Source organism: Coptis chinensis, unplaced genomic scaffold (genome assembly GCF_015680905.1).
Source record: "Coptis chinensis isolate HL-2020 unplaced genomic scaffold, ASM1568090v1 utg3391_pilon_pilon, whole genome shotgun sequence".
Taxonomy (NCBI): Eukaryota; Viridiplantae; Streptophyta; class Magnoliopsida; order Ranunculales; family Ranunculaceae; genus Coptis; species Coptis chinensis.
Genome location: NW_028238146.1, coordinates 1 through 69,041, shown reverse-complemented (window position 1 = coordinate 69,041; position 69,041 = coordinate 1). Strand labels below are relative to the sequence as shown.

Here is a 69,041-nt window from a genome sequence, read left to right as displayed (position 1 = left end):
GACATTAAATTTATATCACTCTTGTAGACTTTTGTATGTGTGATATAGATTTGCTGAATGTGAGCTCTCTGGAGTCATAGTCCTCAGTCCACAGTATCAATAAAACCATGATCTGTGTAACTACAATAGCTCGCCTGTGGAGAATAGAGACAAGATAATGTCGATCACTCTCTAACCAGATTGGACGAATGTAATTTTCGTAAAACCATATAAGTTTTGGCTATGTTCCAAAACCCAGTTCGGATTGAAGGTTTTGACTTCCCAAAAATATTTTACGTCGGTGTTTTTGGGATAAGTGCTACATTCAGTGAGATGTGGTGGTGAGTGAAATCGGGTACCTAGTGAAGTATTCAAGGATCAACAGGTCAAGTGTGCAACTAAACAACAAAACAATAGAAAAGAAATCTTTGTAATCACTCCTGGTGAAGACCTCAAAGGGAGTGCCTTAAAAGTCTTATCCTACATTCCTTACCAACCATTTGAACCGGTGAATTGACTTTCTTCACAGATAAAAGTCTTGGCTCTTGCTATTGCCAAGGAGTCATGCCATAGCCTTTGAGCTAACTTTAGCAGGACAATGAATCATCAGTAATTATTCCAGCAATTTTGTATAAAAAGAGAGAAATCAGAAAAAGAATTTATATATATCTAGTAGAAAAATAGACTGGATTTAAATATAAAATATCAATGTGTTTCCAATTCAGCCACAAAATACAATTCAGCTCATTTTATCAGTAACTAATGGGATAATGTCAATTTTATCAGTAACTAATGGGATAATGTCAGCAACTTTTTGCACTGACCTGACAATGGCCGGATTAAGAAGAAAATGACATTATCATGGCCGAATCATAAATTTACTCTTAAATATACATGTGAAGGAAATTTGACACATATGAACACTTCTAGAAGTCTACAAAGTTGGCAGAGTCAATACTCAACAATAGCATGCGGCACAGTATGTCAAGAACAAAAATCAGTGCTCCACAAATTTTTTCCAAGATCACTACTTTTCTGAAAAGTCTCTCGGTAGAAAAGAGTCATCACTCATTTGTCAACACAGTGGTAGTAGTGGTACCGTAGCTCTTGGACTGAAAAAATATATGCTTAATTATTCATTCAGCTAATTAACCTTTTTTTGTTCAAAACATGGACCAAAATATTATCGGTATTTTGGTATACCGATATTGATATTTTTGACATATATCTACCGAATATAAATTTTTTTTCCCGATATATATCGGAATTTTCAATATAAAATTTTATATCGCCAATATAATCGATATATCTAATATTTACGATATATATCGGTTAACTTTTTGACTATTTTTTAATATAAATCTAATATTTCCAATATATTTCCAATATTTTAAATAGTTACCAAAAAAATAAATATATCCGATATATTTGATATATATCGGTTTTTGAATACACCGATATATTTATCGATATCGATATTTTGGGCCTTGGTTCAAAATACCCTTATTTGGCAATGAAAGAACATGAGATCAGAATATTTCCTTATTTCTAGTGATTTGATTTGATTTTTCTAATTTTGTTTTATCCAACTCTATTATTATTTGCATTAATTTGGGGTTGGGTTAAATGAGTAGACAGGTGTTAAAATATTTGTGTAAGGTGTAAAAACTTAACTTTTCCACCCGGGTGGAGAAGATCTCTATCTCGGAATTGTCAGGTACTTTTTGATAAAAAAAAGAAAAATAGCATGTGACTTGGATAAACTATAATACTCGTATTGATTAGCTTCCATAGTTTAAGTCACTTGGGAATCCCGCTATAAAAGGGCCATTAGTTTCCTTGGCGTCTCTGCAACTTATTATTATTATCATCATTTTGATTGAAAGAAGAGAGTTTTTTGATTCAGAAAACATGTCTTTACTCACTGATCTCATCAACTTGAACCTCTCTGAAGTCACTGAAAAGATCATTGCTGAGTACATATGGTGTGTTTAGCTTACTTTGATGTTTCATCTCCTTTTGTTGTGGCTTCTATGATTGCTTTGATATTCTTCAGTGTATGCTTGTTTTTCTGATTGAATGCTATTTACTTGTGAACAGGATCGGTGGATCTGGCATGGACATTCGAAGTAAAGCAAGGGTAACTTTCCTCTTGCACCCTCACTTGTACAGATTTATTTAAGAAACAAAAAAAAAGACATCTTTTTTTTTTTTACCCATGCTACTTTTATATGTACACTCTGCTTTTTGTGGTGTGAAATGATATTTGGCATAGTGTCTGATTGGTTTGGTGTTTAGACTCTCCCGGGGCCGGTCACCAATCCCCATAAGCTTCCCAAGTGGAACTTTGATGGTTCTAGCACTGGTCAAGCTCCAGGGGACGACAGTGAAGTTATTTTATAGTAAGATTCCGATCTTTCTCTTAATTTGTCTGTCCATAGTTGAATAGTTTCTGGTTTCCGATCTTGCCTACTATGCATGCTTTGTTCTAATTTTTTCGTTGCACCCAAACAGCCCTCAGGCAATTTTCAAGGATCCATTTAGGAGAGGCAACAACATCCTTGTAAGCACTGGCTTATTTTTCCTTGCCTAATATGTTGTTAGATTTTGTTGGGTTTTCCAATTGACTAACTCTATTCTTCTTCTTCTTCTTTTGTAGGTCATGTGTGATGCTTACACTCCTGCAGGAGTGCCGATTCCAACAAACAAGAGATTTGCTGCTGAAAAGGTCTTCAGCCATCCTGATGTTGTTGCTGAAGTACCATGGTATCTGAACTTATTTTTAACTGCAGTCTGCTCTGGTTTTTTCATCTAACATGAGTTTTATACTATTTATTTACTACTTGATTTTGAATTAAAACAGGTATGGCATAGAGCAGGAGTATACTCTATTGAAAAAGGATGTCAAGTGGCCTCTTGGGTGGCCTGTTGGAGGTTATCCTGGTCCACAGGTAATTGCTATATTTTTCTTTCCACTGGCCATTTAGTGTCTTGTACAGTTGTACTTGTATGATAAGGCTATTCATTTGATATATGACTAGGCTGACATTGCTGAGTTTATCAAAGTGGTTTCTAATGCAACAATCTGTTTTTCAGCTCCCACAGTTTTGAGTCGTTGTCATTTTCTAGTTTTAAGTTTTTAACTAAGCCTTCTTGTTTTACTGCATAATAACAGGGGCCGTATTATTGTGGTGCTGGTGCTGACAAAGCCTTTGGGCGTGATATCGTTGATTCGCATTACAAAGCCTGCCTTTATGCAGGTATCAACATCAGTGGAATCAATGGAGAAGTGATGCCAGGACAGGTATTATTATTGATATTTTGTCCTCTATTTCCTTGGCTACTTTCTCCGTACCTTGTATATATGTGATTTTTTTTTTCAGTGGGAATTCCAAGTTGGTCCTGCTGTTGGTATTTCTGCTGGCGATGAATTATGGGTTGCTCGCTACATTCTGGAGGTATTTCCAAAACAGCCATTTGGATCTTAGGTTTTCACTATTGGGATGAATCAAAACATTTTAGTAGTACATGAAAACAATGTAAAGGTGTTTGCTTAGATTTGTTCTTATTTCTTAACTATATGTTATCAATTCTATTTGGACAGAGGATTACAGAAATTGCTGGTGTTGTTCTTACCTTTGACCCAAAGCCTATTGAGGTAACCGTTGGTTCTTAACTTACTTTCTCTCATGCACATTGACCTATGTAAATATCTTAGTTGTTCCCCGCACTTTTTTCTTCTTGCTGTGTATGTTTCATATGTATTAGCATTTAGTGATTTTTCTTGTATACAGGGAGACTGGAATGGAGCTGGTGCACACGCAAACTACAGGTATAACTATTATGGAGATCTAGGTAGTTGTAAATTTTAAAATTATTGCTCATCCTTATCATACAGCTTGTGTGATGTGTTTCCATGGTATAAGTTAACTTTTAGCTACTGATGTGCAAAGGATTTGGTATTTCTTCTGTAAACCTGTCATCTGATGAAGTGTTCTGTTTTTGCTGCAGCACCAAGTCCATGAGAAACGATGGAGGGTATGAAGTCATCAAGAAAGCAATTGAGAAACTTGGTCTACGCCACAAGGAACACATTGCTGCTTATGGGGAAGGCAATGAACGGCGTCTCACTGGAAAACATGAAACAGCTGATATCAACACTTTCTTATGGGTATATTTCATTTTCAACTTTCTGAATTGAATGTATAATCTCGAGGGTAGTCGTCTGAATATTTTCCTTCACATCGTGTACAGGGAGTTGCGAACCGTGGAGCTTCCGTTCGAGTTGGCAGAGACACAGAGAAAGAGGGCAAGGGTTATTTTGAAGACAGGAGACCTGCTTCTAACATGGACCCTTACGTTGTCACTGCCATGATTGCTGAGACCACCATTCTTTGGAAGCCAACTTAAGTGCACGATATGAGCTGTTGGCCTAGTTGTTTTCTTTCCATGGGATTGAAGTGTCATTGCGAGTCTTCTGTCTTTCATTCAGTAGTACCCAGTCCGTCTGTATTAGTGCCATTTAAATGTTAAAGCTAGTTTAGTTTAGTATAATTTGCCCTTCCAGATTGGGGTGGATGCATGACATAATTTAATGTTTCCTGCTTTTATCGACCTTCTTTTGTTCAATAACTCAACAAGGATGTAACATTAAATAACGTGTGTGCTGATTCCTCCTGTTTGTAATTGAATTATATAATGGTTCGGAAGTTACATCTTCAGTATCTTTAAATTTATATTTTTGTGTCGGTGGAATGATTTGATAATTTTTCCTCCGGGTTCGATAAACATAGATATACAAATGCCTGTGCACGTCTCTTCTTCCTTTGGAAGCTGTTGTCCATATTAGTCTCCCACAAATGCACGCAACCGGGTCTAGCATGTAGCTATTAGCTTTTCAACTCCATTTTCCCGAAATATGGATTGTCGAATGTGAAGCGTTGAGCCTTTTCTTACAAATCAGTTTCTTATGGTTTGGATTTGGAGGCATTTACTAGTACATTGATCAAAGGTGCCCAAGATAATACACAAGGGTTGTGTGAAATACTGCATGTATATATTAAAATGAAAAATGGCGAGAGCAGTCGAGTAGATCAAACAGTGCGTTATCCGTCTTCTGTCTAGTGGAGCATAGTGCAATAAATAGAGCAAACCAGAATGGCATTCCATAAGTATGATGTCATGCTATGTGGTCTCAAGTCTCAAGTCTCAACATGTGCTAACAGTTGTTGAAGTCGATGATTAGATTATAACACTTGCCTTTTCGAGATTAAAAACAACGTTGGAAGTTGGAACAACCTCGGTAACATGTATCTATCGTGAGCTCACAATTGGCAAATATCACACGCAAAAAGGACAGAAAAAATATCCAATTCCTCGTGCTTTACACTCAGTGGTGATTGTGTAAAGCAAAAGAAAAGCAGATCTCTACACTATATTTCTATATATGATAGCCGGGTTTGTAGCCTTGTAGGAAACACATTTCTCAATTAAACCGTGTATTTTTAAAACGACTAAAAAAGTATCAAACTTTATATTTTTTTTGACAGTTTTGGAACCAAATTTATTTTCCTCACCAAACTATTTGATTTTTGCAATATAGAAACTTCCCTCAAATTTCTCTAATACCGTTTATAATTTGTATTAATTTTCATTTATAAATTAATAATATAAATAAAAATTAATTTGTAATATTGAAAAAAAAATTAATATAAATTAATATGTAATGCAGAAAAAAATTAATATAATTTTTTTAATTTGCAATGTTGAAAATAATAAAAAATAAATAAAAATAAAAATTAGAAACGGTGTTAGAGAAATTTGACGGAAGTTTCTACGTTGCAAAAATCAAACAGTTGGAGGAGAAAAACAAGTTTGGTCCTCATATTGTCAAAAGGTGTAAAGTTTGATACCCTTTTTAGTCGTTTTTTCTTTTTAATATCTCTATTTTAATATTTTATAACTACTTCTCTTAATTATTCTAATTAGCTCTCTTTTTTTGAAATAATTTATAAAAAAAACTCTTTCATTTTATTGAAATTAGAATTAGCTTTATATTATATAAAATAATTTAAAAAACCTCTTTCACGTCACTGAAATTATATTAAATTTCTTCTAATGTTTTTATATTATTTTTTAGATTATAACTATAATTCAAAAAATCATACTATCCGAGCGAAGAGTTTAAACTTTAAAGACTTGAAAAAACACTAATGTGTAGCATTTTTCGCATATTTGTAATAGACTACCGAAAATGGATCCATTAATAATAAGAAGTTGGGTTGGGTCTAATGTCATTGAATATTTTGATAGGTTTGTTTCCACTGTAAATCCAGATCCTAGTATGGATAGAAATATACAAGAGCATCTTTGTGCACGTACTTTGACATTTGAGTTGAATCTTGATACAGACGAAAACGACTGTGTTTTATTGGTTAATTGGGTCATACGACACAGCATATGTGGAAGTCATTGCTTACATTTACATAAAACAATGAAACAGATGGGATGCCGTTTTAGATATCCATTTGATGTACTTGATAAGTCGAAGATTGTTAAAGAACCGCCTAACAATAATATGTTCCAGTTTATAGGGCGTCGAAATGATGAGTTAGTCTGCTCCCATAATACAAAAAATTCTACAGACATGGCGTGCAAACATTGATTGGTCGCCCGTCCTTTCGGTATAGTCTGTAGTAAATTACATTGCTAAGTATGCTTCAAAATCTGAGCTTGCATCAAAGAGTTTCACATAAACTTTACAAGAAATTGTTGAAGATCTTCGTCGTCCATGTCAAAATGCAAAATCTGCTTTTGAAGCGATTGCTTATGAAAAGTGTATCTGAAAGAGATATTTCTGCCCAAGAAGTATGTCATTTGTTAATGGGGAACCCATTGGTACGATCATCAAGGAAGTTTGTCCTTTTAAATGTAAGTGAACAGAGCATGTTAGCATCAACTTTATGACGTAGAAGAGGGGACGAAGATGAAGAGATTGTTGGAACAGACCCGAGCTTTATAAGAAGATATATGCAGCGACCTCCTTGCTATGAAAATACATCCCTCCTCGATATGGCGAAAAGACACTACTTTAATCGAAAAAGTTGGCACACTTCTCGAGTTAGTGCAATTGTGCAGTGTGAAGAGGCCTTGAAAGTATTTACACTAATAAACCAGAGGAAGAGACATCTTCTACATTCTCTACCACCATGGAAACTTCTACAAGTTAAATCTCTATATAACTACATTTGACTTGATTCTAGATCGTTCGATGAAAGAAATAGATATGTAGATAGCTGCACATAAGAAGTACAGTCAATACTATAAATCAAACCATTTTGGTAAGGTAAAGGATAAACGAATTTTACACATTTACACATGGTGCTTTGATTCACATGATAATAAATAATTTCCATAAGAAACCACCATATAATTACTAAAATGTTCATTAAACATGAGCAAGCAAGAGACTCCAATATCTTTTACTATAATAATCTATTTTCGTACAGGCCGATTTCACCATGTTGTGGCAAGTTTTGCATTTGAAGATTGAAATCTAGAACACTGGGACTAGCGCACAACAAACCCTTGCTGCCTAAAAATGCAAAGAATGCAGCAATACGAATATCATGGTTCCAAAAATCTTCTCTTGAATGGAGAACACGTGGGATTTTATTATTTCATCACAGAAAGATAATATTAGTGTAATAGTAGACAATTCAAAAACTAAACAAACATGACTATTGAACCAAAGACAATCCCCACTTTGAGCAGTAACAAGAAATATAATGTAGCAACTACTTCAAATAGTTTCAGACTTCTTCACAAAGCAATTGTCCAACAGTTATCATGTGGAACGACTCCACAAGAGATAGCTTCAAACTTTCTAGTTTACGAGAAACACAGTCCATTGTGGGTCGAGATTGAGGACTAACATTTATGCATAAAAAATGGTTTTAAACACCAATACTTCCTTGACGAGCTCCGTAGTGGGAGGTTGAAGACGTTTGTCCAATATATCCATCAACAAAGCATTTGATCCACTCGTAGAAAATGATGTAGCAAGAGATGATAAAAATTCACCAGGATGATTTCCCATTACCACTTCAAGTGCTAACACTCCAAAGCTATACACATCACATTTTGTAGTCAACCTCATTGTGAAAGCCAACTCTACATGAAAAAAAAATATTTAAACGTGGTCAGATATTTTAAAAGAAACTAAATCGCATGTTAGAAAACCATAAATTCACCTACGAATCGAATGTAAATAGTGAACAAGAGAGAAAGAAAGATTTACCTGGGGCCAAATAACCATAATGCGTTCATTTGGTGCCGTCCAATTGGAAGAATTGGGAATTAAATCTCGAGCAATACCAAAATCAGCAACACAAGCATCATATTCTGAATTCAACAAAATATTTTTGCTCGAAATGTCTCGATGAATCAATGGTGGTGTGCAACCATGCATGTAAGACAAGGCATTAGCTACACTTTTGATGATGTCTATCCTCTTCTTCCAATCCAAACCAATTGCTTCCTCTGCATTGCTCAAAAGTTGGGCTAAGTTCCCCCTTTCCAGATACTCATATACCAAAAAAGAGTGTCGAACGTGTGAACAAAATCCGTAAAGTTTCACAATGCTTCGATGTCTCAGTTCTGTTAATGCATGTACCTCATTTTGAAATGATCTTAAATTGACCACTTCATCATCCTGTGCCGGGTGAATTTTCTTTACAGCCACTACTTGTCCAGTTGACAAAACCGCTTTGTAGACGCTTCCATATCCTCCCACCCCAATGCAGTACTTCTCGTTAAACCCCTCTGTTGCTTCAATAACGTCTTCATATACTATTCTCCCATTGTAATTCCAAATACTAAATAAATTGTTACATGCTGCTCTTGTCACTTCCTCTTCAACACTTTTTTTCTTATAAAACATGGAACAAGTTCCAACAATTACAATAAAAAGAGAGAACGATCCCACAAGACAAAGAATGATGATCTTGATAAGTTTAACTCTTCCTTTTGCACCTTTGCTTATTTCAGAAGATCTACAAGGTGACAAAGCTTTTGCGTGACCGCACAAGCCTTTGTTGTTAACAAATGCTTTGGCTGAAGCCTCGTGGAAAGCTTTGCAATCAGGAACCGGACCTTCTAATGCATTGTAAGATATATCAACAGAAGTCAAGCTTAGCATTTCTGCCAATGAATTTGGAATTGAACCAGAGAACATATTGTGTGACAAATTCAAGTTCTCCAAGTTACGCATTTGAGCAAAGGAAGGTGGAATAGAACCAAAAAACGTATTCTGGCTCAGGTCGAGCAACTCTTGAATGTGAACCAGATTGCCTAATTCAAATGGTATGCTTCCATTAAATTTATTTTTATGCAAGTTCAGATGATACAATCTGGAGCAATCACCAATTTGTTTTGGTATTGGCCCACTCAAATTGTTGGTGGACAAATCTAGTGTCTCTAGATGACTTAAGCTTCCAATCTCGATAGGCAAATTGCCATAAAGATGGTTATCACTCAAGTTAAGATTCACTAACAAAGCCAAGTTCCCCATTTCTTTTGGAATCTCTCCTGTGAATTGGTTTGATGAGAGATCAAACATTCCTAGATGAGTCAAGCTTCCAAACTCACGAGGTATGGTACCAGTGAGTTTGTTGTTAGTGATTTTAAAACTCGTTAGATTTTTGCATTCACTCCAATTACTTGAAAGATTGCCGTACAAGTTGTTGTTACTCAAATCAATGAAATCAAGACTTGGATGTATGCCAAATGAATTTGATATGTCTCCCATGAGTTGGTTTCCATCTAGTCGAAGTCGAAACAGTCTCAGACAATTTTTCAAGTTGGGGATGGGACCAATTAGATTATTGGAATTTGCAGTGAAATTTTGAAGTTGTCCACCTTCACATAGTTGTTGTGGCAAATAACCAGAAAGTTCATTCTTATAGAGATGCAATTCGGTTAAGTTTTGTAAACTACCGAATGAAGAAGGGATTGAACCGCTGAGATGATTTGTATGAAGACTTAGTTCCACAAGAGATTTCAAGTTTCCAATTTCTGAAGGAATGGAACCAGAAAGTTCATTCTCATAGAGGTTTAATAGGGTTAAGTTTTGTAAACTACCGAATGAAGAAGGGATTGAACCGCTGAGATGATTTGCACTAAGGTCTAGTTTCACAAGAGATTTCAAGTTTCCAATTTCTGAAGGAATGGAACCAGAAAGTTCATTCTCATAGAGGTACAATAGGGTTAAGTTTTGTAAACTACCGAATGAAGAAGGGATTGAACCGCTGAGATGATTTGTATGAAGACTTAGTTTCGTAAGAGATTTCAAGTTTCCAATTTCTCAAGGAATAGAACCAGAAAGTTTATTGTCATAGAGGGACAATATGGTTAAGTTTTGTAAACTACCGAATGAAGAAGGGATTGAACCGCTGAGATGATTTATATTAAGCTCTAGTTTCACAAGAGATTTCAAGTTTCCAATTTCTGAAGGAATGGAACCAGAAAGTTCATTCGCAAATAGGTTTAATAGGGTTAAGTTTTGTAAACTACCGAATGAAGAAGGGATTGAACCGCTGAGATGATTTGCACTAAGGTCTAGTTTCACAAGAGATTTCAAGTTTCCAATTTCTGAAGGAATGGAACCAGAAAGTTCATTCTCATAGAGGTACAATAGGGTTAAGTTTTGTAAACTACCGAATGAAGAAGGGATTGAACCGCTGAGATGATTTGTATGAAGACTTAGTTCCGTAAGAGATTTCAAGTTTCCAATTTCTGAAGGAATAGAACCAGAAAGTTTATTGTCATAGAGGGACAATATGGTTAAGTTTTGTAAACTACCGAATGAAGAAGGGATTGAACCGCTGAGATGATTTATATTAAGCTCTAGTTTCACAAGAGATTTCAAGTTTCCAATTTCTGAAGGAATGGAACCAGAAAGTTCATTCGCAAATAGGGCCAATAGGGTTAAGTTTTGTAAACTACCGAATGAAGAAGGGATTGAACCGCTGAGATGATTTGTACTAAGTGCTAGTTTCACAAGAGATTTCAAGTTTTCAATTTCTGAAGGAATGGAACCAGAAAGTTGATTTTGATAAAAGTTCAAATATTTTAGATTGGTCAAATTACCTAAAGAACGTGGAATTGGACCAGTGAGATTGTTTTGGTCAAGATATAGCTGCACAAGAGAACTTATGTTTCCTATTTCTAGCGGAATTGAACCTGAAAATTGATTTGAAGAGAGGGATAGATAGTTTAGGTTTCTCAAATCACACAAACTAGAAGGAATGGAGCCAGAAAGATGGTTTTGCCCGAATTCAAGCACTTGGAGACTTGTTAATTGGCCCATTTCCGATGGTATTTCTCCAGAGAAATTATTGGCGTAAAAGTCGATGTAATTGAGTTTGGAAAGTTCAGTAATTTGGACTGGAATAGCTCCATACAGTGAATTGAAACTGAGGTTCAAACCATTAAGATTTGGAAGGTTTGAGAAGGGGAAGCTTTGAAGCGTACCTGCCAAACTTGTGTTTGATAGGTTAATGTCCACAACCTTTCCCGCCTTGCAAGAAATGCCGAACCAGTCGCGGCAGTGATGAGAAGAATTGACATGACTAGGAGGGAGTACCCATGAAGATAGTGCAGAAGTGGCCTCACCATGAAGGCTATCTTTCCAATTGAGAAGTGCATGGGCTTCTTCCCTGGGACTAGTAGAAGAAGAGTTAACATTGAAAGAAGAAAACAACAGTAAAACTAATAAGACAAGAAAAGAGACCAGCAGTTTCATGTGATGCGAAGCCATGAACTTGTGATGATGGGGTTGTGATAGACGTGAAGTTCATGCTTTATATATAGTGCTGGAATATCAGTGTGTGGGTCAGGTACATCAAAGAACTTTGTCGCTGATCGTAAGACTTGTAGCTCAGTTTGTGTGGAGGAAATAAACCACCACTAGCTAGACTATGCTTTTTGTGTGGTAGTAGCGAAAGTCGTTGAAAACTAACCAATTCAAGTCTAGTCCTTTGCAGCGTCAGACACTTCAAGACTTGCAATTATCGCAACTTGCACTCTTGTAGGTCAGTCTGTGTGGAAGAAATAAACTGCCACTAGCTAGACCATTTATTTTGATTGGGGCAGGTGACTAACCAAGTGTGGTCCTTCGCAGTTTCATGTGATACGAAGCCATGAACTTGTGATGATGGGGTTGTGAGTTTCACTGGCTTGGCTACGTGATAGACGTGAAGTTTATGCTCTATATATAGTGCTGGAAGATCACTGATTGTACATTATTCAGTCTGTGGGTCAGGTACATCAAAGTACTTTATTGCTGATCGTAAGACTTGCACTCTTGTAGGTCAGTCTGTGTGGAAGAAATAAACCGCCACTAGCTAGACCATTTATTTTGATTGGGGCAGGTGACTAACCAAGTGTGGTCCTTCGCAGCGTCCGTCAAAACACTTCAAGACTTGCAATTATCGCAAGATGATATCCAAAACACTTCAAGAAATATGAGTTATAGAGCTACAGAATCAGCTAAACCATATCCATAAGTTTTTATAAAAGTATATGAGAAAATACGTACATTTACAGATGACAACAGCAGCAGAGGAACCTAAGAAATCTAAGAAAGACCAACGAGTGAATAGAAACGATAAGAAATGAAGGAGATGTCAGATCCCTTCATCCCTTACACTACTGATCGCTATAAGAACATTACTCACGCAGTGTCCAATTTCAGTGCGTGGAACGACAAAAGCGGACACAGACTGTAGGGGGGACATGATTTATGTAGAGATAATTGTACTCATTAGTCATTACCCATTTTGCTTCACAAGTCTAAGGATGTCAAACTCTCTGCGTAAACCATGACTTCACAACCAGCATGGCAGTTTTATTCATCAATAACGCATCTCTCAAGTCTCAAGTCCGGGAGCAGAGATACTAACAGTTTTGATATTCCACCATTTACAAATTTTTAAAACAAACTCTTCAGGGCTTAGGAAACAATGGAAACGTTGAGAAACATTTTGAAGATAGATAATTCTGAAGCAGCACTTGCTTTTCTCGGGCTTCTGCGAATATTTTTGATGAATGAGTAGTCATCCTCTCCAATGCCATAGCGTTCTTCAGCATACAATTTATAAGAAATAACTCAATCTTGTTGGCACCAAATTTTCCAAATGTAACTGATTTAAGGGCGTAATGGGAAGCTCAATCTTGTAGGTACCGACTGCGGCATGTCCCTGCCTCCGTCGATGTGGATTTTCAGAAATATGTCCTACAAGAGAATAGAGGAAATGACGTAAGTACTGTTTTAGGAATAAAATAACAATCATTTCAACCACTTCTGAAATTTACACCGCCAAATGTTCCTCCGAATCCATAGCTCGTTTGCTAAAACAAAAAGTGTAAGTTAGATGCATGACCTAGTGACCTTCAGGTATGGGGTAAGTGACACCAGATTCGCTCTTTTCCATTAAAGAGATGATCCCTCGCGAATCCTTGATCCCCAATCCTCCAACTCCGGATTTAAAACCTCTACCCCCTGATTTGAAGTACGTATTTTTTATCTAAAAATTTTGCTTAATCTTTTATCTAAAAATTTTGAATTTTTTTCAAAGTCTTTATAAAATAATTTATAATTAACGAAATACTATGCTCCGCTCACGCCCGGATTGGGTCTAAAAATGAGGTGATCCAAAACATGGCTCAAAATATCGCCGAGATATCCGATATCTCGCCGATATATCTCGGTAAATTGGTACACCGATATCGATATTTCCGATATATATCCACTGAATATTGAACCCCTTTTTTTCCGAGATATATCGGAATTTCCGATATGAAAGTTTATATCGCCGATATAATCGATATTTCCGAGATAATCGATATATATCAGTTGACTTTTTGACTAATTGTTAATAACTTAATATTGAAATTTCCGAAATATCTGAGATATATCGGCGAGATATCCGAGGATATTTTAGAAATTTTGGACTGGTCACCAAAAAAACTGAGATATACGATATATTTCGGTTTTTGGGTACATCGATATATTAACCGATATCGAAATTTTAGGCCTTGATCCAAAATATAAACATCAATCTTTTAACTAAATGTGGTTTGCCTAATTTTTTATCTAAAAATTTTGAATTTTTTTCAAAGTCTTTATAAAAATAATTTATAATTAACGAAATACTATACTCCGTTCACGCCCCACTGCAACGCAGTATACTAGTAATAAGTTGGGTTGGGTCTAAAAATGAGGTGATCCAAAATATAAACATCAATCTGTGTTGGGCCTTAAATTCAACATTCGATCTCCCTCTTAAATGGCACGAACATGAACCTCAAAATATCATCATGTCTTCATTTTCCCTTCTTCTCGCTGCCTCTTTCTCAAACTCACTATACTTTCATTTCCCGCAAAAAATTAAAATTTCAACTTGTCATCAATCTCTCAAAAAGGTACGTACTCAATTCCCATTTCTGCTTTTCTTGTTTCGTGTTTGTTTATTTATTCATGTCTTTGTTTTATTGTTTCTCTCTTCGCAGTTATTAGCTCGAAACTGTACTAGTTGTGCAGTTTTTTCTTGTGATTATAATGAGTTATCTGATGATGGTAGAAATGTGATGGTGGACGACGTTTCTGATGTTCGAGCTGATAGTAACACTTATATTTGGCTATTGAAAGCTTGTTTTGAACATGGGTCAGTTAGAGATGCTAAGACTCTTCAAGCCAAGGTTTTGAGGTCTGGGCTACATGGAGATTCTACTTATTTATCTGCTCAGCTTATTGATGTTTATTTGAGGCATGGGGATATGAATTATGCTGTCAACATTTTTGATAACCTTTCTGAGACAAGTGTTTATTCTTGGAATGCTATATTATCTGTGTTTCTAGCAAAGAAATTGTATACTCGGGTCTTGAGTTTGTTTTCTAGAGTTTTAGCACAAGGTGGTACATGTCCTAATAATGCTACTTTTGCTACTGTCCTTCGGGCATGTAGTGGCGGGAAATTGAGTCTTCACTATGTTGATCAAATTCATTCTAAGATTATACAATATCATTTAGACACTGATCCGATAGTATGTAACCCTTTGATTGATTTGTATTCCAAAAGTGGATGCATAAGTTTGGTGAGATCAATCTTTGAAAAGATGTCTTCACGCAACAGCATTTCTTGGGTAGCTATGATCTCTGCTCTTTCTCAAAATGGTCGGGAAAAAGAAGCTCTCAATCTCTTTTGTAGAATGCGAAAGTCAGGTACTATCCCTACCCCTTATGTGTTTTCCAGTGCAATAAGTGCTTCTACGAAAATTGGAATGTACAAGCATGGCGAGCAGCTGCATGGACAAGCCCTTAAGTGGGGGTTTTCTTCTGAAACCTTTGTGTGCAATGCTCTCGTTAGCCTTTATTCTCACAAAGGTAATTTGATATCTGCGCAACACCTTTTCAGTGAAATGACCAGTCGTGATAAAGTCACATATAATTCACTAATCTCTGCACTTGCTCAGCGTGGATTTAGCAACAAAGCTCTTGAACTGTTTGAAGATATGCAACTTTCTGGATTCAAATCTGATTGCGTAACTGTTGCGAGCCTCTTGAGCGCATGTGCGTCTATCGAGGCGTTGCACAAGGGAAGGCAGCTCCACTGTTATGCAATTAAAACAGGAATTTCTTCTGATGCCATCATTGAAGGTTCTTTGTTGGACCTGTATGTTAAATGTTCGGATGTTGCAACTGCCCGTGAATTGTTCAATACTACAAACAAAGAAAATGTGGTTCTGTGGAATGTGATGCTTGTGGCTTATGGGCAATTGGGTAATCTGATAGATTCCTTTGACGTGTTTTCTCAAATGCAAATAGCAGGGGTCGAACCTAACGAATACACATACCCAAGTATACTGAGAACTTGCACGTTTTTGGGAGCTCTGGATCTTGGAGAGCAGATCCATACCCTAGTCGTAAAGACTGGATTTGATCAAAATGTCTATGTTTGTAGTGTGCTTATAGATATGTATGCAAAACATGGAAGACTGGAACTTGCTCGAGAAATTCTTGGGAAACTCACAGAGGAAGATGTAGTTTCATGGACCGCCATGATTTCTGGGTATGTGCAGCATGAGATGTCTTTAGAAGCTCTTGAACTTTTTGTAGAGATGCTGATCCGAGGAATTCAATCAGACAATATAGGTTTATCTAGCGCACTGAGTGCATGTGCCGACATACAAGCCCTCAACCAAGGGCGGCAAATGCATGCTCAAGCATGTGTTTTTGGTTATTCATTGGATCTTTCAATAGGGAATGCACTCATCAACCTTTATGCTAGATGTGGCAGGGTGGATGAAGCTTATTTAGCATTTGGGATAATTCACACGAAAGATCAGATATCATGGAATGGTTTGATATCTGGATTCGCACAAAGTGGGCAGTGTGAAGAGGCCTTGAAAGTATTTACACTAATGAACCAGAGGAAGAGACATCTTCTACATTCTCTACTACCATGGAAACTTCTACAAGTTAAATCTCTATATAACTACATTTGACTTGATTCTAGGTCATTCGATGAAAGAAATAGATATGTAGACAGCTGCACATAAGAAGTACAGTCAATACTATCAATCAAACCATTTTGGTAAGGTAAAAGATAAACGAATTTTACACATTTACACATGGTGCTTTGATTCACATGATAATAAATAATTCCCATAGGAAACCACCATATAATTACTAAAATGTTCTTTAAACATGAGCAAGCAAGAGACTCCAATATCTTTTACTATAATCATCTATTTTCGTACGGGCCGATTTCACCATGTTGTGGCAAGTTTTGCATTTGAAGATTGAAATCTAGAACACTGGGACTAGTGCACAAAAAACCCTTGTTGCCTAAAAATACAAAGAATGCAGCAATACGAATATCATGGTTTCAAAAAAAATCCCTTGAACGGAGAACACGTGGGATTTTATTATTTCATCACAGAAAGATAATATTAGTGTAATAGTAGACAATTCAAAAACTAAACAAACATGACTATTGAACCAAAGACAATCCTCACTTTGAGCAGTAACAAGAAATATAATTGTAGCAAATACTTCAAATAGTTTCAGATTTCTTAACAAAGCAATTGTCCAACAGTTATCATGTGGAACGACTCTACAAGAGATAGCTTCAAACTTTCTAGTTTACGAGAAACACAATCCATTGTGGGTCGAGATTCAGGACTAACATTTACGCATAAAAACGCCAGTTTTGCGCTTACCAATACTTCCTTGAGGAGCTCCATAGTAGGAGGTTGAAGACGTTTGTCCAATATATCCATCAACAAAGCATTTGATCCACTTGTAGAAAATGATGTAGCAAGAGATGATAAAAATTCACTAGGATGATTTCCCATTACCACTTCAAGTGCTAACACTCCAAAGTTATACACATCACATTTTGCAGTCAACCTCATTGTGAAAGCCAACTCTACATGAAAAAAAATTATTTAAACGTGGTCAGATATTTTAAAAGAAACTAAATCGCATGTTAGAAAACCATAAATTCACTTACGAAGCGAATGTAAATAGTGAACAAGAGAGAAAGAAAGATTTACTTGGGGCCAAATAACCATACGTTCCGGCTAGTGCCGTCCAATTGGAAGAATTGGGAATTAAATCTCGAGCAATACCAAAATCAGCAACACTAGCATCATATTCTGAATTCAACAAAATATTTTTGCTCGAAATGTCTCGATGAATCAATGGTGGTGTGCAACCATGCATGTAAGACAAGGCATTAGCTACACTTTTGATGATGTCTATCCTCTTCTTCCAATCCAAACCAATTGCTTCATCTACATTGCTCAAAAGTTGGGCTAAGTTCCCCCTTTCCAGATACTCATATACCAAAAAAGAGTGTCGAACATGTGAACAAAATCCGTAAAGTTTCACAATGCTTCGATGTTTCAATTCTGTTAATGCATGTACCTCAGTTTGAAATGATCTTAAATTGACCACTTCATCATCTTGTGCCGGGTGAATTTTCTTTACAGCCACTACTTGTCCAGTTGACAAAACCGCTTTGTAGACGCTTCCATATCCTCCCACCCCAATGCAAAGACTTCTCGTTAAACCCCTCTGTTTGCTTCAATAACGTCTTCATATACCACTATTCTCCCATTGTAATTCCAAATACTAAATAAATTGTTACATGCTGCTCTTGTCACTTCCTCTTCAACACTTTTTTTCTTATAAAACATGGAACAAGTTCCAACAATTACAATAAAAAGAGAGAACGATCCCACAAGACAAAGAATGATGATCTTGATAAGTTTAACTCTTCCTTTTGCACCTTTGCTTATTTCAGAAGATCTACAAGGTGACAAAGCTTTTGCGTGACCGCAAAAGCCTTTGTTGTTAACAAATGCTTTGGCTGAAGCATCGCGGAAAGCTTTGCAATCAGGAACCGGACCTTCTAATGCATTGTAAGATATATCAACAGAAGTCAAGCTTAGCATTTCTGCCAATGAACATGGAATTGAACCAGAGAACATATTGTGTGACAAATTCAAGTTCTCCAAGTTACGCATTTGAGCAAAGGAAAGTGGAATAGAACCAGAAAACGTATTCTGGCTCAGGTCGAGCAACTCTTGAATGTGAACCAGATTGCCTAATTCAAATGGTATGCTTCCATTAAATTTATTTTTATGCAAGTTCAGATGATACAATCTGGAGCAATCACCAATTTGTTTTGGTATTGGCCCACTCAAATTGTTGGTGGACAAATCTAGTGTCTCTAGATGACTTAAGCTTCCAATCTCGGTAGGCAAATTGCCATAAAGATGGTTATCACTCAAGTTAAGATTCACTAACGAAGCCAAGTTCCCCATTTCTTTTGGAATCTCTCCTGTGAATTGGTTTGATGAGAGATCAAACATTCCTAGATGAGTCAAGCTTCCAAACTCACGAGGTATGGTACCAATGAGTTTGTTGTTAGTGATTTTAAAACTCGTTAGATTTTTGCATTCACTCCAATTACTTGAAAGATTGTCGTACAAGTTGTTGTTACTCAAATCAATGAAATCAAGACTTGGATGTATGCCAAATGAATTTGATATGTCTCCCATGAGTTGGTTTCCATCTAGTCGAAGTCGAAAACAGGTCTCGGACAATTTTTCAAGTTGGGGATGGGACCAATTAGATTATTGGAATATGCACTGAAATTTTGAAGTTGTCCACCTTCACATAGTTGTTGTGGCAAATAACCAGAAAGTTCATTATTATAGAGATACAATACGGTTAAGTTTTGTAAACTACCGAATGAAGAAGGGATTGAACCGCTGAGATGATTTCTATTAAGTGTTAGTTTCACAAGAGATTTCAAGTTTCCAATTTCTGAAGGTATGGAACCAAAAAGTTCATTATCAGAGAGGTACAATATGGTTAAGTTTTGTAAACTACCGAATGAAGAAGGGATTAAACCGTTGAGATGATTTGTAAAAAGACTTAGTTTCGTAAGAGATTTCAAGTTTCCAATTTCTGAAGGAATGGAACCAGAAAGTTCATTCTTATGGAGATACAATTCGGTTAAGTTTTGTAAACTACCGAATGAAGAAGGGATTGAACCGCTGAGATGATTTGTATTAAGTGTTAGTTTCACAAGAGATTTCAAGTTTCCAATTTCTGAAGGAATGGAACCAAAAAGTTCATTCTCAGAGAGGTACAATATGGTTAAGTTTTGTAAACTACCGAATGAAGAAGGGATTGAACCGCTGAGATGATTTGTATAAAGACTTAGTTACGTAAGAGATTTCAAGTTTCCAATTTCTGAAGGAATGGAACCAGAAAGTTCATTCTTATAGAGGTACAGTAGGGTTAAGTTTTGTAAACTACCGAATGAAGAAGGGATTGAACCGCTGAGATGATTTGTATAAAGACTTAGTTTCGTAAGAGATTTCAAGTTTCCAATTTCTGAAGGAATGGAACCAGAAAGTTCATTCGCAAATAGGTCCAATAGGGTTAAGTTTTGTAAACTACCGAATGAAGAAGGGATTGAACCGCTGAGATGATTTGTATAAAGACTTAGCTCCGTAAGAGATTTCAAGTTTCCAATTTCTGAAGGAATGGAACCAAAAAGTTCATTCTCAGAGAGGTACAATATGGTTAAGTTTTGTAAACTACCGAATGAAGAAGGGATTGAACCGCTGAGATGATTTGTAAAAAGACTTAGTTTCGTAAGAGATTTCAAGTTTCCAATTTCTGAAGGAATAGAACCAGAAAATTTATTTTCATAGAGGGACAATATGGTTAAGTTTTGTAAACTACCGAATGAAGAAGGGATTGAACCGCTGAGATGATTTGTACTAAGTTCTAGTTTCACAAGAGATTTCAAGTTTCCAATTTCTGAAGGAATGGAACCGGAAAGTTCATTCTCATAGAGGTACAATAGGGTTAAGTTTTGTAAACTACCGAATGAAGAAGGGATTGAACCATTTGAGATGATTTGTATTAAGACTTAGTTCCGTAAGAGATTTCAAGTTTCCAATTTCTGAAGGAATGGAACCAGAAAGTTCATTCTCATAGAGATACAATAGGGTTAAGTTTTGTAAACTACCGAATGAAGAAGGGATTGAACCGCTGAGATGATTTGTATGAAGAGTTAGTTTCGCAAGAGATTTCAAGTTTCCAATTTCTGAAGGAATGGAACCAGAAAGTTCATTCTCAAAGAGGTACAATTCGGTTAAGTTTTGTAAACTACCAAATGAAGAAGGGATTGAACCGCTGAGATGATTTGTATTAAGTTCTAGTTTCACAAGAGATTTCAAGTTTCCAATTTCTGAAGGAATGGAACCAGAAAGTTCATTCTCAGAGAGATACAATAGGGTTAAGTTTTGTAAACTACCGAATGAAGAAGGGATTGAACCGCTGAGATGATTTGTATTAAGACTTAGTTCCGTAAGAGATTTCAAGTTTCCAATTTCTGAAGGAATGGAACCAGAAAGTTCATTCTTATAGAGGTACAATAGGGTTAAGTTTTGTAAACTACCGAATGAAGAAGGGATTGAACCGCTGAGATGATTTGTATAAAGACTTAGTTTCGCAAGAGATTTCAAGTTTCCAATTTCTGAAGGAATGGATCCAGCAAGTTGATTTTGATAAAAGTACAAATATTTTAGATTGGTCAAATTACCTAAAGAACGTGGAATTGGACCAGTGAGATTGTTTTGATAAAGAGCTAGTGACACAAGAGACCTCAAGTTTCCTATTTCTAGCGGAATTGATCCTGAAAATTGATTTGAAAAGAGGGATAGACGGTTTAGATTTCTCAAATCACACAAACTAGAAGGAATGGAACCAGAAAGATGGTTTTGCCCGAATCCAAGCACTTGGAGACTTGTTAATTGGCCCATTTCCGATGGTATTTCTCCAGAGAAATTATTGGCGTAAAAGTCGATGTAATTGAGTTTGGAAAGTTCAGTAATTTGGACTGGAATAGCTCCATACAGTGAATTGAAACTGAGGTTCAAACCATTAAGATTTGGAAGGTTTGAGAAGGGGAAGCTTTGAAGCGTACCTGCCAAACTTGTGTTTGATAGGTTAATGTCCACAACCTTTCCCGCCTTGCAAGAAATGCCGAACCAGTCGCGGCAGTGATGAGAAGAATTGACATGACTAGGAGGGAGTACCCATGAAGATAGTGCAGAAGTGGCCTGACCATGAAGGCTATCTTTCCAATTGAGAAGTGCATGGGCTTCTTCACTGGGACTAGTAGAAGAAGAGTTAACATTGAAAGAAGAAAACAACAGTAAAACTAATAAGACAAGAAAAGAGACCAGCAGTTTCATGTGATACGAAGCCATGAACTTGTGATGATGGGGTTGTGATAGACGTGAAGTTCATGCTTTATATATAGTGCTGGAATATCAGTGTGTGGGTCAGGTACATCAAAGAACTTTGTTGCTGATCGTAAGACTTGTAGCTCAGTTTGTGTGGAAGAAATAAACCACCACTAGCTAGACTATGCTTTTTGTGTGGTAGTAGCGAAAGTCCATTTCTGTTGAATAGGTTAGGTCCATCAAAATGTTTTGTTGGTTATAGTAGACTAACCAATTCAAGTCTAGTCCTTTGCAGCGTCAGACACTTCAAGACTTGCAATTATCGCAACTTGCACTCTTGTAGGTCAGTCTGTGTGGAAGAAATAAACCGCCACTAGCGAATATTTTTGATGAATGAGTAGTCATCCTCTCCAATGCCATAGCGTTCTTCAGCATACAATTTATAAGAAATAACTCAATCTTGTTGGCACCAAATTTTCCAAATGTAACTGATTTAAGGGGGTAATGGGAAGCTCAATCTTGTAGGTACCGACTGCGGCATGTCCCTGCCTCCGTCGATGTGGATTTTCAGAAATATGTCCTACAAGAGAATCGAGGAAATGACGTAAGTACTGTTTTAGGAATAAAATAACAATCATTTCAACCACTTCTGAAATTTACACCGCCAAATGTTCCTCCGAATCCATAGCTCGTTTGCTCTCGGGTAGCTTTTTTTTCCTGCCACCACAAAAACAAAAAGTGTAAGTTAGATGCATGACCTAGTGACCTTCAGGTATGGGGTAAGTGACCAGTACCTTGAAAGAGTATTTTTTATCTAAAAATTTTGCTTAATCTTTTATCTAAAAATTTTGAATTTTTTTCAAAGTCTTTATAAAATAATTTATAATTAACCAAATACTATGCTCCGCTCACGCCCCACTGCGCAGTATACTATAGGAACTACGAGATCACCCCAAGGACGCCTTCGGCACATGAATTGAAAACTCTAGAGTATCTTTTTAACGGGTCGGACCAAAAAAGCCACTCTAACGCCCACACCGGATATGGACCGAACTGTCTAAGGTAACTAGAAGTTCCAACCAATAAGAATCCTAGTGAGCCTAAAAAAAGGATACAGGTCCTTTCGAAATATATAAGAGCTGGTGAATTGGAAACAATTAAGCAAAAAAAAAGTTTTATTTTATTATGATTATGGAACATGACTTGCCATGGCAAGAAAGAAGGGGGGAACTAGCACACTTGGAGAGCGCAGTACAACGGAGAGTTGTAATATTGAAGACTACTATATATATACGAGACTAGAAATGAAAGTATTATTTTATAAGAAAATAATCCAGAACATGTTATAATCAAGAATTTTAAACCTACACAGTCTTCTGTTCTTGGAGCAGAAGCAATTTGTTTAGCTTTACACCCGTCCCAAGGTATCATTTCTAATACATCAGTGGGGCAGGCTCGTACACATTGAGTACACCCTATACATGTATCATAAATCTTTACTGAATGTGACATTGGATCTCTAAATTTTTTAAATTCATAAATTTTCGATCTAGTAAAGTAGTAAATTAATTACCAAGTTCGGGATGGCTTGGTGTGGTCCCTCTACTCCTAGGACACCAGAATATCGAACCATGAACGAAGAAAGGCCCCCGAGAGGGCTTAGTTGATCCATGATTTATGTTTCATCTTTCGTTTGTTTCGAGAAAGATCTTCTATATGCTTGATTTTATCTGCTTATTCATCCGGCCCAGACGAAATGAAAGGGCTTCTATTGTAATTGGTTTTGAATTAGAACGTTCCAATTTGAAATGATGAATTTAAGTCGACTATAACCCCTAGCCTTCCAAGCTAACGATTAATTTTTTTTTCGTTGCACCTAAATCTGATTACATTTGATTGGATCGAAGTACTATTTCTGCATCTCCCTGACCAAATCCACCCACATTGGGATTGCTCGTTAATGGTTCGTTCGATAAATTCCTGCCTCTATATCTATCTCTGAGATGTTTGGATTTTTCAAAACTCCATGGACATGCAGAGTTACGACCGCCGTTCACCGGGGCTTTGGTCGCCGGCTCCCCTATCATCAGGTCACCAACTTCCTTGACCTTCCGGCATGTTACAAATAACATCTTGTTGTTGCATCGAAACATATAAATGTTGATGTTTGGATTTTTCAAAACTCCATGGACATGCAGAAGAGAAATGCTATCCCCACTCGGACGCCCACACCAGATATGGACCGAACTGTCTCACGACGTTTTGAACCCAGCTCATTTTCTGATTTTTTTGATAGTCGCCAATTAAAAGGAGCTTAGGATACCCTTTTTTAGCTTCTAGGGTCTATTTCTTAGTTCAAGATCCCTCTTACTAACTGGAATCAAAGTACCAAAAGCGAGCATCACGTCGTTATGAACATAAAGTCCCAGGGTATGGAATCCCATAAATAGGCTGGCCCAGCTTAAATGGGATACGCCTTTCGTGCGGGTCGGAACTTACCCGACAAGGAATTTCTGTTCCCGGGAGTACCCTCAAAAGGGAACCTTTCCTCTCCTCAGCCATTTCGGGTTAAGAAGATGTGAAAGCGCGTTTCTCTCTTCTCTATAAGAAATAAGAACGGTGCCTTCCGAGGTGTAAAGTTTCCTAATGAAATTGATGCAGCAGTGGCTTGCTGGAAACCCAGAGCCTTTACTTGATCCAGGATATGTGATGTATCTTATTATTAATCAACAATTTCTTATATAGCTAGAACGACCCTCACAAATTGCGTTTCGTGATTCCAATCTATATGATATGAAATGAAGTAATGTTATAATTATAATGATGAATGAAGTAGAGGACCCCAGGGATTTGTCCGACAGAAAAAGGTTAAACCCCATTCTTCAACTTTCACCCACCGATTCACGCATTGTTAAGATGAGATATACCTATCTCACATCCAGGAAATTAAGAAACAAATGATCCGCTTGCCCCGAAATGACCTGGTCCAATAGGGAAATTCCAATTCATTGGGCCTTTCGATATCCCCCTCTAGGGGTATTTTAGTGATTGGTTCTATAGGAACTGGACGATCATATTTGGTCAAATACCTAGCAACAAACTCCTATGTTCCTTTCATTACGGTATTTCCGAACAAGTTCCTGAATGACAAGCCTAACCAATTCCTAATGAAATTGATGCAGCAGTGGCTTGCTGGAAACCCAGAGTCTTTACTTGATCCAGGATATGTGATGTATATGCCATTCCAAAGTGATCTAAGTTCACGAGCTAGAGATAAGCGGACTCGAACCGCTGACATCCGCCACAGGGTAGAGGGTATCGCGAGACAACCAGAGGCAGAGGGTAAAATACGAGGTACTTTATTGCTTAGTCTGGCTTTTATGGTATGGCTGTAAAAAGAGGAAGAAGTCGAGCTACAAGAAAAATTCTTTTAAGAAGGGGATTCCTCATTCGAAGGGAAGTAGACTACTCAAGAATTTCATATTTAATTTATGTTATGTCGTAATTGATTAATTTGAATTTTGAATAAGGAATTCAGAAAATCTAAATCAAAGATCTAACTAAAAGGAAGAATGAATCAATGAAATGTTGGTTGGTCCTCACTGGGAACTTGAGTAAGGAGTAGATCTTTGGGGTCTTTTATATAAAAAAATGTAAAGCGAGAACCCCTCTGTTTATCTAGTATGGATCGTACATGGACGGTAGTTGGAGTCGGCGGCTCTCCTAGGGTTCCCTCATCTGGGATCCCTGGGGAAGAGGATCAAGTTGGCCCTTGCGAACTTGGGTTTAGTGGAAGAAGCTTGTACAGTTTGGGAAGGGGTTTTGATTGATCAAAAAGAAGAATCTACTTCAACCGATATGCCCTTAGGCACGGCGTTTTGACAAAAAAATCGATCAATATTGCGGAGACAGGATTTGAACACGTGACCTCAAGGGAACTCGTTTCTTTGTGTTCTTTATAAATATAAATTTAGCGTAAGACATAAGAGTAAAAGTACGCATTCGATTATATCGTATCGATCGAAATCGGCTCAGAAACGAAATCTTCCAAATGTTCCTGGAAATTCTTGCTCCCATTAGACAATTTACTAGGAATCCCTGTTGGATAGTATTCTAACAAATACTTTGATATACTTACTCCAACCCTCTACCTTTGTCATATATTCCATACATCACACTAGATAGATATCATATTCATGGAATGCGATTCAAGCATTTCTTGTTTCTTGTCTATTCCATATATTGTCTAGGGGGGATTACGGTTACTTGTTTTTTAGTATCTTTTATTCTTTTTTTTGGGTAACACCCAGGTAAGAATGTAATAGAAGGTCCCCCGAGTGTCTTAGAACGAAATCCGGATAAATGCCAAGACCTATTACGGGTATAAAGATACAGATTGAAACAAAGTAATAAGTTGGGTTGGGTCTAAAAATGAGGTGATCCAAAATATAAACATCAATCTGTGTTGGGCCTTAAATTCAACACTCCATCTCCCTCTTTACAGTTTAAACCTCAAAACATCATCATGTCTTCATTTTCCCTTCTTCTCGCTGGCTCTTTCTCAAACTCACTATACTTTCATTTCCCGCAAAAAATTAAAATTTCAACTTGTCATCAATCTCTCAAAAAGGTACGTACTCAATTCCCATTTCTGCTTTTCTTGTTCCGTGTTTGTTTATTCATGTCTTTGTTTTATTGTTTCTCTCTTCGCAGTTATTAGCTCGAAACTGTACTAGTTGTGCACTTTTTTCTTGTGATTATAATGAGTTATCTGATGAGATGGTGAAGCACAAGGACGACGTTTCTGATGTTCGAGCTGATAGTAACACTTATATTTGGCTATTGAAAGGTTGTTTCGAACATGGGTCAGTTAGAGATGCTAAGACTCTTCAAGCCAAGGTTTTGAGGTCTGGGTTACATGTAGATTCTACTTATTTATCTGCTCAGCTTATTGATGTTTATTTGAGGCATGGGGATATAAATTACGCTGTCAACATTTTTGATAACCTGTCTGAGACAAGTGTTTATTCTTGGAATGCTATATTATCTGTGTTTCTAGCAAAGAAATTGTATACTCGGGTCTTGGGTTTGTTTTCTAGAGTTTTAGCACAAGGTGGTACATGTCCTAATAATGCTACTTTTGCTACTGTCCTTCGGGCATGTAGTGGCGGGAATTTGAGTCTTCACTATGTTGATCAAATTCATTCTAAGATTATACAATATCATTTAGACACTGATCCGATAGTATGTAACCCTTTGATTGATTTGTATTCCAAAAATGGATGCATAAGTTTGGTGAGATCAATCTTTGAAAAGTTGTCTTCACGCAACAGCATTTCTTGGGTAGCTATGATCTCTGCTCTTTCTCAAAATGGTCGGGAAAAAGAAGCTCTCAATCTCTTTTGTAGAATGCGAAAATCAGATACTATCCCTACCCCTTATGTGTTTTCCAGTGCAATAAGTGCTTCTACGAAAATTGGAATGTACAAGCATGGCGAGCAGCTGCATGGACAAGCCCTTAAGTGGGGGTTTTCTTCTGAAACCTTTGTGTGCAATGCTCTCGTTAGCCTTTATTCTCACAAAGGTAATTTGATATCTGCGCAACACATTTTCAGTGAAATGACCAGTCGTGATAAAGTCACATATAATTCACTAATCTCTGCACTTGCTCAGCGTGGATTTAGCAACAAAGCTCTTGAACTGTTTGAAGATATGCAACTTTCTGGATTCAAATCTGATTGTGTAACTGTTATGAGCCTCTTGAGCGCGTAATAAAAGTCTATCGAGGCGTTGCAATAAGGGAAGGCAGCTCCACTGTTATGCAATTAAAGCAGGAATTTCTTCTGATGCCATCATTGAAGGTTCTTTGTTGGACCTGTATGTTAAATGTTCGGATGTTGCAACTGCCCGTGAATTGTTCAATACTACAAACAAAGAAAATGTGGTTCTGTGGAATGTGATGCTTGTGGCTTATGGGCAATTGGGTAATCTGATAGATTCCTTTGACGTGTTTTCTCAAATGCAAATAGCAGGGGTCGAACCTAACGAATACACATACCCAAGTATACTGAGAACTTGTACGTTTTTGGGAGCTCTGGATCTTGGAGAGCAGATCCATACCCTAGTCATAAAGACTGGCTTTGATCAAAATGTCTATGTTTGTAGTGTGCTTATAGATATGTATGCGAAACATGGAAGACTGGAACTTGCTCGAAAAATTCTTGGGAAACTCACAGAGGAAGATGTAGTCTCATGGACCGCCATGATTTCTGGGTATGTGCAGCATGAGATGTCTTTAGAAGCTCTTGAACTTTTTGTAGAGATGCAGATCCGAGGAATTCAGTCAGACAATATAGGGTTATCTAGCGCACTGAGTGCATGTGCCGACATACAAGCCCTCAACCAAGGGCGGCAAATCCATGCTCAAGCATGTGTTTTTGGTTATTCATTGGATCTTTCAATAGGGAATGCACTCATCAACCTTTATGCTAGATGTGGCAGGGTGGATGAAGCTTATTTAGCATTTGGGATAATTCACACGAAAGATCAGATATCATGGAATGGTTTGATATCTGGATTCGCACAAAGTGGGCAGTGTGAAGAGGCCTTGAAAGTATTTACACTAATGAACCAGAGAGGGCTAGCCGCTAACTTGTTCACGTATTGTTCAACGGTCAGCGCATCTGCTAATGTAGCTGATATTAAACAAGGGAAGCAGATCCATGCTAGGATGATAAAAACTGGATTTGATTTAGAAATTGAGGCTCGCAATGTACTGATCACACTATATGCCAAGTGCGGAAGCATTGATGATGCCAAGAGAGAGTTCTGTGAAATGCGTGAGAGGAATCAAATATCATGGAATGCAATGATCACAGGCTATTCCCAACATGGATGTGGTAATGAAGCTTTGGTTCTCTTTGAGGAGATGAAACAGCAGGGCCTGACTCCTAACAAAGTGACCTTTCTGGGTGTATTGTCAGCGTGTAGCCACGTCGGCTTGGTAAACAAGGGGCTGAGCTACTTGAAATCCATGAGCATCGAACATGGCATAGTTCCAGGACCAGAGCATTATGCTTGTGTTGTGGATGTTCTTGGGCGTGCTGGGCTCCTAGAACGTGCAAAAATATTTGTAGAAGAGATGCCCATAGCACCAGATGCAATGGTTTGGAGGACCCTTCTAAGCGCCTGTACAGTCCATAAGAATGTGGATATTGGCGAGCTTGCAGCTCGTCATCTTCTATGCTTGGAACCACAAGATTCAGCAAGTTATGTTCTCTTATCAAATATATACGCGGTAGCTAAAAAATGGGATTGCAGGAATCAGATGAGACAGATGATGAAAGACAGAGGAGTAAAGAAGGAACCTGGACGTAGCTGGATTGAGGTAAAAAACTCTGTTCATGCATTCTTTGTTGGAGACCGGTTGCATCCACTAGCAGATAAAATATATGATTATTTGGAGGATTTGAATGAACGTGTATCTGAAATTGGATACACACAAGATCGAAACAGCCTATTACACGATATCGAGCAAAGCCAGAAGGACCCGTCTGTATATATCCATAGTGAAAAGCTTGCTGTTGCATTTGGCCTAATCAGTTTATCACCCTCAATACCTGTATGTGTGATAAAAAATATCCGCGTCTGTAATGATTGCCATAATTGGATGAAGTTTGTCTCAAAGGTTTCTGAAAGGCCTCTTGTTGTACGAGATCCTTACCGTTTTCACCATTTCAGTGATGGGACTTGTTCATGTAGAGACTACTGGTAAGATTATTGATGAGATCCTTACTGGCGAATAGAACGTATATTAGCAAAGCGGTGGGTCTATTCCCGGACCATTAACAGTCCATTATCTCAGTTCTGAAGTAGAAGAGTGCTTGTTTTATCGCTTATTAGCAGCAAGCAGCTGCAAAGAAATACCCAAATGATCTGATCTCATTTCTCTTCCTAAGCACATTCCTTTGCGCTTTAACTCTCTCAATGAAGATGGTGTTGTTGTTTCTGTTTTAGCTCAGTTAGCTCAAAACGTCCCTGGTATGATTTCAATTGTTTGCCACCCCATTTTTTCATTATTGTTGTTTACTTCATATATAAGTCCTACTATATATTTTATAGTTGAACCATGATTCTTTTGTTTTTCAGTGGGACTTCCAAATCGGTCCTGCTGTTGGTATTATGGGTAGCTTCGCTAGATTCTGGAGGTATTTACTGATGGAATCTTAGGTTTTCAGTATTGGGGAGAAAAAAAATGTCATTCACTGATACATTATGAGATGAACAAAAACATTTTATATTACGTGAAAACGCTGTAAAAGTGTATCGTTTGGTTTTGTTCTTGACCGAGTTATGTATTCTACTTGGACAGAGGATTACAGAAATTGCTTGTGTTGTTCTTACCTTTGATCCAATGCCTATTGAGGTAACTGTTGGTTCTTGACTTACCTTCTTTCATGCACGTTGTGATATGTAAATATTTTATTCTTTCTGTGCATTTCTTTTTACCTTCTTATTGTGTCTGTTTTCTATATCTTATCATTTAGGTTTTTTATTTTTTTAGGGAAATTGGAATGGAGCTGGTGTACACACAAATTACAGGTATATCAATTATGGAGATCTAGGGTATTGCGCATCCCGTTCTTACTTCTTACAACTCTTGTTACTATTTCCATGGTATTAGTTAACTTTTAGCTACTGATGGGCAAAGGCTTTGGTACTTTTTCTGTAATCCTGTCATCTGATAAAGTTCTTCTGTTTGCTGCAGCACCCGTAGTCCATGAGAAATGGAGGGTATGAAGTCATCAAGAAAGCAATTGAGAAGCTTGGGGAAGGTAACGAAGATTGTCTCACTGGGAAACATGAAACAGCAGATATCAACACTTTCTTATGGGCATACTTTTTGCTTAACTCTTGGGATTGAATCTATAATCTTGAGGGAGAGTGTATGAATAATTTCCTTTACATTATAGTAAACCATTCATGTTGGCAGAGAGACGGAGAAGGATGGCATGGGTAATTTCGAAGACAGGAAACTGCTTCTAACTTGGAAGCGTACATTGTGACTTTCATGATTGCTGAGACCACCCTTGTTTGGAAGCCAACCAAATATTGAAGTGCCATTGCTAGTATTCTGTCTTTCATCAAGCTTCATTAAGCTCGACAAACTCGAACTCAAGTTAAATCAACGCAATTTTTCACCCAAACTTAAAAAAACATCAAGTTTAATCAACCCAATCTTCCACCCAATCAAATTTAATCAAGTTTAATCAACTCAACTAAGTTTGAGTATATACTCAAATGGGACACGACTCGAATTTGGTGAAATCGCCAATTTTAATTCTTATTGTTGATTTACAACTCAACACTCAAAGTATAAACACGATGTAAACTTGAAGTTTATTTTTTATTTTATTATTATTTTATTTTTTGGGATTCAGTCTAGAGATAATACCACCAGGTCCATTAAGAAAGTTTGGCCCATTTATCTTGAGTTATATGCACGTGTATGGAAAGAAGAGTGTTAATGGTGAACGCCAAGTGCAGTAGTAGTACGATGTTGTTGGCGAGCAAGTGCTGTGTTTCCTCTTACCGAACTCTATCTTGCTCTGCCCGGTTGCTGTCTCACCCGCCTGACTTGATACGGTGGGTCAGGGGGGAAGGAGGTTTCGTTCACCCGGCATTAAAGATAACTGCTGATACTGATTCTTCTTATGGACTTGGTTTGATTGCTTGTGAAGAAATACCCAAAGGCTCTGACCTCATTTCTCTTCCCGACCACATTCCTCTGCGCTTTCAAGATGATGCTGTTTTAGCTCACTTAGCTCAAAAGGTTCCTGGTATGAATTCATTTATTTGCTTCAATTGCCTTTTGTTTCTGCTTAACTATAATCACTTTCATTTATAAATGAACAAATGCTGCCTCATTGTTAGTCATGTAAACGAAGATAGACTTATAAGTTAGTCATGCCACCAAAAGGTACATACTTTGCTGAAAGCCTGCAGCCCTAGGCCAATGTATAGATACTAGATACTATTTCCTCCCTCCCACTATAGGCCCGTAACTCATTATTTCACAAATTGGACTAGACTGAGTTTTCTATGTGAGGAGTAAATTGGACGAGAATGTGGCAGAGGAACTATGGGCGATGAGACTGGGTTTGAAGCTTCTAAAAGAGAGAGCTATGGTTGGTTCCTTCTGGTGGCCGTACATTTGCAATCTCCCTGAAATATATAATGTACCAATCTTTTTCCCCGGGGATGATATAAAGAACTTGCAGTATGCTCCTCTTCTTCATCAGGTATTCTAACATTGACCAAAAAGCAAGATAGTCTTTCAAGGTAACATATGCCCAATGCAATAACGTAACTTTTGATGCTTTGTACCAGATCAATAAGCGATGCCGGTTTCTTCTTGAGTTTGAGAAAGAAGTGAGTCGCATTCTTGAAAATGTGAAACCAGATGATCATCCTTTTGGTGGTCAAGTTATAGAGGCATCTTCCCTTGGGTGGGCTATGTCAGCAGTCTCATCTCGTGCCTTCCGCTTGCATGGTGAAAGGCTGTCAGATGGGACTCATGGTTCAGTACCCATGATGCTTCCTCTCATTGATATGTGCAATCACGGTTTTAACGCAAATGCTCAAATTGTTCAGGAACAAGATGTTAAAAACACAAACACGTTAGTGAAGGCAGGTTACTTTCCAAGTATCTACTTTCCTGACCGGGACTCTATTTTTCACTACCAACACATGTTCTCTGTAAGTTAACTAGATTTTTTTACTCTATGCATGGCAGGTAGTAGCAGAAACACAGATTGGAAGAGATGACCAAGTAGTTCTTAACTATGGTTGCTTGAGTAATGATTTTTTCTTGCTCGATTATGGATTTGTGATTCCTTCAAACCCCTATGATTCTATTGAGCTTAAGTATGATGGAGCTCTACTGGATGCAGCAAGCATGGCTGCTGGTATTTCGTCTCCCAACTTCTCTTCCCCTGCCCCATGGAAGCAGCAGATTCTGTCAGAGCTAAGCTTACATGGAGAAGCCTCTGATCTTAAGGTCTGTTTTCACAGCCTTTACTTTTTTTTTTATTAAAGGCACTTTTAAAAGGTCAAATATGTATAAAAAATGTGATTATCGGAAAAAAAAATATGTATAAAATATATTTGTTATTCTGTTATTCGTTTTAGGTTGGACACTTGGACCTATGTATTTGTTAAATGACCTAAATCCCTCATTGTGAATCTCTGCCTAAGTCAAGAGAACTCCATAGAACTGCTGAACAAGAAGCGGTGGTTCTTTAAAGCGAAGGATTTTCAGGTGGTCAGTGTTCTACACTTGTGACCTATTTTAGTTTGGAAGTTTCGGGTACATAACAAGTAGTGGGACTCTCCCTATCTTCCTTCTTCACAGCAACCCTAAAAGTCGATGAAGAGGGTAGCTTTTATGAAGATCACATATATTTAAATAAAAGAAGTGGCATTTCCAGGAATCATTGTCGGGGAGAGCCCCTTTGACAGAGAACTTTTCTGTCATAGTTTCACATGTTACACTTCGTCACTTGAAATGATGACATTCTTTGGTCCATTATGACATAAGCTTCTGACCCCTTGTCCAGTGCACCTGCACGTAATCTATCAAGAAGGTTTTTGATGGCTAGGTTGACCAAGTTGTGACTTGTGAGCCAAATTTTCATCTAGTTACTGAAACAGTTTGTCAGGTGAGGCTGTACTGCTGTAGACTGTTTGGCATTCATTTAACGGACAAGGACAAGTCTTAGTGAACATAGTAGAAGGTTCTTCCATTTAAATGTTGATATCGGTAAATGCTATTTAGGGGAAACAAAACTATACAAATGGGTTAACTTCACTGATGTTGATTTCACATGGTTCACAGGTAAGCTTAGGAGGACCTGATGTAGTAGATGGTCGTTTGCTTGCTGCTCTTAGGGTACTACTGGCAAGTGATGTGGAAACAGTTGAGAATCACAACCTGAGTACACTAAAGTCCTTGTCTGCCCAAGCTCCTTTGGGGTTATCAAATGAAGTAGCTGTTCTACGTACGGTTATTGCATTGTGTGTGATTGTGCTGGAGCACTTTCCAACCAAAATAATGGAGGATGAAGCTGTGTTGAAAGGTGATGCATCTGAACCGACCGTATTGGCTGCACAATTCAGGATTGAAAAGAAGTCTTTGATCATTGGTGTGATGCAAAATCTAACACGAAGGGTTAAGATACTCTCCTCCAAGGAAACCGAGTCAGTGTAAGGTTAAAGTTCGCTTTGCATGTTCCATCTATTTTACTACTGTTCCTTTTCTTGGTAATTATTGGATGGTGTTAGCTTTAGTACACATACATATACATTTTCCTTCTTTGGTTGTCAGTTTTTATATGGATATACATTCTCATTCTATCATAAAAGACTTGACAAATCCAAAAATCTTCATTAAAGGCTGAACATGTATTAACCCGCGGGATTTGGTGGTAGAAACTGCTTAATATTTCTGGTTTAGATGTGGAACAACTTGGAACCAATAACCTTCATCTCTAGAAAGAGAAATCTTTGGAGTTTGGACTGTGGACCTCCTTCAACATAATAACAAGAATAACTGAAGAATATGTTCGTCCGGTCCTGATTACATTGGAGAACTTTATTTACTTTTTTTTTTCGACGTGGAGGGCGCGTATATAATAAATTTCCATTTAGTTTTTTTCATAGCATCTTCTACGAATTGAGATCTGCCCTTGAAAATACTACCAAGCACAACCTCCTTACTGCTTATGGACACATTATATGCTGTTGTGATCTATATGCAAATAAAGTTAGATCCTCTTCCACTGAAATCTTATTCTAGATCCTCTCCTACTTGCAATGATCAAAATTAGCCATTGAATAATTTACTGTCAACTCGGGACTAATTAGAGCATTTATTTTGTTCCACTCGTTGTAGGAGATGGGAAGGATCATCTAATGGTCCACAAGAATCCAAATATAGCCAGCTCTGTGTCTTTTTACAGAATTTAATGTTTCCGTCCTGTTTGCTCAATGATAGATAAAGAAGAACAAGCTCCACCACCAATGAGAATTTCTCCAAAACCAATCTGTAACAGAGAGATAATATTACATTTTCACAAACAAAGGATTATATAAATAAATAAAGTTAAATCCACGGTTCATGTAGCTCAGTAGTTGTCTGGTTGACACTGACTATAAAGTAGATTCTTTCTTTCGTTCTTATTATGTTCGTTTGATACTGATATAAAGCGATCAGTGAGAAAAACAGTGTTCCTCCAGAAACAACTCAAACAACACATAATACTGACATCTTGGCCTATGTCTCGACCAAAGTTCATAAGTAAGCAGCAGCAAACGCCACACAGTACTACTAGTCTACTACACACAATGCATTTAAGTAGAATTCGTGCAATAACAAAAAAGAAGGTATATGTTACAGTTAAGAAACTGAATAAGTGAATAGGAGAATTATAATGTGTAAAAACAAAAGAGCTCTAATAAAAAATAGAGTTTATGAGCAATAATTTCTCTCCAATCAGAGGCACATCACATGGTGAGTGGTATGAGAGAGCATGTAAAGTGTAACATATATATCATCAAAGAGAATTAATAACGACAGTTTAAAGTGACATCTGGTCGTAAAAATTCTCTCTCAAGCCTTTGCCAACATTTTCCTATACCATGCTACTATATTTAGTCTCCACCCAACTCACACACATATCTCTCTCTCTCTCTCTCTCTCTCTCTCTCTCTCAATCAATCAACCAGGTAACTGAAGAACCTAAACATGTCTCTTAATCTTCTCTGTCTCATAATCTTCCTTCTCTTCTTCTCATCTCTTCCAACCTCAACTCACTCTTCTACAAACTCTTTCATCTATGGTGGTTGTTCTCAACTAAAATACACACCAGGTTCAGCTTTTGAGTCCAATCTCAATTCTCTCCTGACTTCCTTAGTTAACTCAGCCACTTACTCTTCCTTCAACAAGTTTACCATCTTGGGTTCCACCTCTCAAGATGTTGTGTATGGTCTATACCAATGTAGAGGTGATCTTTCCATGCCGGATTGTGCCATGTGTGTGGCTCACTCAGTTACTCAAATTGGCACCATTTGTCCTGATTCCACTGGTGGTGCTTTACAGTTACAAGGTTGCTTTATCAAGTATGATAACACTACCTTCTTGGGTGTGGAAGATAAATCTGTTTTGTTGAAGAAATGTGGACCTTCTATTGGGTATGATGGGGACTTGATGAGTAGGAGGGATGCTGTGTTGGCAGGGTTGGGAAGTGGTGGTGGGCCATATAGAGTTGGTGGTTCCGGCAAAGTACAAGGAGTGGCTCAGTGTGTGGGGGATTTGAGTGGGGGTGAGTGTCAGGATTGTGTTTCGGAGTCGATTGGACAGTTGAAAAGTGAGTGTGTTTCGGCCTTGTCAGGTGATGTCTTCTTGGGCAAATGTTATGCTAGGTACTCTGCTGGTAGTATTGGGGTTGATTCCAAGACCAATGGGGGTAAGACACTTCAGTTCACCACCCTACGTGGTTGGTGCTTTCTTATGGTTTTCTTCTTCTTCTTCTTAACTAGTTACTAGCTTGAATGGTTATTCTCCTAAACACCTCTTCGAAGAACAATTTCTTTTGATATTGTTCTTTTACTCCTCATATTTTCTGTTTTCTATTTTCTTACTACTTTTTCCCCCCTTTTTGTGTGTGTGGATGTCCTGTAATTCCCCTGTAAAATAGTATTATGGATGTGTACTTTCAAATGATGAAAAACTTTCCCTTAGTGGATGAACGTGCATGGCTACATGCTTTAGTGGATGATAAATGTAGGTTTGGCCAAGCGGGTATCGTTTTAATATGATTTGTGTGTTGCTTTGGTGATAGTGGGATCAGGATTCACTGATTATGCAACACTAGGTCCCATCAAGATTCAATTGTTATCTACTAGGAAACTAATAATCCATTTGGAGTATCTCCATTTATATAACTTAATTAGTCATTAGTGTAAAGGTTGAGTGTTTTCATATAACGCGAACTGTCAAGACTCTTGTCAAAAAACACACACCTCTGCAGTCTGTAAATCTTATGGTATTCACTATACTTTCCTTAGATTGTTGTTGTTGTTGTTGTTTTTTTAAATACATGATTAAGGGGGTGGTGAACAAGTACAGACACGATGGTTCTATTAAATTGTAAAAGAATTTCAAATATTTAGTGCATTGTATGGAGAATTTCTTCTTTCTGTATACCACTATAGTTTCTTAGGGTTGGAAGCAAATAATGTAATAACCAATATAGTTTCTTAGAGTTGAATGCGGGATGGCAAAAATGTATAAAATGCGTTTTTCGTTTGAAACTACTTACTTCAAACATGACTAGATGAAATGTTTCTATACATCATTCATAATCAGTCATTACCAAAATTACAATGAAAAATGTGATATTATAGTCCCTGATTTTTATTTGATCGTCGGCCCGCAGGTTCTTCTAGTAATGACGGAGAGAAGGCATTTGCAATTACCATTGGTTTGCTGGCTGGAGTTGCATTGATGATTGTTTTTCTTTCTTTCATAAGAAAAGTGCTATCTGGAAAAGGTCAGATTTCCTTTTTTATTTTCCCATTATTTGTTTGTTTGTTTTGTCATTTTTCATTTTTAAAAGACTCTGAAAAGTGAAAGAAAAAGGAAAAAGAGTTTAAAAAGGGTAATTCATTTGTTTTAATAAATATATATATCTACAGTAATGGGAATATGCACTGAAAAGTCTTGTATTTTGTTGTTGCAGGTAAATGAAGAATCAAGTATATGGAAAGGTCTCAGGAAATGAATTTGACTCCCCATGAGTGACGTCTTTAATTTGCTGTTGGTGACACTTTTGCTTCACTTTAATTGCTACTTTTTCCTTTTTTCACTTTATCTTTTTGGATATTTTCTTTATAATTTCTTTCATTGGGGTCTTGGGGAGACTAGCAAAAAAGATGTAAAGATGGCATGGCCTAGAAAGAAGTGAAGAGAAAGTTGGAGAGGAGGCCTAAAGATTCCACACTCCACTCCCAATCCTGTCTCACTAGTTCAGTGAGTGGACAAAGTTGTAAATGGGAAAAACAATATTTTCTTTTCCAAAGTTTGGAAATCTTTGTTTATGACTTTGTCGTGATTGATGTTTGTTTGGATGAATGTTGAAATCATAGAAAGACAATGAAAGGCATCCAAACAAAATTACAAAGAAAATGAAGGATCATAATTTCTTATACAAACACCCGAACACAAAAGGATGAAATGATGAATGCATGGATTTTAGCTTGGAAATTTGTTGGATTCAAAGCATGTTCGCATGGATAAAATGGTAATGAATACAGAATACGCGTGAATGTTCTGCTGCTGAGAATGGTAATTAGAAATGCACGTCGTTTCAATGTTTTTGCATGTAACATACTTACATGCAGTCGAGTCGACTCGAGAGTTTGCATTAGAAGAAGATTAATTAATTGGCAGTTGAGGTTAGATGATAAGTTGCAAAGATAGGTTGGTGGGAAATTTAAAAATCTGGATGGTGCTCGGACAACACTAATTAAAATTAAATTAAATCCCACCATTATTCTTGGAGCCCCACTGTTATTGTTTTATTGACCACCCACGTACGATTGATGATCAGGAGGCCTTGTTAACTAGTTTATACTTTATAATAAAGGGAAAAAGGAAAACAAATAAAGTCCTAACGATTGTATGGGTAGCTGTTACACGATTTGACATGTTGCTAATATATAATCGGTAGGTGCAAGACTGCAAGCCCGGCTAAGTTATCTCTCACCTGGTCACCTGTGCAAAGCTCTTGAGAATGATTCGGACTCGCAGGTTAAGGCCCAAGAAAAGCCCATTGAAGCCCAACTAATATTATTTTATTATTATTATTATTATTATGTTTCTGGGCCAAAGAAGGGGTATGTGGCTCAAAATTAGTCTTTGACTTTCCTCATTCATTCCCTGCACAAATTTATGCAAATTTCTCCTCACTCGTTCTCTCCCGCAGGAACTTGTACGCTATTCTCTTTCTCTCGCGTCAGGAACTCATACCCTCTTCTCTTTCTCCTCACTCGATAATTTCTCTCTCTCAACTTAGATATAGATACATAGTTTTGTTTATTTCTCACTGTCTGCCTTGATAAAGTTTTATTGTTTTCTCATCTTAACTTTACTAGATTAATACTTTTTGCGACTTTATTATTGTTACAGGCTCCCCTTTATACATTGGTTGTTTTATTGTCTCGCCAACCCACCTTCTGCTTGCAAAATGTACTCAACTGGCTTTTTCTTTTTTGTTTCGTTTCTTGGGGTCCCCTTTTACCCCCTAATTGCTTATTCGACTTGATTGGTCCCCCCTTTATCCTAGTTGTTTATTTGGCTTGATTGTTGTTCAGAAATAAATGTTGCTACAATTATATTCACTTGCAAAGAAATACATTACTCTTTTTAGTATTTGAATAGTTTTTGTTTTGCTTCGTTTCTGTTTTCGATTTATTAACTTCTCTTACCATTGGTGAGATGATTCCTTCTTTTTCGACACATTATGTTGTTTTTGTAAACTCTATGGTGGTTCATACTCTAATATTTCGTCAGTTGATAATGTGTTATATGTTGAATTTGTTTGCCAGGTTTTTGCTGAGATATTGGTCAGGAATATATTGGGATTTGATGATTTATGTTTATTCTCAACGAGACAATGTTAGCTCTGCTTTTGAGTCTACTTTTGGTGATTTAGTAACAATGATTTATTCGAGTGGGAATTTTTTAGTCAAGTTTTTGCTTAGATATTGGTTAGAGGTATTTTAAGTGACTTATATTTTGTTGGTGCATTAGTTAATACATTTGTCAAGTTTGGTTTGCTCAACACGGCAAATATTCTTTTTAAAGATATGGGGGGGGGGGGGGGGGTCAATGAATGGATGAGTAGAAACAACATAAATTTGGATATATTATGATTCTTATGTGGTTCTTTTAAATTATGATTCAAGAGAAAAAACGAAGACTCAATAGTTAAAAATCGGTTAAATGATGTTAAAGTTTCGATTGGAAATGAACTTGTTAACATGTATGCTAAAAGTGGTTCTATTGAGACGCTTTTAACAGTTCTTTAGCTAATAAGTTTGAAAGATTTTATCTCCTTTAATGAAATATGGTATTGACCATAATGGATGCTTTGAGGGAGCATTGGTAAACTTTGGTAGTATGAGAAAAAGTGATGACTTAATTCCGTCAAAGTTTATGTTGTTTAGCATGTTAATTAAGTTCATGTGCAAGGTTGTCATGTATTAGACTTAGATAAACTGTAAATAATTGGAAGATGTGTTGGTCTTAAAGGTTGATTGCAAGAGGAGAGTCGTTTGCTCCGCATGTCAACTACAAGCAATAGTTGAAACTACACTCATCTTGAGATTGAATCTTAAGTGGGAGGTGACACATATTGGTTTTCTATAGTTTGACACTTACTAATGTGTTTCTTAATGTTTATTATTATTATTATTATTTGATTGGCAAGATTGTTTTTAAACGAGAACAATAACTCATTGGTGTGGTGGGGTTCGAATCCTATACCTATGGTATCATCACCCAAAAGTTTTACCAACTTTGCTAATTTTCGTTTGCAATGTTTCTTATTATCTAGTTAGATAAACATTATATATATATATATATTTTTTTTGCTTAAGTTCAATTTTACATTTGCGGTTAATCCTACAATTATCATGTTTTTACTTTTGAAGTAATGTGTACGTCATTACCTTTAAGAAGCTTTTATTTATTTATTATTATCTTGATAAAGTTGATGTTTTTTGGTTTTTTTAATCTATGTAGGGACTTGGCAAATACCACTCATGGAGAATATTTTTTTACACTTACTGCATATTTGATTATTCACTTTATATGATGTTAGTGTATTTCGTCTGTTTCTACTGGACTTTGATTCACCTCCATCCCCATCTTCTTTAAGCTTGATTACTAGTGTAGATCTACATCATATGTTCAGGTGCAATTGGAGAGTGAGAGCTCTGTAATGAAACAATTTGTTGAGTCTTACGCATATTTTTGTTGTATGTATTATGTTTTTGAACTTATTATAGGATGTAAATTGTTATCTATTTTTGTTTTTGAATGGTGTTGTATATCTTAGTTTTTTTGTAAAAATTGAAAACATGTATGACGTGGAGATATGATTTAATGTTTAAATTACAGAAGATGTTCTATCAATATTTTGGATGGTGTTGTACATATTAGTTTGTCGTATGTATTATGTTTTTAGATAGTGTTTTACATGTATAGTGTGGATATATGATTTAATGTTGAAATTATAGAGGAGACTATATAAATTTTTTTTGATAAATTGAGAAAAAACGAGGTTGATGTACAACTAATTTGATTTTAGTCATAGCAAATGTCTTGTGATGTTTGGATGTTGTTACAATCAGTGTTCGTGATTCCAAACGAAACTTAATTCCGCCTAATATTTTGGTTTTTCAAAAAACTGGAATTCTAAATATAGAATCGAAATATTGATTGTTCCGAAATAAATTAGAATTCCGAATATGATAGGGGTCAAACTTTGATTAATTTTGGTTTTTGAATTTGTCGGAATTCCGAAATCCCGAACTATGGTTACAATTACGTTAACATTAGACTTATTTTGTTAACATGTTTTTTAGCATTATTAAATTTGTGTTATTGAATGAAAATTTAATAGTTTGGAAATTGTTAGAAAATAAAATATTTTTAAAAACTACTTGAATTATAGATTATTCATAACATCTTGAGAAAAAAGGAAAAGAAAAGTAATGATATGAAATCCAATTGAGTTTTTTTTGGTCTACGGATAAAGAATATTATAAATTTATATCCAAAAAATTGCATACCAGACTTCCACATTAGTAATTGTTTAATTATGCCAAAGTGATTGTTTTCCTATAACTTTCAAAGCATTTGAGTCAAACCAATTTTAACTGAACATAGTATTTCAATATTTTAACTGATGGCATGAACATAGTTATATGGTTTGCCTAATCTTTTATACAAACTCTGATTATTTTTTTTTCCAAGTCTTTAAATTTTAGTCCAAACAAACTTTGTGTACTAGTAGTAGTGGAAGTAGTAGGGGGTGCAGCACTCATGATCACTTCCTCATTGTTACATTCTTTTCAAAACCATTCCTACTACTTTCCTTCAATCCGTTGTGGTCGAAGAAGCAGCACAATAAGAGCCGCAAGTGGTAACAAGGATTACTACTCGTCATTGAATGTCAGTAGAAATGCAACACTGCGGGAAATCAAGTCCTCTTACCGGAATCTCGCTCGTCAGGTATAACTAATAAAGCAATCATCTTTTCTTTCTTTACTGCCATGCATTATGATCTCTACGTGTTTGTGTTTATGTCCCAATATGTTTACTATCTTTGCTTTCATTGCTTCTGCTGTTTTACTCTTTGCATCACTATTAAGCTTCCTTTACTATTATGTCTTTTGCTTTGTTGAACACAAACACAGTATCATCCAGATATGAACAAGAGCCCTGGCTCCGAAGATAAGTTTAAGGAGATCAGCGTTGCTTATGAGGTGCTCTTTCTTCTTCTTCTTCTTTACAGTTTTCATTCTTCTACTCAAAATTCATCCTTTAACTCACACTCATACACTCTCTTCCAACTCACTCAAGTACTAAGTTTTACTCATACTACTTTCATTTCTTTTGTTTTTCGTATATTGTAATGAAGCCTTTATGTAGGTCTTATCAGATGATGAAAAGAGATCTCTGTATGACCGCTTTGGTGAGTCTGGTTTACAGGGACAGCATGATGGATTTGATTCCAATTCACAGGGGGTAAGAGCCCATTCAAAAACCCCAATGCCTAAATTTATAAATTACGGTAATAAATTCTTTTCATACTCAACTTTCATATCCATGTATTATGAAATTACAATCAGGTGGACCCTTTTGATGTCTTTGATACATTCTTTGGAGAATCTGGTTCGTTTTTTGGAGAAAGCAGTTTCAGAAACAATCCCAGCCAAAGTCCTGATATCCGGTAACCCTTCACATATCATTTATCGAACCTTCATCTTTTAACAGGTATTTTAATTCCTCTCTAATTCATCTTGAAATGTTATAGGTATGATCTGTCTTTGAGCTTTGAAGAGTCAATTTTCGGAGGACAGAAGAACATTGAAGTTTCCTGTTTTGAAACTTGTGATCATTGCAATGGGAGTGGTGCAAAATCCAGCAGCTGTGTAAAATCTTGTGTGGATTGTGGAGGTAGAGGAGGGGTAATGAAAAGTCAGAGAACACCATTTGGTGTGATGTCACAGGTAACTTATGAGAGTTGTAATATGCAGATTTTTCACGTTTATTTTTTTTCGTAAGGATGCTGAAGTTTGTCACTGTGGTCCCATCACTGAAACTGGCTTGAGTTGCGCAAAATGAAGGGACAAACAGAGACCATAAGAGACAAACATAGGAGTATCAGTAATTAGACTGTATAACATATGCCTGTCGAAAAAGTAAAGACACGTAAGGAAATAAGATTAATTAGACTTTGATGGTTACTCTCTCTGCTGGTGGGTAATATTGGTAGAAGCAGTATAAACATATAAAAAGGCAGCCTTCATACCACAGTCTGATACACGAGTAGGTGATTGGAAAAGACTAGTCGAGTAACTATGCAGTTACAGTTTTTTCTCCTATAAGATAAAAGTTCCAACACAACTGTTTCTTAAATATGTCCAAATCAATTTTCACTTTATTTGATGTTGTTATTCGTGTTATTGAACCTTATTAAACTCTTGCTGTGCTATAAAGGATATCTTGTTTTTCTACTCTAAATGTACTTCCAATATAGTTAATATGTGATGCTATTCACAACATTGAAAATTTATGTTATTTACTCAACTTTCTCATGTGTTATCTAGGTGTCCACTTGTTCAAAATGTGGTGGTGAAGGAAAAATAATAACTGATTATTGTCGAAGATGTGATGGGCAAGGAAAAGTGCAATTGAAGCGAAATATCAAAGTAGTTATCCCACCTGGTGTTAATGATGGAGCAACAATGAAAGTTCAAGGAGAAGGGAACATTGATAAAGAAAGGTTTGCATTTGAGTCCTATTCTATGATTCACATCATCATCATGCAAATGAAATAATTAGTAGAAATCACCCAGAGTGACATTCTACCCTTCTTAGAAGTGGACTGAAAGAAAATTATTGAGGATTTAGATTCTTAAGTTCTGATCACAAGTATGGATTTGCTACCCGAAAGTTCTAACGGTGTCAACTTTTCCTAATGATCTTATTAACTTCATGCAATCCAATTCAAAAATCTTCACAGAGTGACCTTCTCCCCTTTACTTGAGGATTGCGATAAGTATCGGGTTCTCTGAAATGAGAGAATGCCACATTATATATTAAGTGTATTCTGAAATTGCACGAGTGCCCTTTGTGCTATTACATGATGTACACGTAAAGTGCTACTACATATAATAACACTAACTCCAATTGTATTGGTACTTCTAATACCTTCTCTATTGCCTTGTCATTTATCAATTATTTCATTGCAAAATAAACATTTATCATATTAGATTTTTCATGGACCTATATATTTTTATGTATATCCTCTATTATCTGAAGTGTTAGTAAAGGGTGCACTCAATGCCTTTTTATGACTCTTTGCCATTTAGGGTTTAGGGGGTTGTTGATTGTAATAATTGAATGATAGTCAATGTAACCACTTATTTGCTGATGAATGCTGGTCACATGATTTTCTTGTTCTAGGGGCATAGCAGGTGACCTTTATTTGTTCGTTAATGTCAAGGAAAAACATGGAGTTTGGAGGGAGGGTCTTAATCTTTACTCCAAGATTAGCATTGATTACACTGAGGCTATACTAGGGACTTCTGTCAAGGTAATCTGTGTTCATTTTCTCTTCCCCCTCCTGTCATGTCCTATAGGACAGACAAGTAGTTTTATCAGTTTAATAGGGACAAGTCTGTAATTGTAGTCGAAATGGATGTAATAGCATTAGGGCACGGTTTGGTAGAGAAGTCAGAAAATCTCTTGGATCGGGTGCTTAAAAAGAAAGAAAAAGGATTGTAATAGTTAATAAGGCGGCTCTAGTTTTCAAGGAAAACAGAGATAATTTTAAGTGTTCTTTGTTTTTGTTCCAGCTACGATTTTCTATTCACGACTTGGTTTATTGTTAATGTGAACTAGGTGTACTATTCATGAACTCGGTTTACTGTACACTAATTCGTTCTAGTTCATGAATAGGACACCCCCCTCCGCCCCTGGGGTGCCTACCTTCCCTTAATAGTACAGAAGATCCCATACTTAGTTGCACATAGCTTTTCGGCAACTCTTCTAGATGGGAAGCTCCTCCGAACCTCAATTCTAACCAACTGGAACCTTGTTCCTAACATAGTGGGCACACTATTTATGCTCTTGATATGAATAAGAGTTTAAACATATTTGAGATAAAGAACCTATAAATATGAGGAATTCTATATCTGAATTAGCTGTATAACGTTTACTAATTTACAAATTCCCAATTTTACGTATATGGGTTATTTGTATGACTTTGTGTTCATCTATATATTGTATATACTGACATGGCATTCTTACATGAATATCAGGTGGAAACAGTTGAGGGCATGAAAGATCTTCAAATCTTTCCTGGAATTCAGCCTGGAGATATGGTAAAATTGTCAGCCATGGGGTTCCTAACTTCAAGAAACCGTCTATTCGGGTGATCATCACTTCATTGTTAGTGTCATGATCCCAAAAAACATCAGGTTCAACTCTTTTTCTCGAGCACTCTTTGTTTTATATGCTACTGTCCCCAAGAGTATGTTCCTTCAATACTCTTTGTTATTTGCTGCAATGATAGTGATACAGAGCGTGGACTTGTTGAGAAGTTGGCTTCACTCAAGGAATCAAGAACAGTCCATTCCAGCCACTCTACTGGTACTTTTCTCTTTCTGTCTACTGCAATAAGGTAAATAGGGGATTGAATGTTGTTGAATGGTGATCTAAGGACTCAAGGAACTTGTTACTTCTCCAGGAACTCCTGAAGGAAAATTTGACACACATAAGTGTACAAATTCACAAAATAGCGATTTAGGCCAAAAAGCTCAGCAGATGCCATCTTTATGGAGCTCCATTTGGAAACTTTTGGGGTATGTTCAACTGTTATATGCCTAATGCCTCTGCTTATTTATTTTTTGGGTCTTGAAACGTCCACGTGTTCTACTTTGTATTGAGTAATAGCTTACAGAAGGAAAATAGATATGTCTGTGAATTGAGGGAGTAATAGCTTACAGAAAGTAAAAACTTATTAACTTATTTATTTATTTATTTATTTCGGTGTTGAAATCTTCTCCTTCCCAACTTGTCATATTCAAGAGATATGGATTTGACACTTAGCTTTGTAATTGCCATGAATCCTTAGAGTTAGTAGCATGCCAGCTTAGATCTTGTTTGCATTACGTTTATATGTAACATTGTAACTACTACTAGTACATCTTCTCAACTATTGCCAATACACAGGCGAAAGCAGTCTGGGACGCGGTTTGCATCAATTAGTGCTGAAGCATTTAGACCTACACGAACAAATAGCAGACTGGATCTTCCACTCCTGATTTCAGTTTATATGGTATTCCTTTGGATATGGATCCGTTCCGTCATGGGCAGGAATGATTCTTGTACAGTGCCGAAACTACAAAACAACTCTCGGCCACGTAGTAAAAGAGAAGATTGTTAACTGTGTGATTTCAGGTGTTTTAAACTGTTGTCTCATTACTGTAAAATCACAGATGTGAAGGGTGTTGCAAATTTTGTTGTCTCCCTCCCATGGTCAAGATAAAAATTTTTTTTTTTTTTTTTCATTTATATGTTTTTACTTTTGTGTGTATGGTCAGGTTCAAGTAAGGTCTGCTCAAAACCATAATTTCTTTCTAGATTTCATTTTTGACTTTCTTTTATTAACAAGGAATGCTGAGGAATGGAGTGCCTGCGAATCCATCTCTAGTATAAAGTATAAAGTTTCAAGTGGGGCATGAGTGCATGAGTTTCACAAGAGGAATGGTAGCAGGCAACTTTTCGCAATAGTATCTATATAGAATTATGAAACTTAACTTTCAATTATACATTTCGGGCAGTTTGCAAAATTTTCGGCCCCTACAGAAATTTCACACTTGCTGAGATTTTGAATTATGAGCATATTTGGTCTCGTAAGAAGAATTTGAAACCTCTGAGAATATTTCTGACTAATGTCCTGTAAAAAATCCTAAGTAAACATGAGCTAGAACATAGTGGTTCGGGACTAAGCCGTACAACAACATAGTGGAATTTTTTTAATTTTGAATCATAGTGGAAACTTGTTAATGTGGTAATGTAATATAGTAGAAAACAATAACACATGAGCACCCAAAGAAAAGAAAAAGCCATCTCGACTCCCATATCCCCATAAGGGCAGAAAAGGCACAGTAGAGTAGATGTGCTTACTTTTGGCAGTTGCCCTAAAAAATAAATAATAATCTATATAATAAAGAAAGATGGTGCTGGACATTCAACACCACTCTCTAACTTTTGGATCTAGCTTATGAGGTGACAAATCCTAGGGCTTATGAGGTGTGAGTTGTTTAATAGTGTGGAACAAGAGTGTTACATATATTTTTCAGATGAGTAAAATAGTATTTGCAACAAAGTGCCTATTTATGGGCATCGCCCCCCACAACACAACGCTGCGGATCTGGCCCGGCTGAATTTTAGTAGTGGACTTCGGTTTTTTTTGGGTTTTTTTGATTGGACTTTTTAGTTTTTGTCATTTTGGAGTTTTTTTAGTATGGGGGGCAGATGTGCGTTGGGGGAGTCGAAGATATGTGTATCTGTGCTGTATGGGGGCGGAAGCGCGTCGGGGCGTCGAAGGCCCGCGTATCTATATCGTGACGAGGCGGATGCCCATCGTGGCGCCGAAAGGCGCATATACATCCGCGTCTGGTGGCCCGTAAAAGTGTTATATGTATCGTATATCATGCAGGCAAGACGGCGCCAGATGCACGTCGGGCCCCAAAGGCGCGCGTCTTTGTGACTTACGTCACGGGCAAATACTAGGAATAAACAAACAAGGAACCTAGGCTAGCTGTAAACAATGAAACCTGGAGTTTATTGGCTAACTGTGAATGGGTTAAGAGTTAATAAAAGAGTTGATAGAATGGGTTAAGAGGGAGTGTAGGGGCGAGAAGGACATTTGACAGACAGTAATGTATCTCTCTTTAAATAAAAGCGAGACCCACCAGAAGAAGAAGGACAATCACAGTCATAGTCACACAGTAGCAGTCGACAGTCGACCGGTTTTCAGGTAGCGCTTTTGTTGTTTTTCATATCGTTTGCAATCCATTCTTATTTCTGACTATTGTTGTAAAAAAGTTTCAGATGTATGTTTTCTGCTGTTCCATTAAATTTTTGTTAGATCTAACTTACTTTTATGGACTTGTCTTTATATATGTTTTGCTGCTGCTCTAAAAATTTGATTTTTTTGAGGGCACCATTACTCTCCAACTGTGGTTCATGTTTAGGGTTTAGGGCTTGATTGCCTTTTGATGCATGTTCTTCTTCTACTCAACTACTGAATAGTTTATGCATTTTCGTTCACTTAATACTTACTACTTTGGGTCTTCACTCAATATGTACATCATGCCCTTTTACTTCCTCTTTTCAGCCTGGTTTCTGTGTTATTGTATATTTGGTCACTGATCCATCTATTTTCACTTCAAGCAGCATTTTTCTGAAATTCACATGGCCTTAGTTCATTCATTTTCTATCTTGTGTTTTGTTCGGTTGTGTTTTGACCAGCTGACATCATGGTGAGAAAAAAGAGATCAGATGCCTCTGGTCCTGGTGAGAGCTCACAATCTCAAGAACCCACTGCTGGCATTGGCATTGGCCGTGCTGCTCAGCACCAGCACCCAACTGTGAGGCCACCACAACCTGCTCAACAGGGAGGAGGAAATGGCGGATATCAAGGAGGAAGGGGTTGGGCCCCACAAATGCAACAAGGAGGCCGTGGAGGATATGGTGATGCTCGGGGTTATCCTCAGGGTCGTGGCACTTCTCACCCACGAGCTCAGCATTTCACTGGCCCTCCACCCGAATACCAGGGTCGGGGAGCTCAGCCACAAGGAGTGACAATTCAGCAACCTGCTGGGCATGTGCTTGAATCTGGTGTGAGACGTCAAGGCAGTGGTAGTATGTTCTCTGGTCGTGGTGGAGGCCATTCCTCTGGTGGCCCTTCTAGGCCATCCCCCGAGCTGCACCAAGCAACCCCACATCAAGCCACTGTGGCCCCAGATGAACCTTCCTCTAGTGCTGGTGGTTCATCTCGGTCCCCTGAGCTGAACCCTCCACTAGTTGTGGATCAGTTTCAGCAGCTTTCAATTCAATCAGGTGGGACTTCCACCCAGGCGTTCCAACCTGTGGCTCCGTCAAGTAAAACTGTAAGATTTCCCCTCCGCCCTGGTAAAGGTAGCTCTGGTATGAAGTGCATAGTCAAGGCGAATCATTTCTTTGCTGAGCTCCCAGATAAAGATTTGCACCAGTATGATGTAAGTTTTCCAAATTCAGTATGTATATAATTTTTTTTGTGAAAATTGTTGAACTTGATATTTATCATTGACCTTTCTGTTCAGGTTACAATTACACCTGAAGTTACTTCTCGGGGTGTAAACCGAGCTGTCATGAAGAAGCTGGTGGACTTGTATAAGGTATCACATCTTGGGAAGCGGCTTCCAGCCTATGATGGCCGAAAGAGTCTTTATACAGCTGGACCTCTCCCATTTACTTCTCAAGAATTTGCAATCACATTGGTTGATGAGGATGACGGAACGAGCGGCCCTAGGTTTTTGTAGCTCATTTTTTTGTTATTTCAAGTTCTCAGACATTTGTTTAGTTTTCTAGCTTACTGACATTTTTGTCATTGTGCGTTATAATGTAGGAGAGAGAGACAATTCAGAGTTGTCATTAAATTGGCTGCTCGTGCTGATTTGCACCATCTAGGATTGTTTTTACAGGGGAAGCAATCAGATGCTCCTCAAGAGGCACTTCAAGTCCTCGACATTGTTCTACGTGAACTGCCAACATCTAGGTACTTTGTTTTGTCTCTGGATTTTTTAAATAAAAGTATTACTATTATTATTGTTATTTACACCTTTGCAGATATTGTCCTGTGGGCCGATCATTTTATTCGCCTGCTTTGGGGAGGAAGGCATCTCTTGGTGAGGGGTTGGAAAGTTGGCGGGGTTTCTATCAGAGTATCCGTCCAACTCAAATGGGCTTGTCATTGAATATTGGTAAGGAGCTTTTGCTGCCAATTTTATTGCTTTTGTGATCTGCATATGCTAGCCAACTATATCATTTTCTGCTTTCTGATCTCTGCTGTCACTTCGTGATGCAGATATGTCATCCACTGCTTTCATTGAGCCCTTGCCAGTCATTGAATTTGTAACTCAACTCTTGATGCGCGATGTTCAATCCAGGCCGCTGTCCGACTCTGATCGCATCAAGGTTTGTCTTCTTTTAAGTCATTTTGAAAATTTTCTAGATAGTAATTATATATATTGCTTGTGAAGGTTCTTCTTGTGTTCTCTTTTCTTTTCTTTTCTTTTTTTCCCCTCTTTTTCCAAAGTATCTATTAAGTTAACTCAGCAGAACTCGTCTTTTTTGTTTCTTTGTATTGGATTTGAGCCATCTCTATTTTGGCAATATATCCTTTCAAAGTAAGGTGTGATTGTTAAACTTGGCATTGGCAGATTAAGAAGGCACTTCGAGGTGTGAAGGTTGAAGTTACACACAGAGGAAACATGCGTAGAAAGTACCGCATTTCTGGCTTAACATCACAGGCAACAAGAGAGCTGACGTAAGTCTCAGTTTCTTCTCTTCTCTTCTCTTCAATTCAATCTAATTATGTTGGGGGCTTAATTTAATTTACTCAGCGATTTAATACTAAATTTGCAAAATTGTCATCTACTCTGTCCGTGAACCGACATATTCTTGGTTTTGATAGGTTCCCAGTTGATGAAAGAGGTACAATGAAATCTGTTGTACAATATTTCCAAGAGACATATGGTTTTGTTATTCAACACACCACATGGCCTTGTCTGCAAGTGGGAAATCAACAAAGACCAAATTATTTGCCTATGGAGGTAAAAAAAAATGTTCCATCTGCTTACTCTTCCAGCCGTGTTATTTTTTAAGCTTATTGGTTAAATTTATTGGATTCAGGTATGTAAAATTGTTGAAGGTCAAAGGTATTCCAAGAGGTTAAATGAGAGGCAAATCACTGCACTGCTGAAGGTGACTTGTCAGCGTCCTTTAGATCGGGAGAAAGATATCTTAGAGGTGTGCTTCTTAGATATCTTTTAGTTTTGTTCATGATCATATCATGTGTAGTGCATTCAGTACTAATTGGACAGTGACATATAGTTCTTGATGAATCTCTCATCGCTATAAATGTGTATTCTAGCATTCTAACTTTGTTGGCAAAGCGGGCATTACTTGAGCAAGATTGATTTCACTTTTTCATTTGGAGGTTTTAATTGCTACATTTTTTGATAAGCTTTTGTACCCACACTTATATACTTTATATATTAAGGACTGAAACCATTGTCTCTTCAATACAAATATATTATTGTTATTTTTTAGAAGCTATAATTATTATTTTAGCTATATTCTGCTCGGGTTAGTCTGTTTTGTACATCCAATATAAGCTGTTCTTGTTTATGATTTAAAATGTCTCCGAGTCAAGTTTCAGCAGAGTATAAGCAGAAAATGTCAGACAAGATGAGATCCTCTGTCCATGCTGCCTTATTTTTCTCTTGCCTTTACGAGTGAACTTAGATTCAAGGCCTATCAAAAAAAAAACTTAGATTCATCGACTAAAATAAATGGAAAGATTACTCTATTTGGGGTCGTGTTAAATCTGTACAATGATAGGAGAGTCAATGAACTTAGTTTCATCGGCTAAAATAAATTAAAAGATTTTACTGTTTTGGGTATTCTGTGTGAGTCTGTTGCTAAGTGGGACGTGTTAAATCTGTTCAATGATTGGAGATATCACTAGACAAGACCAGTACTAAACATGGTGGGCAATGCCAAAGTGGTGCTGAAAATGCCAAACTTCCATCCAATGATGTAATAATTTAATTGTGTTTGGAGTTGGGAACGTTAATATTGGGTGGGAAGAGATGTAATATCGGCTTAACTAATTCATGTGTTTCAGTTCACTAGTTCCTTGCCAAGGAAAGGCCGTCACCTGTAATATATATATTTTTGTGAATCTGTTAATAACAACAAAGAAAGCAGATTTTGTTTTTTGACCTGGATTGTTAATAACGAGAGCCAAGAGTAGTTCACAGTGAGCGTGCTCCTGAAATTGTCTAGTTTGTATTTATAAGACCCATCATTTTGTTAGCAAGAGGTTCTGTTGGCTGGAGACATTTTTTTTTAATCTTCTTATAGTTCCTACTCTTTAAGCTATTGTCACTATCTGGGTTGCAATCAATCAGACATTTCTTTTTGGCAGCTAAAAGCCTGTCGCTGTACTTTTTCTGTGTGTTGAATATTTTGGATGCTTTCTTGTACTAAAGCTGTAAGTTTCAAATGTTTAGACTGTTCGACACAATGCGTACCATAAGGACGATTACGCGAAGGAGTTTGGCATCAAAATCAGTGAGAACCTTGCTTCAGTTGAAGCACGGATTCTGCCTCCTCCTTGGGTGAGTCAGCCTTTTATCTGCAGTCGTGTATGGTTCTTTGGAAAACACATTTCTGGCATCAGCCATTCTGATCCTTGATTTTCATAATCTTTTATTGTTGGTGCAGCTTAAATACCATGAAACAGGAAGAGAAAAGGATTGCTTGCCACAAGTTGGTCAATGGAATATGATGAATAAGGTCAAGTTCTTGTCAGTCTTGCATCCTAAATTCAATATCTGTTTAAAATGTTTTACTGTACTTTCAAGGATTGGTAATGGACTAAGTTTTTGAAGCAGAATGCTCTTTTTTCTCAGTAGACACTATTTTTTGTGGAAAATGGAAAAAAAAAGGAAGAGAAATAATGCCACCGTATCAGGCTTCTTTTATTTGTCTGAGACTCCCTTGAATTTACATTGTTTTACATACTGCACAAGTGAAGATTATGATCTGTTTATTTGCAATCATATTACCGGAAGCTCTTCTTTCTGTGCATTATGATTAAGGAAGAGTGGGAAGGTTTTCTTGCAATCCCCCCTCCAGCACCACACATACACACCTGCCATTTGCTCGATGGTTCTGCACTTCTGCATGTTTAGTTTTCTTCTAGGTATTCTGGGCTGCTCAGAAGTGAAATGGATCTGTATATGGGTGTCGGGTACTTTGTCAATAGGATATTTAGGATTAAATACTTTGGTTTTGTTGGTTCTTTTACGAAGGAATATGCTTTTGATCCCAGGTAAAATTTGGTTGAATCCATATGTGCGAATATAATATAGTGCCAATAGTGGTGTCCTCGCCAACTAATGTTTGATGAAGCATAGGAAATTATGCGTAAGATACAAAACAATCTCCCTTGGGGCAGTTTATAGCTATGTTACACGGACATGTACCCATTTGTGGTTTGAAGCTTTGACCCCCTATAATTCTGACAAGTAACCTAATGAAATGTATTATGCTTCTGACATACTATTAAATAAATGAGTGCCAACACTTAGGTTAAGTGTGCATAGAGGAATTAGAACTGATATGCTGTTCTTGAGATGACCCTTAATCCCTTATTCTGAAAGCACTTACTATCATGTGTCTGACTCACTATTCTTAGAAAATTGAGTGTCATCTCATGGTTTAAGCGTAAATATAGGAACTGGAACTGATAGGCTGATATTCTGTTATCTGTTGACATGCCCCTTATTCTGAAAGCACATTTACTGTTGTGATTGGGAGTTATATTATGGTAATTGGCTCGATTATGCTCGGAATGTGTCAATAGCTTGTAAGATGAGAGCAATCTGTACTGAGCAAAAAAAAAAAAAAGATGAGAGCACTCTTGGAGAGGTAACATGATGACAACCATGTAGAGTAACTGTATGTATCGCTAGCGATGGCATTTTGGCTAGCAATATAGTTGAAAGTGGGACCTCTTGTATACATTTGGAATGTAGTTAGTTGGGAACATATAATTGGGTCATAGGGGCATAATTTTAGAACGGGCATTAGGATTCGGAGGTGGTCCTCTAGTATATAACTGGTTGCACCATGTAAGTGAGATTCTCTTTACATTTTTTTTCTCCTTACATCCTAATCAATAGATTTTACTTGAAAAAAGAGAGGAGCATTCTTGTAATTTGAGGAACTTGTGTTGGGCAAGTAGATTGTTGCTGCTTTGACCGTAAAACCTTGTAATCTATGTAACCCTTATTATGTAAGTAATGTATAGTGAATTTTGCTGATCACGAAAAAAAGAAGAAAAGGTCATGGTCACTTGGTAATATGTTTTTGACTTTGGCATAAGATATCGTTCATATGTTATGCTCATGGTGTTTAATGTAGTTCCATATGGTATGCATGATAGATGATTAGTTACTCAACTTTGAAGGTAACGATTGATAATTTGAAGCTATGAATTTCCCCACCTTATTGATTTCTTATTTACTTCTATATTTTCTGGGAAATGAAATAAAGTAAATTTAATTATTTTGACATGGCATCATGTATAGTATATAATTTTGTAACTTGCTTAGCTTTTACGAATTTGAACTCTTGTTATTACAGAAAATGGTTAATGGAGGAACTGTTAACAACTGGATCTGTATAAACTTTTCGCGGAATGTCCAAGAGAGTGTTGCGCGTGGTTTCTGTAACGAGCTTGCGCAAATGTGCCACATTTCAGGAATGGTAAAGTTTGAAAAACCTTATAAAATGCAAGTTTTCTGGCTTTTGATTCCTTTATCTATAATATTCTTTTTCTTCTCTTTCCTCCAAACCATCCGTTCTGATTTTGTGCAGGCATTCAACCCTGAACCAGTACTTCCACCGTATAGTGCTCGTCCTGATCAGGTCGAGAAAACTTTAAAAGCACGGTACCATGAATGTGTGACAAAGCAGCGTAAAGAACTTGATTTACTGGTTGTTATCTTGCCAGACAATAATGGTTCTCTTTATGGTATATATAAAATCCTGTTTGTTATCTCCCTCTTCTCATAGCAAGTTATTTTTGTTTTATTTCACTGACTAAGATGTCACCCTTTCTTTTGCATTTACAGGTGATTTAAAGCGAATCTGTGAGACAGATCTCGGACTTGTCTCCCAGTGCTGTTTAACGAAGCATGTTTTTAGGATGAGTAAGCAATATCTGGCGAATGTAGCACTTAAGATAAATGTTAAGGTTGGTGGAAGGAACACAGTGCTTGTTGATGCGTTGTCAAGGCGCATACCTTTGGTTAGTGACCGTCCAACCATCATATTTGGTGCTGATGTTACACATCCTCATCCTGGCGAGGACTCGAGCCCTTCAATTGCAGCTGTAAGATTTTTATATTGTCTAATCGTTTCAAAGTTCAAACATTGCTTTTTGTTTGTGACTCAGTATGTAACTATGTATTCTATGTGTTTTTGGTTATTTGCTGTGGCGGAACCATTGGGTTGTTAAAGGTGGTAAATTGAATTAAAATCATTAGACATATACAATAACATATGTGGTAAATTGTAATATATTGCGATGTGTTTTCGTAAAAAGTATTTCAGCTGATATTTTGTTTGAGTAATTAATGGCCCATATTGGCTACGGATCCCTGCAATGAAGGATAGGAGCATGGTTTATTTCTATGATTACTTGAATATAGTTCAGTCGTATATATATGTTGACACCCCTAAATGACACCCTCACCAAAAAGTGGTATTTCAACAATGAATCAGTGGGTGATTTTTGGTGGAGATTTTTTGTTTTTTCCCACAAAAAAGCATCTCATTTCATTATCTCTAACCTTGTCAAATGTGTTTTACAAAAGTGAAAAAAGGTGGACTGTTACAAAATTGCAAATTTTAAACACCACTTTTGACAAGGTTCTGCATATCGAGATGAGCTGATTTTTTGTGGAAATCATATCCGGATGAGGAGATTATATCCACAAAAAAATAAGCCATTAAGTCAAAGTACACTTTTTGGTAGGGGCATAGGGGTGTCAATTCAAGGTGTCAACGCAGCCTATATATATGTGACTGAACCAAATTCTAGTAGTCATAGAACTATCAATTGCATATATGGGGATATAATCATAGTGTAGGGGTGTTGATTCGGGGTGTCAACGTGGCCTATATATACGGGGGACTTCATATTCAAATAGTCCTAGATTATCAACTACATATGTGGGCATATAATCGTATCGCCCAATCCATGAACACTTTCCAGGGTACAGCCACTTTATTACAGTCCTCTCTACCCTGTCTAGTTACCTTCCTCCCTATTTCCCGTTCTCTTCCATTTTTCCCTCTCTTTTCCAATTATTTTCTTTTGGCGATTTGGGTATATTCCAAAACAGCTAAAACCATTTTTATTCATTTATTTATTTCTTTTATGAAAGGCTGTTCTACAATTTGGGTGATTGTGGGATGCCAATTGTTTAGGAAATACAATTCTCATCTGTTTAGTAATTCTTGTGTTGGGGAAAAAAACCGCAATTTGTTATTTTCAAATTCTACTAGGAGTTGAGTTGATATAACATTGACACTCCATAATTTAAAATACATCCGTGTCGTATATGACACTCGGACATATTGAATGTTCTATACATCAGTTTTCGGCATTTCTCCATTTCGGATAATTATACCTGTACTTTCTTGTATTGTATTCTCTTCTTCTTTTGTTTTGTTTTGATGGGTGGGGTGTTCTTTTCTGGTCGGATGAGTGTATAAGAGGTTTAGGGATGGTGTTATGGGGATCTTGCTATTGTTTAATATGATTCAAATTGGTGGCTACTAGGCTGGGTTATTCTGTTCTGATTTGTTCTATGATCCAGTATGCTACAATTTTATCAATGGTGATATCATATATTAATTCAATCTTCTCTTTTTACAATCAGAAGTGCGAGTGTCATTGGTTTGTACTTAAATTGTCTATCAGGTTGTTGCGTCACAAGATTGGCCTGAGGTCACAAAGTATGCTGGTTTGGTCTGTGCTCAAGCCCATCGTCAGGAGCTTATACAAGATCTATACAAAGTCTGGCAAGATCCAGTTAAAGGAACTGTGACTGGAGGAATGGTGAAGTATGTTTTGTTACTTCTTTGAATATACGTCAACATGTCTGGGTTCATAAGAAGCACACAAATGTAATAATATGGGAGGACTTATTAATCATGTTTTTTATTCGATTTGTTCTCGTACAATACAGGGAACTTTTAATTTCTTTCCGCAGAGCAACTGGGCAGAAACCTGAGCGAATTATATTTTACAGGTAAATAGGTATTGTATTGTATATTACTCTTTTGATCCTCTTGGCGAGTAATGCTTATGGTTTTGTGCATGATGCAGGGATGGAGTCAGTGAGGGCCAATTTTATCAGATCTTGCTGCATGAACTGGATGCGATTCGTAGGGTAAGTTTGTTTGTAGCAATTAGTTATCTGTTTGACGAGGTATATGTATTTTCCTAGCACCTTAAAATCAAACATTGAAGGACAGTGCGGCGGCCAACCAACCCTTCAGTCACTATCAGCTGGAGGGCCTGGTTAACCCACTATAAGATGAGCCTCTGAATTTATCCTTCCGATAATTGTCCACCCCCATCCCCAATAAGAAACCAAATTTAAGTATTTTGTTTTCTCAAGAAACCTTGTTTATCAAAAGAATAATTAAGAAAAAATATGTACTGTAGACTGTAGTGCAATCCCAAAATAATAGACAAATCTCTCCTTAAACTCATGCCCTACATTTTCAAAAGCAATTCCATGGCTAGCCATTACCCAAGGGACGGACTATCTTCTAGAAAACTAGACGCTTGAGGCAAATGGGAAAGGTGTACCAATTAGCTTAAAGCCTGGGGAGATGATAACCCAATTAGGATATCAAAGCATCCCAACTAGCTACAAAGTGCCCAAGAGTACAAGTCTTTGTAACAGTTTTCTAAAAGATAGTCCAATTGGGACATGAGTCGTTGTTTTGGGCCAAAACTTTGGCATAGGATAATTGTAGACCAACTCCTTTACATGGAAGCTCCTGGTTGTCATCGTATTCCTTGTCACTGAAGGTGGATAGTTTTGACCTAATGGCAGTCGTCGCTTCCATCTCCAGTATGCACCATCGGCTCAAGTCCAATTTAATTTTTCTCACGGTGTAAATTAGTTCCCCACCACCCAAGGTTATTGTATCTTCCGAGTTCTTATAATCTGTCATATACAGGCATGCGCCTCTCTAGAACCAAATTATCAGCCCCCTGTGACATTTGTGGTGGTTCAAAAGCGTCACCACACAAGGTTGTTTGCAAACAACCATAACGATCGCCGGTCAGTCGATAGGAGTGGGAACATCTTACCAGGTAAATATTGTGTGCTTCTCGAGTCTGCAGTATCTATTCTATTGATAAAATTTTTGTGAACCTGATATCTTCGTTTGCGATAAATCTCACAGGAACTGTAGTTGATTCTAAGATCTGTCATCCAACAGAGTTCGACTTCTATCTTTGCAGTCATGCTGGGATACAGGTGTCTAGCAATTCTTTAAATATACATTTATATTTAAATTCCTTTTCTAACGATCTGCTTTATGTTATATGAATTGTTCTATTCTAAAAGGGCACAAGTCGTCCAGCTCATTACCATGTGCTATGGGATGAGAACAATTTTTCAGCAGATGGGCTACAGTCTCTAACCAATAACCTCTGCTACACGTATGAATCAGTCTGAGATTTTAGGTTTTGTTCTTTACCTGATTTTATTGTTACTAATTTGGTGACTTGATCATATTTTCTTTGTAGATATGCAAGATGCACTCGCTCAGTGTCAATCGGTTAGCTCCCTTCCCGTACTTCACATGCATGCTTGAAAGTCATCTTTAGATAAATTAAATTCCTTTTCCAATTTATGCCATCTAATTAAATGAAACAAAGTTGCCTAATAGTGAGTATTATTATGTTATGGCAGTACCTCCAGCATATTACGCACATCTAGCTGCCTTCCGGGCACGATTCTACATGGAGCCTGACACTTCAGATAGTGGATCGTTTACAAGTGGTGTGACAGGCCGCGGTGCAGGTGCGGGAGCTGGTAGTACCCGAAGCACACGGTTCCAAGCTGCTAATGCTGCAGTGAGACCCCTTCCTGCCCTCAAGGAGAACGTAAAGCGGGTTATGTTTTACTGTTAGATGAATACGATAACTCCAATGACTCTGTAGACTTATTTGTTACTGGCTAAGTAAATGTTTGTGTACCAGTTTTCTCTTAACTATGGAAATGGGGTTAGACCTTTACTGTGTTGCCTGTTGGACAAAATTAATGAATGTTCATCTTTATTTCGCTTTTAATGATGTCTTATACACGACTATCTCTGACCTCGTGAATGCCTAAACCAAGTCGTAGTGGCAAGAGGAAGGCAATCACGCAGGTCTGTAGGTTAGTGTTTCTTGAAAATGGTGTTCCTTGCTCATTATCAGTACCGTTGGATATAGGGAGACCGATGCTTAGCTATGGTAGTGTTAGAGCATCGACATATTTTCATCCAAACACAAGTTTTGGTCTGCAAAGTATTGTTACATTTAAGTTCTTTCTTCTCTTATTGTTCACTGTTAATAAAATCAGGAAATTGAACGACTGCTATATAGAAGGTACCTTGACCTCAATTCTAATATTGCATTTATAAAAAAGCCCCTCCTTTTCTTAATTAATCACACTGGGTCACGTTCACATCGATGTAATGCTATTTATATAATCATTTTCCAGTTGAAGCTTTTATGGTATTGGGAGATATTTTCAAAGGGCCAATCAGCGATCTTGCATAAGCCACGGGTAAAGCCACTATTTTCTTGGTCTTGCTCACATATGCCCGTTTAGCAAAGTTGTCATAGTCGTTGGCCTCAATCTCATCTAGTATTTGTCGGTACAGTAGCAATGACGCCCATACCTGCAAGAAGCAAATGCAAAAATAAGTCGTTATGTATGGGCCCAAATACCCCCTGAAAGTCCTGAAGTGTTTTGAAGATATTCTGTTTTTTTGGCTCAAATACTCGATTAGCATAAGAAACGAGAAACATATAATAACATTTGGGGTGGGTTCACAGTTATATATGTTGTACCAGTGATCAACTAAGCAGACCTTGATCTTGAGTTATACCAGTAAGGAGGGGCATCCTTCCACATTAGATCCACACAGTTTAGGACAACAACATTTCGGTAGGTTTATATGAATATTCCTTAGTCTTACCGGCCATCTACTAGCTGAGCTGAGCTGCGTTACTCCTCTTTCTGCTTCATCAAAGAACATTCTTGCTCTCTTAATTTGGTTTCTCATGAAGTATCTCCACTTATCGGTTACCTTCCCAGCAAATATATCCTCGTCTGAAATCCCAGCCTGTGCTAGTTCATCCTGCGGTAGATATATTCTTCCTCTGCTTGCACTGAATCAAAATACAACACACAGGATGTAGTTCACAAAGAAACATCGAATATTATAAATGGCCTTATGAAAAGCAACTTTTAGATCAAATCACATTGAAAGCGATACTTGATGATGTAGTTTTCAAAACTGGGAAAATCAACAAAAGCGAGATGAAGAAAAACTGCCCAAGGCAAATGATTTTATCATTTCAAGCGATTAGATGAAACACTAGTAGGAATGAAATCAATTGTATAGATCAACACTTACTCTTCTCCAACATCTCTCAGTATATTGGTCAGCTGGTTAGCGATTCCTAATGCTAATGCAGCATTGTAGACACTTTCTGTTGGTGCCTGTGATTCTGGTGCGATTCCCATCACTGGGACACTCATCAATCCAACAGTTCCAGCAACATAATAACAATAAAGATATAGTTCATCAAAATTCTTGTATCTTGACTTCTTCAGGTCCATCCTCATTCCATCAATCATGTCTTTAAATGGCTGAAAAATGAGAGATTCTGATATTTTGGATGAAAGTTGACAACACGTAAGACTCCATGAGGACACTATAAAATCATGACTTGCAAGCATATCTAAACAAAATGACTAATGTGATAAAAAGCCAAAGAAATGTAAATAGATTGTTATAAGAGAAGAAAGAAGGAGAGAGAGATGCTTGTGTCTATCATGGAAAAAGGTAATCTGAACATGGTAACTTGGTAAGTAAGGCAGATTCCATACTGTGTACGGCTGAATGCAACACGACACCATTTGACAACATATAACTGTCTTACTTGTATGTCAACAGGAAATTTTGCTACTGTATCTGATAGAGCTGCATCGAGCATATCATATGGACGACCTTGAAAGAGGTCTTCCAACCTTGATTCCCACCTATCCAAAGCCTTCGGTGTTATATGAGAAGCATTTGGTCCATCTACAAGCTCATCCGTCCTTCTGCACCACACTGCATACAAGAGAAACTCATTACCTATTCCAGACTCTTGTCAAATAGATCACACTTCAAACTTTCAAAAACCACGGTGAATGTATAAGTAGGTTTAGTGCAGCTATTTAACGATTGATAGGCCATGAGTTAATGAATTACATCTGAATGAAAATTTTATGGCTGTGTAGCCTTATGGGGATTAACGACAAAATTTGTTTGGGACAGAGATTTCTATCTCAGGTGTATGAGTCAGTACTCTGCATCACCATTATATGATGAATTACATGAAGCCTGACGTTTAAAGGAGATTAAGAATAAATCAACTTTAATATATTAATTGAGGTGTTTTATTCTACATTTTATTTTATATTAACTGCATGACAGCGCCACCCACTTACCATTTCTTTAAGATAACTAGCCTAATAGTTTAATCACCTACTTACCATTTCTATGAGATACAGATAACTAGCCTAGTAGTTTAAATGAAAAAAATTATTGCACTTGCCCAACCTATATAACGGATTGAACGATCTCACTAGCGATGTCCTCCAATCCCACTTAAACTAATATATGTTAGTCAAGTACAACTTATCATCAGACAAAATTTCTACTAATTGCCAGATGATACAAATCTTCTTCCATAAATCTCTCGCACTTGGAACATTTTTCTTCTGACTTCCACTTTCAGACTCATATACATATATACGCAGACATACACACATACATCTCTCTCACAATTTAGCTCATGCTACTGGTGGGGAATTTGAAACAGGCCATTGGAGACAAGGCACCACACCCGTCTGGTAAAACCAGCATTCGTTCCCCCCACTCTCTCTCAACTAACGAGGGGTCCCAAGGATCGGAGACTCACACATAAGACCTCATATGGGTGTCGGTATAAATCAGTTGGGATGTGATTGGAACACGGGGTCTATGTTATACATTTTTTAAAATAAATTAAATTACAACTAATTCAAATAAAAGCCTTTAGTTCTACTCACCATATATTGCCCAGATAGCTTTTCGCCTCTCTGGGGTCATTAGCAATGTACCTACATATTGGTAATTAAACTGAAATTAATAGTATGCATTGAGGGAGAATTCAAAGAAAATAAAAGTAACTATATAAATAAGAAGATAAGCAATCAAGGATAGAGAGAAAAAGGTAAACAACCTAAGTAAAATGTTTTGGCATACTCTGCACAAACTTCTCGACATCGATCATAAGCTTCATTCAACAAACTTAAAGTTCCAGGAACAGCCATGTCTGGTTTTACATCAAGATCCTCAGTTGAAGTAGTAGAGTTCAATTGCTTTTTAACCAACGCAGCTTGCTTAAGCACAACATTGTAAACCTTCTCTTCTGATGATACCAGAATTTCACCAGTTGCTGCATGTAAAGAGCAAAAGCTTCTCTTATTTCTGTCAACTTTCTTTCCATGCCTATTCATCTTCATAACTCTACTAGTAGTATTACTCACACAGTACTTTGAGCAGCCATCTGCAGTGGTGTTTGGTGTCACCACCCATAACAAAGCTACACTAGACATCTTCAACTGCTTCGATCACTAGTTACTACTTTGTGCTACGTCTTTTCTTATATGCCAAAACTCATTTCCACTTGAAGATAACAGAAGCAGCCAGAAGAATTGTTATTGTACCAAACAAAACAAATAACGTGAATGAATGAATGAAGTTATTAGGCATGCACAGAATCTCGTTTTCAGTTTCCGTTTGGTCCTATGAAATCTGAAAAAGGTGTACACGGGGAATCTATAGCCAATGGGTTTAAAGCAAAGGGCGATAACCTTATCAGCAATTTTTGATCACTAGTGCTCCTCAATAGATAACACGTGTATTTGCTTAGGTGGTAAAGCGAGTTTCTTGTCTTGTTGCAGTCGTGTCAAGTGTTTATTGGATACTGAATAAGTGTGGAGAGCATACGTGTTCAGCTGTGGACCGAGGGACACCGTTGGAAACGTGTGGGCAGGAGCAGAGAATGTGGTCGTTCCGACACCTCGTTACCAAGTTTAATGCCACTGTCTCCACCAAGGGACGGAGGGGCCATGCGATAGTTTTTGTATATGGCATATGAAAGTGTGAGGTGCTCGCATTGTCATTGAGCACGTTAAGTGTCAACGCACTTTCTTTCTCTTTTTTCGCTAAATTGTCAACGCACTTTCGAGTAGCATTGTAGCAAGAAACCAGTGACGGGAAAAGTGGAAAACAAACAAATATTTGTTTATGTTGATTGTTTCAAAAACTAGGTAGCCATTTAGTGGGGGTGTTCATGGTTCAGTTCCAGTTTTTTTACCGGTTTTAGATTTGGTTCTATTTTTAACGGTTCCTATCAGGTTCGATTCTTTCGGTTTTTTTCTTATGTTTAGAAAAATTGGAACCATACCTATTAATTAATTAAGTCGATTCCAGTTCGGTTTCTTCTCGGATTATAAATTATCTATATAACAAAGAAGAGTGGAGTGGGTTGACAAATTCCACCTTACAAGGTGATATTTGGTTGTGTCACCCCTTCACTATAGCCACTAGATTGTTTTCTTGGGGTGAGTTTAAAAGCTTTTCTCACCTCATCCACCCCACACAAAAAAAGTCTGAACTGTTATTGGGTTGAACTTTTATGGGAAGTTGGGCTCTAAAAAATGGGGAGGATGCGCGTTAGGGGAGCCAAAATTGCACGCTTTACGGACGCACCGGGTGGGGGATGCGCCGCGGAGGTGCGAAGGCCCGTATTTTGTGCCGTGGGGGGGGATGCGATCGGGGAGCCGACATGGCGCATATTTATGTCGTAGGGGGCGGATGCGCGTCGGGTGCGCCGAAGGCGTGTGTATCTGTGCCGTACGACACGGGAAAATACTAATTATTACTAAAATTATGTTTTTAGTTGCGTAACAACCAATATAAAAATTGGTTTTTAGTGCGACAATAATACATGTACTAGTCCTAAATTCAATAATCTTTGAAAGTTTTTTAAAAACTTTAGATACATCACATAAATTGTACGTACGTGTGTATTAACTTGCATTTCAAATCGAACACGTATAGATTATACTATACATATATGCATACGTCCTATATAAATATAGATCATACATTAAATTTTAACATATAGAATAAATACGTGTACTACAATTGTTAGCATTGCACGCATTTATTATCATATATATACATATATACACGTGTAATATATCAAGCATGTGCACTTATATAAAATATTATCATGTGCACGTTTATTAGTTAATATATATAATGTATTAATTAATTCATAGTATACATGAGGTTGTCGTTGACATTATTAATTATTAATATTTATAATACACATGTTCAATGTAATGTTACAAAACATGCATTTAATAACATCTTTTTTTCCGAGTACTCTTCTAATCAATATACCATGGTTTTCATATATATGGGAAGGGATCAATATACTATGGTTTTCATACCATGTCCCACAACTTCACCCACAAGACGAACTAGAACCTAATTTTTTGTGGATATGTCCAACAAACCATGAAGATTACCTCCACAAATTTTCAGCTCATTTGATGATGTTTAACAATGTTAAAAGATGATTGTAAAATTGAAAAATCTGGGCTGTTAAAAAAAACTATAAACTAGGTTTAAAACCCTAATTCCGGTCTTTATTAGCCTAAAACCCGTTGACTTTTTAAATTATGTCTAAAGCCCACCCGATTTGTAAAAGTGCGAAATAAAGGTTTCGTTTTCGGTGAGTTTGTGAGAAAAAGCCAACCACACCTTTATTGTTTTTTCAAAATACCTTACATACCCTTTTATATGAAAGTTGTTACTTAATTTCTTTCTTCCTCAATTGGCAATGGTGATTTCTCATATCATGATTTTGGACTGAAATTGAGACCGCTCTTTTCTCTTTTCTTCTTTGTTCTCCTTTTTTGGACTTTTCTCGAACTCGCCACCACTAAGGTACATTTATTTACACCTACACTTCTATTATTATGTTATCTAGGGCAAGCAAAAGATGGAAATTGACTACTGATAATTTAACTTATCGTCATCTCTGTATTTGATCATATTTTTCATTGAATAATATAACATGCACTCTTTTGAGATAATGGAATTGTTGTAATTTTTAGTTTCATTTCAATTTTGTGTTGTAGGATGGATTTTACTGTTCTTGGAGTTATATCCTACAAAAATTTGACTCTCGCGAGTCGTATTGGTCCGTCTTCTTCAATTATCGATGTCAAAAATGAGATTTCGACAAATTTCCCTTGCATACATGCTATTGCCTGTATTGGTAGTAAGGGTGATTCCTTTTATGGCTACATTGATGAAGGATATACGGTGTTGATCGCGTTTAGGCAATGCTACTCACATTCTATCAAGCCCGCCCGAATGGTTTTATGCCAAGACGATGCCTCGATTCTCCCTCGGTTTATCCATGTAGTCTGAAGGTCCTGGTAGACCCAAGAAGAAAAGAATTGAAAGCACCGGTGTGATTCGTTAGTCTATGATCAATTTTGATGTTCTCGACAAACCATATGTTTTTAGTTGTCCTAATTGAGATTTTTAAGTTTGGTCTTTTGACATTTATTAATGAGAAATTGATATTCATTGTATACTTTTATGGAATGTTGATACTCATTTGAGATTATTCGCTAGTCGGTTTGTTTTATTTTTCATTTGTTATAATGAAATTTATAGTCCAGAAATTATTCGTGGTTTTCGCGTGACTGACAAAGTCAACATTCATGTTGTTGTGATGTATTCAGAAGTCGATCGAGTGCAACATTCATGTTGCAGTTAATTGATAGTACAACATTCATGTTGCGATCGTACCGAGAGTGCAACATTCATGTTAGAAATCAAGGCAGCCAGACTGGTCAGAGAGTGCAACATTCATGTCTGCGCTTGTAATTGATAGTGCAACATTCATGTTGCGATAGAATCGGTGAGAGTGAAACATTCATGTTGCGCTTAATTGAGAGTGCAACATTCATGTTCTGTTGCTGTTGTGTTGTAGTCAGACTGAGAGTGCAACATTCATGTTGCAGCTTGTAATCGAGAGTGAAACATTCATATTGCATCTAAATCGTATCGCGGCGACTTAACCCATCTCTTTAAATGAGACTTCTCCATTTTACGGTGCCATGCTATGTAATCGCCAACTACATAGTTTGATGCTTCCTTTAAACTTGGTGTTTTTGTCTTTGGAATCATGTACTCATAATGTAGACAAAGCTAACCCCATTTATTAGAAACTTGAATTTAGGAAGCAACTAGTCGATGAGGCATTCAACGCTCCACGATACAAATTGCGGGGATTGTAGGTCATCCCATATCACGTGGTCCGAACTTTACTACACATTCACTATGATGCCCACCAACACAACAAAACATTGCAACCCCTATTGGACAAGGATACCATTCAAAATAACAATCACAATTCACAAGAATGAACCTAAGCACAAAATGGGATTTATGAAGTACCAAATTCTCAAGAAATGACGAAACAGAAGCCTCAGTACCACAACCTTTCATTAATTTAGGCATAAAAAAGTAACCAAACTTTAGAATTATGCTAACATTTTCTTAACTGCCATCATTCCAATTCAAGATCAATAACCACCATCAATTATAACTGGTTACAGAAATTTACGCCAATAACACCAAATAGCTTCTACTATTGAAGTTTGCGCCATCATTTCAGAATATACGTGTTGGTCTAACTACCCCCGCGTGAAACATTCCTTTATATGTTCTACCATTACAAAGCCCCGATCTTCATCTAGGCAATCCGGGTTAAAACCCATCTTGAATAAATTAACTTTTCACCATGACATACCACGAAGAGTGTTCGCAGGACAAAAGCATGTCTCATTTTATGTGCTTTCTCTTTCCTATTGTGTGATAACATGAGGAGGCTTGTAGAGTTAACCAGCATTGTTTCATTCCGTTCAATTTCGACATTGTTGGTTTCTTGGCACAACAATCTGTTAAGCTCCTTAAGTGATTGCAGAAAGTTATGGACTACAACCTAATGACAGTTGGTTCTAACGAGTTTGTATTCAGGAGGATAGGATTTGCAATTCAGAAAAGACTTGTGTCACAGCTTGTTGCACGCTTGTCCTAATTATTTGTAAGAAAATAAAATTTCTACTTAAAAACAACAACATTTTCTTTTATTCGAAGAGAATATATTACAAAAAAATAAACATTTTCTTTAATTTGAAGAGTATATACTATAAATAAAAAAAATAAAAAAATAACAACAACAACAACAACAACAACATAGACCCATAAGTAGGAACTTTTGTAATGAGTGTGTGTATTTTATACCACCGCTGGATCACAAACTTAATGAATTGATCTTGGCGGATAAGGTAGGGAAAATGTATCTGTGAGTTTCATAGACCCATATATAAAGGTTGGGGAGTCCAAAACCCCTAGTTATTTAAAAAAAAAAAAAAAAAAAAAAAAAAAACAACATTTTCTTTTATTCGAAAAGTATATACTACAAAAAAAAAAAAAAAAAAAAAAAACATCATCATTTTCTTTTTTTCGTAGTCTACAAAAAAAAAAAACTATAAAAAAAAAACAAATAAAAAACTCACAAAAGCAAAGCTAACTGAACTTATTCTGCTCAAATACAGTCGCGGGCACTACTCTAAAAGCTCCTAATACCTTTCACTATTGAAGTTTGCGCCATCAATACAGAATATACGTGTTGGTCTAACTACCTTTGAAACATTCTTCTATATGTTCTACCTTATTACAAAGCCACGATCTTCATCTAGGCAATCTGCAATTAAAAAATCCATCTTGAATAAATTAACTTTCCACGCACTTACCACGTAAGAGTGCTCAGACAAAAACACATGTCTCATTTTATGTGCTTTCACTTTCCTATTGTGTGATAACACGAGGAGGCTTTGTAGAGTTAACCAAAGATTGTTTCATTCCGCTCGGTTTAAAACGGTTTTTTCTTCTTCACAATCTGTTAAGCTCCTTTAAGTGATTGATTCGCGAAAGTTATGGATTACAACCTAATGATTGGTTCAAACGAGTTTGTATTAAGGAGGATAGGATTTGCGCTCAAGTGGGACTTGCGTCAAACTTGTTACTGACGCTTGTCCTAATTATTTGTAAAACTTGTTATCATTATAAATAAAATTTTCACTTAAAAACAACAACATTTTCTTTTATTCGAAGAGAATATACTACAAAAAAACATTTTCTTTAATTTGAAGAGTATATACTATAAATTAAAAAAATAAAAAAATAACAACAACAACAACAACATTTTCTTTAATTCGAAGAGTATATACTACAAAAAAAAAAAAAAAAAAAAAAAATCATCATTTTTTTTTTTGGTATTTATCTACCTAAACCAAAAAAAAAAAAAAAAACCTATAAAAATAAAACAAATAAAAACTCACAAAAAGCAAAGCTAATCGAACTTATTCTGCTTTCCGAAATACAGTGCGTGCACTTAAAAAACACCAAATAAAAAGCACACTATTTAAGTTTTAGCCATCAATTCGAATATACATGTTGGTCTAACTACCACGTGAAACATTCTTATATGTTCTACCTCGTTACAAAGCCACGATCTTCATCT

General features: G+C 37.0%; 9 protein-coding genes and 1 pseudogene across 15 annotated transcripts; 7 read left to right on the top strand and 3 right to left on the bottom strand.

Moving 5' to 3' along the window:
• The first annotated feature begins 1,782 nt into the window (after positions 1–1,782).
• LOC147473214 (glutamine synthetase cytosolic isozyme 2-like) lies at positions 1,783–4,692 on the top strand. The gene is made up of 12 exons (XM_086587721.1): positions 1,783–1,964; positions 2,080–2,119; positions 2,278–2,381; positions 2,494–2,542; positions 2,639–2,745; positions 2,843–2,930; positions 3,155–3,283; positions 3,363–3,437; positions 3,584–3,637; positions 3,774–3,811; positions 3,991–4,150; positions 4,234–4,692. The coding sequence occupies exons 1-12, from the start codon at positions 1,891–1,893 to the stop codon at positions 4,387–4,389; spliced, it is 1,074 nt and encodes a 357-aa protein (XP_086443847.1). The 5' UTR covers positions 1,783–1,890; the 3' UTR covers positions 4,390–4,692.
• A 1,854-nt stretch (positions 4,693–6,546) lies between these two features.
• On the bottom strand, positions 6,547–19,143 carry LOC147473212 (uncharacterized). Its single transcript, XM_086587726.1, is given in 7 exon segments — positions 6,547–7,573; positions 7,943–8,151; positions 8,279–8,297; positions 8,300–11,827; positions 17,119–17,471; positions 17,599–18,121; positions 18,124–19,143. Coding segments are annotated over 7 exon segments (5,658 nt in total). The 5' UTR covers positions 19,111–19,143; the 3' UTR covers positions 6,547–7,534.
• LOC147473213 (pentatricopeptide repeat-containing protein At4g13650-like) lies at positions 14,130–17,118 on the top strand. Its single transcript, XM_086587713.1, has 2 exons — positions 14,130–14,463; positions 14,551–17,118. Exons 1-2 carry the CDS (start codon positions 14,359–14,361, stop codon positions 16,543–16,545), a joined length of 2,100 nt encoding a protein of 699 aa, XP_086443839.1. The 5' UTR covers positions 14,130–14,358; the 3' UTR covers positions 16,546–17,118.
• LOC147473211 (uncharacterized) lies at positions 19,109–22,740 on the bottom strand. Its single transcript, XM_086587712.1, is given in 3 exon segments — positions 19,109–20,478; positions 20,480–22,536; positions 22,614–22,740. Coding segments are annotated over 2 exon segments (2,718 nt in total). The 5' UTR covers positions 21,844–22,536; positions 22,614–22,740; the 3' UTR covers positions 19,109–19,124.
• A 3,588-nt stretch (positions 22,741–26,328) lies between these two features.
• Positions 26,329–30,947, top strand: LOC147473210 (pentatricopeptide repeat-containing protein At4g13650-like). Its single transcript, XM_086587716.1, is given in 7 exon segments — positions 26,329–26,449; positions 26,533–27,591; positions 27,593–29,859; positions 29,968–30,026; positions 30,191–30,244; positions 30,383–30,420; positions 30,587–30,947. Coding segments are annotated over 3 exon segments (3,165 nt in total). The 5' UTR covers positions 26,329–26,344; the 3' UTR covers positions 29,594–29,859; positions 29,968–30,026; positions 30,191–30,244; positions 30,383–30,420; positions 30,587–30,947.
• Positions 30,948–31,247: 300 nt separating this feature from the next.
• LOC147473208 (Rubisco methyltransferase family protein) lies at positions 31,248–37,980 on the top strand. 5 transcript variants are annotated; one of them, XR_015210522.1, is made up of 7 exons: positions 31,250–31,658; positions 31,954–32,120; positions 32,209–32,512; positions 32,619–32,878; positions 33,716–34,083; positions 37,317–37,430; positions 37,620–37,980. XR_015210522.1 is itself a non-coding variant. In XM_086587717.1 (6 exons), exons 1-6 carry the CDS (start codon positions 31,328–31,330, stop codon positions 34,875–34,877), a joined length of 1,536 nt encoding a protein of 511 aa, XP_086443843.1. In that variant the 5' UTR covers positions 31,248–31,327; the 3' UTR covers positions 34,878–35,001. The 5 variants fall into 5 exon arrangements, 3 of the variants coding, with proteins under 3 accessions (XP_086443843.1, XP_086443844.1, XP_086443845.1); XR_015210523.1 differs by having other exon boundaries at positions 31,251–31,658; positions 33,716–34,088; XM_086587717.1 differs by lacking the exons at positions 37,317–37,430; positions 37,620–37,980 and adding an exon at positions 34,772–35,001 and having other exon boundaries at positions 31,248–31,658.
• On the top strand, positions 35,456–37,980 carry LOC147473209 (plasmodesmata-located protein 7-like). Its single transcript, XM_086587720.1, has 3 exons — positions 35,456–36,344; positions 37,317–37,430; positions 37,620–37,980. Exons 1-3 carry the CDS (start codon positions 35,624–35,626, stop codon positions 37,625–37,627), a joined length of 843 nt encoding a protein of 280 aa, XP_086443846.1. The 5' UTR covers positions 35,456–35,623; the 3' UTR covers positions 37,628–37,980.
• A 3,868-nt stretch (positions 37,981–41,848) lies between these two features.
• On the top strand, positions 41,849–46,842 carry LOC147473207 (uncharacterized; annotated as a pseudogene). Its single transcript, XR_015210527.1, has 11 exons — positions 41,849–42,178; positions 42,364–42,432; positions 42,599–42,694; positions 42,799–42,899; positions 42,984–43,179; positions 43,780–43,955; positions 44,639–44,768; positions 45,496–45,654; positions 45,750–45,826; positions 45,924–46,038; positions 46,409–46,842. The product of XR_015210527.1 is annotated as an uncharacterized LOC147473207 (transcript).
• Positions 46,843–48,081: 1,239 nt separating this feature from the next.
• Positions 48,082–59,405, top strand: LOC147473206 (protein argonaute 1-like). 2 transcript variants are annotated; one of them, XM_086587722.1, is made up of 22 exons: positions 48,082–48,221; positions 48,716–49,464; positions 49,549–49,757; positions 49,854–50,003; positions 50,075–50,208; positions 50,313–50,422; positions 50,668–50,774; positions 50,922–51,060; positions 51,140–51,256; positions 52,525–52,632; positions 52,739–52,810; positions 54,665–54,787; positions 54,899–55,055; positions 55,156–55,415; positions 57,012–57,154; positions 57,280–57,342; positions 57,420–57,483; positions 58,286–58,421; positions 58,514–58,587; positions 58,678–58,772; positions 58,860–58,891; positions 59,026–59,405. In XM_086587722.1, the coding sequence occupies exons 2-22, from the start codon at positions 48,724–48,726 to the stop codon at positions 59,244–59,246; spliced, it is 3,255 nt and encodes a 1,084-aa protein (XP_086443848.1). In that variant the 5' UTR covers positions 48,082–48,221; positions 48,716–48,723; the 3' UTR covers positions 59,247–59,405. The 2 variants fall into 2 exon arrangements, with proteins under 2 accessions (XP_086443848.1, XP_086443849.1); XM_086587723.1 differs by lacking the exon at positions 48,082–48,221 and adding an exon at positions 48,275–48,297.
• Positions 59,406–59,610: 205 nt separating this feature from the next.
• On the bottom strand, positions 59,611–63,210 carry PSY (PHYTOENE SYNTHASE). The gene is made up of 6 exons (XM_086587724.1): positions 62,601–63,210; positions 62,428–62,478; positions 61,272–61,444; positions 60,743–60,978; positions 60,302–60,494; positions 59,611–60,001 (listed from the first exon to the last, which is right to left on the bottom strand). Exons 1-6 carry the CDS (start codon positions 62,974–62,976, stop codon positions 59,810–59,812), a joined length of 1,221 nt encoding a protein of 406 aa, XP_086443850.1. The 5' UTR covers positions 62,977–63,210; the 3' UTR covers positions 59,611–59,809.
• Positions 63,211–69,041: the final 5,831 nt, after the last annotated feature.

What these genes read in the sequence shown, in the direction of transcription:
- LOC147473213 (XM_086587713.1), top strand. Translation starts at nt 14,359, where the DNA reads ATGTCTTCATTTTCCCTTCTTCTCGCTGCCTCTTTCTCAAACTCACTA. An exon ending in GTCATCAATCTCTCAAAAAG is followed by an intron (nt 14,464 to 14,550) that starts GTACGTACTCAA and finishes CTCTCTTCGCAG; the next exon opens with TTATTAGCTCGAAACTGTAC.
- PSY (XM_086587724.1), bottom strand. Translation starts at nt 62,976, where the DNA reads ATGTCTAGTGTAGCTTTGTTATGGGTGGTGACACCAAACACCACTGCA. An exon ending in TGCCAAAACATTTTACTTAG is followed by an intron (nt 62,479 to 62,600) that starts GTTGTTTACCTT and finishes ACCAATATGTAG; the next exon opens with GTACATTGCTAATGACCCCA. An exon ending in AATTTCCTGTTGACATACAA is followed by an intron (nt 60,979 to 61,271) that starts GTAAGACAGTTA and finishes CTCATTTTTCAG; the next exon opens with CCATTTAAAGACATGATTGA.
- LOC147473209 (XM_086587720.1), top strand. Translation starts at nt 35,624, where the DNA reads ATGTCTCTTAATCTTCTCTGTCTCATAATCTTCCTTCTCTTCTTCTCA. An exon ending in TGATTCCAAGACCAATGGGG is followed by an intron (nt 36,345 to 37,316) that starts GTAAGACACTTC and finishes GTCGGCCCGCAG; the next exon opens with GTTCTTCTAGTAATGACGGA.
- LOC147473206 (XM_086587722.1), top strand. Translation starts at nt 48,724, where the DNA reads ATGGTGAGAAAAAAGAGATCAGATGCCTCTGGTCCTGGTGAGAGCTCA. An exon ending in GAGCGAATTATATTTTACAG is followed by an intron (nt 57,343 to 57,419) that starts GTAAATAGGTAT and finishes TGCATGATGCAG; the next exon opens with GGATGGAGTCAGTGAGGGCC. An exon ending in GAGTGGGAACATCTTACCAG is followed by an intron (nt 58,422 to 58,513) that starts GTAAATATTGTG and finishes TAAATCTCACAG; the next exon opens with GAACTGTAGTTGATTCTAAG.
- LOC147473208 (XM_086587717.1), top strand. Translation starts at nt 31,328, where the DNA reads ATGGAAAGAAGAGTGTTAATGGTGAACGCCAAGTGCAGTAGTAGTACG. An exon ending in CTTAGCTCAAAAGGTTCCTG is followed by an intron (nt 31,659 to 31,953) that starts GTATGAATTCAT and finishes AGAATGTGGCAG; the next exon opens with AGGAACTATGGGCGATGAGA. An exon ending in AAACACGTTAGTGAAGGCAG is followed by an intron (nt 32,513 to 32,618) that starts GTTACTTTCCAA and finishes CATGGCAGGTAG; the next exon opens with TAGCAGAAACACAGATTGGA.
- LOC147473214 (XM_086587721.1), top strand. Translation starts at nt 1,891, where the DNA reads ATGTCTTTACTCACTGATCTCATCAACTTGAACCTCTCTGAAGTCACT. An exon ending in GGAGAGGCAACAACATCCTT is followed by an intron (nt 2,543 to 2,638) that starts GTAAGCACTGGC and finishes CTTCTTTTGTAG; the next exon opens with GTCATGTGTGATGCTTACAC. An exon ending in GAGGTTATCCTGGTCCACAG is followed by an intron (nt 2,931 to 3,154) that starts GTAATTGCTATA and finishes GCATAATAACAG; the next exon opens with GGGCCGTATTATTGTGGTGC.